The sequence below is a fragment of the Leptosomus discolor genome, unplaced genomic scaffold (assembly GCF_034619465.1).
Source record: "Leptosomus discolor isolate bLepDis1 unplaced genomic scaffold, bLepDis1.hap2 HAP2_SCAFFOLD_35, whole genome shotgun sequence".
Classification (NCBI taxonomy): domain Eukaryota; kingdom Metazoa; phylum Chordata; class Aves; order Leptosomiformes; family Leptosomidae; genus Leptosomus; species Leptosomus discolor.
In genome coordinates this window covers 1,476,618-1,533,477 of record NW_028237764.1, presented here as the reverse complement: position 1 = coordinate 1,533,477, position 56,860 = coordinate 1,476,618, and the positions used below count along the sequence as shown (strand labels likewise).

General features: G+C 51.2%; 4 protein-coding genes across 4 annotated transcripts; 2 read left to right on the top strand and 2 right to left on the bottom strand.

Annotated features, from left to right (window-relative positions):
- Positions 1-9,367: 9,367 nt before the first annotated feature.
- Positions 9,368-10,333, bottom strand: LOC147412956 (olfactory receptor 14A16-like). The gene has a single exon (XM_086480827.1). The coding sequence runs from the start codon at positions 10,331-10,333 to the stop codon at positions 9,368-9,370; it is 966 nt and encodes a 321-aa protein (XP_086336953.1).
- A 9,648-nt stretch (positions 10,334-19,981) lies between these two features.
- On the top strand, positions 19,982-20,947 carry LOC147412955 (olfactory receptor 14C36-like). The gene has a single exon (XM_086480826.1). It carries the CDS (start codon positions 19,982-19,984, stop codon positions 20,945-20,947), a length of 966 nt encoding a protein of 321 aa, XP_086336952.1.
- Positions 20,948-26,397: 5,450 nt separating this feature from the next.
- On the top strand, positions 26,398-27,417 carry LOC147412954 (olfactory receptor 6E1-like). The gene has a single exon (XM_086480825.1). The coding sequence runs from the start codon at positions 26,398-26,400 to the stop codon at positions 27,415-27,417; it is 1,020 nt and encodes a 339-aa protein (XP_086336951.1).
- Positions 27,418-41,336: 13,919 nt separating this feature from the next.
- Positions 41,337-41,957, bottom strand: LOC147412953 (olfactory receptor 14C36-like). Its single transcript, XM_086480824.1, has one exon. The coding sequence runs from the start codon at positions 41,955-41,957 to the stop codon at positions 41,337-41,339; it is 621 nt and encodes a 206-aa protein (XP_086336950.1).
- Between the last annotated feature and the right edge of the window lie 14,903 nt (positions 41,958-56,860).

Sequence of the window (56,860 nt, the reverse complement as noted above, 5' to 3'; positions counted from 1 at the left end):
CTTCCTCCTCAACCTCTCCCTCCTCGACATGGGCTCCCTCTCCACCACTCTCTCCAAAGCCATGGCCAATGCCTTCTGGAACACCAGGGCCATCTCCTACACAGGATGTGCTGCCCAGATATTTCTCATTTTCTTTTTTATTGCAGCAGAGTATTTTCTTCTCACAGTCATGGCCTACGACCGCTACGTTGCCATCTGCAAACCCCTGCACTACGGGACCCTCCTGGGCAGCAGAGCTTGTGTCCACATGGCAGCAGCTGCCTGGGGCACTGCTTTTCCCTATGCTGTGCTGCACACGGCCAATACATTTTCACTGCCCCTCTGCCAAGGCAATGCTGTGGACCAGTTCTTCTGTGAACTGTCCCAAATAATGAAGCTCTCCTGCTCAGACACCTACCTCAGGGAATTTCAACGTCTTGTATTTGGTGCATTTGTCTTTTTTGGGTGTTTTGTGTTCATTGTGGTGTCCTACGTGCAGATCTTCAGGGCCGTGCTGAGGATCCCCTCGGAGCAGGGACGCCACAAAGCCTTTTCCACCTGCCTCCCTCACCTGGCCGTGGTCTCCCTGTTTGTCAGCACCGCCATGTTTGCCTACCTGAAGCCCCCCTCCATCTCCTCCCCATCCCTGAACCTGGTGGTGGCAGTTCTGTACTCAGTGGTGCCTCCAGCAGTGAACCCCCTCATCTACAGCATGAGGAACCAGGAGCTCAAGGAAGCAGTGTGGAAACTGATGTCTGAATGTTCTCCAGAAGCTATAGTGTGTCCATCTTCTTCAATGTATCACCAATAATGGAACTCAGTACAGGCCCTACCTTCCTTTATTTGTCTTGATGGTTGTCTGTCTTGCTGTTTTGTTTTGTTTTTTTTTTTTTTTAATTTATTTTTTTGCTTTTTTTACTGCTGGCAATGTGTTCCATAAAGAAATATGGACAGTCCACTTCTGCTTCATTATCTACCTCATTAGTGTGACCCAGAGATGGTGTAAATAAAGGAGCTCTACTCCTTCTGTAATTAAACAGAAGAAATGTACTTATATTGACTTGTCTGTCTGAGACCCAAGCAACAAATACTGAACTAACTGTTTTTCCTTATTGGTTCCGTACCAAGTTAGAGGGGAAAAGAATGACCTAAAACCTTCCTTGGAGTGGGGCAATCATGGAGTCCCCTCTATGGAATGGGGAGTATTCCCAGTCTTTAGACAAATCTCTTCCTCCTCTCTCTCGTGGCCTGCATAGTGTTTGTGCTCGGGAAAACCCCCATCATCATGCTGGTGGTGGGAAACCCATATCTGTACACCCCAACGAGCTTCTCCTTGGGGCATTTGTCTTCCCTGGAGACCTTCTCCAGATGCACCACCCTGCCCCACGTGATGGCCAGCTTTGTGACTTGGGACAGCACCATCTCTGCTCATCACGTTTTTGGAACTCTTTCCTGTTTCTTTTGCGTGTGCAGAGGGTTTGTTACTGGTGAGCAGATCCTGCGATGGGTACGGGGCTGTGTGCCACCCCCTGCTCTCTGCAAGACTCATCAACTGGGACATCTGTCTCCAGAAGACAGCTGAGATGCCCAGAACAGCCCTCCAGAGATGGTTTGAAAAAAACTTTTTTCTATACCATCCTTACATCCTTGGTCAATACCTACATTTACAGGCTGTGGACTGGATAGGTTGTGAAGAGGGAATACTGAAAAAAATGCTCAGGAAAGCTGTGAGCTGCACAGAGCAGCTCTGGGAGTCATGGGTCTGCTGGGAGAAATCACTTCTCCTTCTTTTCTGAACAGGCCCTGAGGACCTGGGCAGGTGTGTGCTGTGTCCTTTGTATTCCTCTGGAAATGTAAGATATGGAGAAGGCTTTTGGTGTGGGGAGGGGCAGAGAGATGGTGGTGCAGCTGCCTGGTGTCATCGTGACACCTCTTCCAAACATCTCAGAAAAGCCAGAAAGATCAAGGAGGTTCCAAGGTCCTCAAACAAGGCAAATGTCAAACCCACCATCAAGAAGGGTCAGAAGGAGGATTGGGAATGTTACAGGCTGGTCAGCTTTACCTCAGCCTCTGGGAAGGTGATAGGGCAAATGCTTTTGCAGCCATTTCCAGGCACATTGGATGGGACATTAAGCAGATCATGTGCGTTAAGTACGGATGCCAATCGTGTCAACCGATTTGTCGTTCTCCTATATACGACCTAGAGTGTTGTTGACAATACTAAACTGATTGAAAACCAGTATCAGGAGGACAATGATGGGGTGACACAACTTGTTGAGGATGCCTGTAGCAGTAGGTGACCATCTGAAAAGCGTGTCCCACCATTTGTGTTCTGCATCCCTTTTCACCCTTTCCATAACACGGTGTATTTCTTCCACATTGTGATGGACAGTTATCAAGGTTTTGTGCCCATTTTCCCTGACCTTTCCCAAAATCTCGATCAAATCCCGGTTTTGTAGCAATTGCCTTTCCAAAGCGAGATTCATCCCAATGGATGTAGGCAGCAGTTTGTGAATCAGTGTGTAATTGGATTGCAAGTGTTGGTGGGATGTGGCTGGGGCTAGATAAGAAAAGTCACATCCAGTGATTTTAGTAAAATCACAAACACAGAAATTTGAACCATTCCTAGTATCCACAACTACCCCATCTACGGATACAGACTCACAAGCAGTCCTCAAGCAGGCACAGCCTTTGCCAATACACCCAGGTACAGTTTCAGGAGATCCATCTGGATGAATCTCGAAATGACAAATATTTTGTTCAGTGTCCAAACAGATGTGCTCAGCTCGGACTGCAGTACTCTCACAGATGAGCCCTTGTTGTTCTCGTACAATACAAGACTCCAAATCAACCGTTTGCCATTTCTCATCCACCTTTCGGGCCCAGACTTTATGCTCAATAGGATAAAGTGCAGCTCCGTTGTGGTTCAATCCTAATGCAATGACAGGATGAATCAAGTATATTGACGCACTGTGTACGGTTAGCACAAATATTGTGGTGGTTTGTGACAGGGTCATAAGTGAGATTTACCAGATTCCACCAGGATTGGTGATCCTTCTTGAAGTCAGTGGCACTGTCCCAAATTATTTTCCGAATTCAGTGGGGAGAGTGCCTTCTTCACCTTCTCTTATGATTGAGGCGGCTACCTATTGCATCCACAGTTGAGCCTGGATAAAACTGAGAGCCAAAGAGAGGTCGTTTTGGACAACACCAAGTGCGTCCACAATCATTTTGTGGCCCTTTGCATTCACCTTTTCCCGTGTTGGTAATATTTTTGATAACAGTCATTGGTTAGTTCCTAAAGCCAACAGGGAAGATCGTAAAGGCCATTGCAATTTGGCCAGATCACTAGTCGTGGTAGCTGATTTCTTCATGAACACCTCTGAATCGATACTATTCAGAACTCCCAATCCTGTTCCCAAAACACCAGTTAGGTCTCTCTGTGTTTGTCTCCTGGAAGGAGCTTGTTTTTGCAGCCAGGTTGCCCACCCCTCGTAAGAAGTGTTTAGGAAAGGTGAGCAAGCTGGCTGAATTTCTGAGACGTTATTTTGCATCAGCAACTCAACTTGTTTAAGAGACCACACCGGATTGAACAACGTTGGTTGCTAGCCCGTATTCCTGATCACATACGGTCCAATTCCAAAGATTTTTGGACTAATCACAACAATTGGTTGGGCAGTAGGTATTACAACATCTATTTTAAGTTCCCCCCAGTATCTTGTATTGGTTTTGCCACACATGTTCTTACGGGAGTGCTGTGCAGCAGTCAAGTTTAGCCAGCAACCTTGGTTTTGATTTTTACACGACAAAATAGGGCCATGCGGTTCAATTCCATAAATGTTTCTGGGTTCGATGAGGGATTTAGTCATCAATACCTGCATTGTGTTGTGATGTCGTCACCCTATACCACCATAAAAGAGGGTATAACTTCACTTTTGTCAGCCAGTGTGAAGAGGGTATCTATGCCATGGTGTGTGACTACTGCAACAAGCATCACTGGAGGCTCAGTTACAGCATTTATTTTGAAGTTGAATGTTAGGCCCAATAGGCCTGACCGATTTGCTGGATTACTGTGCCATTTACACACTCCACAGACAGGCTTGGTCAAAGTGAAGTTGTACCAACGATCCCCTTGCTCATTAATACAGGATTTGGTGATTTCCCCATTGTCGGTACTTGGGTCTAAGGTGAAGTTACCGACAGACTTTTGTAGGCAACGCATGATGAGAGAAACTTGTCTGTTGCATTTCCACTCTGTAGCAGGACAGAGTTTGGCTGTGATGCTGGGGTGAATTTGGGTTGTTGAATCTAAATCCAAAAGATTTCCAGAAATTACAATTGAGGAGGCTTTTTCATAGAGAAATTTTCCACTTTTCTGCGTCTTATCTGTATCTTTTCTCCAATTTTCCAGTCAGGGCATGAACCCGGTCTTTTCTGTCCCACTCTCGTTCATTTAAGTGGTACACCTCAGTGTCATGCATTACTACAGCATCTAAGGTTGGGAGGCGGTCCTTGGGATAGTACGCTAGAGTGCTGGTGGACTTGACAATAGCTTGGGACCATGGCCATTCTGCATTCTTTTGGTTACAGGTTAGTGGTAGGATGCAGAAAACTATAACCCGTCCAATCATTAGTCCAATTAAACGATCAGTCTTTCTAAAATTTAGCCCTCCAAATTATCATCCACAAGGAGTTCATCCTGTTCTGAGTGTCCATCGGAGTTCTCCTGCAACAATGAAACACCAGAGCTTTCCTCTCAGAGGCAGAAAATTAAAATGATGGAACTATCCAGCGAGTATGTATCCAATGTTCCTTTCCCAGGGCATCGGAGGCTACCCGTGTATATGCACTTAGTGGGGCTTTTAGCCCGAGTGGTACGCTTCGCATGATGGGAAGTTCCACCAGTAAAGGCCGTCCTGGGAAGTGAGCTGGATTCTTAGAGTCCTTTGTTTCCTTTGATAAGGGAACCAAAGAAGGAGCCTTTATGCAAAAGGCGGTGATTTTGGGGCATCCATTTACCCCTCATCTGTCATTTACTCCTTTAATTGCTTCCCACAGACGGATATTGCAATTTCCCTTTTGTGGTCTCAAAAGCCATTTCAAGAGACCATTAGTTCTTTCTACAATCCCCTTGGCTTGTGGGTAATATGGGGTGTGAAAGGTCCATTTAATCCCTTCCCTTCCTGCCCAATCATGTACAACTCTAGCAGTGAAATGAGAACCGTTATCAAATTGTATTTCTTGGGGTTTTGGAAAAGCTCCAAACCATTCTCGCAATGCCTTCACAATGTTTTCTCCCATAGACTTGTTAAAGGCTTCTGCTTGAACTAGTCCTGATGCTATTTCGGCTCCGACCAGCACAAAATGTTTTCCTCCTGATTTCCTAAAGGGGTCGATATAACCCACCTGCCAGGCATCCCACAAGCCTCTACCCTCCCACAAATGCAGAGGGTCATCCTCTAAAGGGTGCCTTTCTAGCCATGTACGACGTTGTTCCCAGGCCGATATGCAGGTGTTACACATTGCTCTGGTGACAGGCCAGCCTCAGGCAAGGGCTTCACGATAAAAATCTTTAGCCCCTGTGTGTTTGCGCTTTACATGCAACCATTCTAACAGGCGTTCCCAATCCTCTGTCATTTGGTCTGTTTGCACAGGGGCTAGCCTTGCTACCTCATCACCTCTGTTCTTCCACTCCCCTGCTGAACCCCCATCTCCCTGATGAGAAGCTCCCCATCCCACAGCAAAATTCCCTCGGCTTGCAGTGCTTAAGAGGTCTTGCCATCTTTCCTTTTGCCACACTGGAACTCTGTTAACCTCCCATTCATTCTGCTCCCAGAAAGGAAGCCATTCTGTACATCCCTTAAACACAGCATAGGGATTGGTATAAACATGGACAGGAGAAGGAGTTTGTGCTTCATGCCGGAAAACGCTCCATACTGCCATTAATTCACCTACTTGGGCACTGCCCTTTCCCTCTGTTACAATCCGTTGCTCGGAGGAGGTATGGAGTGCCACTGCCCGATATCTCCACGCTTTTCCTTCTCTCTTGGCAGAAGCGTCAGTGAACAAGCACTTACTGACTGATCATGGGAGAAAGGAGGGGCCACCCGAATGACTGAGGCAGGTTTATCTTGGCTGCTGTCCCGGCTCTCCAGTTCTTGCATAGTTAGGTTTTTTAAAGCTCTTTCGATCACTGAGAAAATGTTACAATAGTGTTTGATCTGGGCATACCTCTTTTGAACCGAAAGCTCTCTGGGCCACCCTGTCACAGGGGGAGGTCCCGGTAGTAACAGCTTTTATAACTTTAGAAGCGTCTCTTAATAGGAGTGGTTGTTGTCGTGCGATTTTCCCTACTTCTATGAGAGCCAGGCTAACCACAAACAAACCTCTCTCCCAAGCACCACATCTCCTCTCAGCATCCTTAAATCTTCATGAGTAAAATCCCACATGCCGGGTTGGACCCTCAGGGCCACGTTGCCATCTGTGTATTGACAAACCTGACATGACGTACCCCCATTCCACCCGGAAAGGATCTGTAGGGTGGATAGGGCCGAGAGAATCTTCAAACTATGCTATAGATTAGGGAGGCCACACAGGCCTTTGGGGAGCCAAGAACAGTATTAGCATATAATTGCTGTGTCATTATCTCCAGACCCAAGACTTATCACCCACCCTTACTAAGAAGAACAAGTGTCCAACAAAGACAAGGAAACCTCTCTTCTCCCAAAATCAACAGCAGTATCTTCATCAAACAGAAACAGGAGTTGATGACTCCTGATGACTTTGCAGACATGAGTGATGGAACATCTGGATTAAGAGATAAACCACAAGAATGGTGCTGGGTGGTGATGCTGCAAGAGCAACAGAAATACGCTGAACTGCGTTTATGGTTTCGATAATTAGCAGCACGCCTTAGCAGGTAGCTTGGTGATTCGTATCATACCCTTGTAGCATAAGGTATAAACCCCCTACAGAATAATCTGAAAAACATAAGGATAAACTTCGTCAATGTGAGGGTGACAGCGCACTGGAATAGGCTGCCCAGAGAGGTTGTGGAGGCTTCTTCTCTGGAGACATTCAAAACCCGCCTGGACACCTTCCTGTGTGACATTCTCTAAGTGGTCCTGCTCTGGCAGGGGGGTTGAACCAGATGATATTTCGAGGTCCCTTCAAACCCCTAACATTCTGTGATTCCCTGATTCTGTAAATGGAGTTCCATCCAGATGTTGACTGGTCACAAACAGTGACCCCCAGGTGTCACAACAACCCCCCGCCACGTCTTGGGGATGAGTGGCGGGAAAGCTGCGCAGCAAAAAAGACCTGTGGGTGCTGGTCGACGGCCGGCTGAACATGCGCCAGCAGTGTGCCCAGGTGGCCAAGAAGGCCAACAGCATCCTGGCCTGTATCAGCAACGGTGTGGCCAGCAGGAGCAGGGAGGTGTTCATGCCCCTGCGCTCGGCACTGGTGAGGCTGCACATCGAATGCTGTGTGGAGTTTTGGGCCCCTCACTTCAAAAAAGACATTGAGGTGCTGGAGCGTGTCCAGAGAGGGGCAACGAAGGTGCTGAAGGGTCTGGAGAACAGGCTTACGAGGAGCAGCTGGGGTGTTCAAATGCGAGTTGATGTAGCACACAGGTCTGCGCCGAGGACCTGAGCCTGCTTAGACAGGGGAGGCAGGAGTGTAAGGAGGGGAGGGGACAGGACAGGAGGAGAGGGTAGGGGAGCTGCCATGGCTTTGCTCTGGATCAGCAAGGCTTTCCCAAAAATGCGGGTCTGTCTATGCTCCAGCCACAGCTCTGGGCAGGAGCAGCCATGTGACAGGAGCTGCTGGCATTGGCCAGGCCAGAACCTGGCAGGAGATGGGGCTCAGCCACCGTTGACATCACAGGCACCTGCACAAGCCATGAGCTTGCTCCTGCCCTACTAGCTACAGTGCCACCAGGTTCATCAGAAGGAGATGCACATGCCAGGGGACACCTCTGGCCCTGTACCCTGCTTGGGATCATGTGACACCACAGCAACCTTGCTGAGAGATGAAGGGATCTTAAGAGCTCCTCATCCACAAGTGACATCACAAAGCACCTGCACAACCCAGCTGCCTCCTCCCGCCCACTCACATCTCCATGGAAATAGGACAACACAAGCACCTCTACAAGCCACATGGCCTTTCATCCACTATCCCATACTCAGACAGCAGTTGCCTCAAAAGCACTTTCAGAAGCCAGGGCACTACTTCTGATCTTGGTTCAAGGAAGCGCATCCCAGGGCTGCATTCAGGTGTTTCCCAGGGGCTGTTACGCTCAACGGGAAGTGACCTCAAGGCACTGCCTGTCTCACAGGCCTTCATGGCACCCCTAAGAAGAGCTGATGGCCCTTGTGCTTGCTCAGGATCACCTCCCCACATGCACACGATGGGGATGCTTACGTCTGCTCTGTACAATGCAAACACGGACTCCTGACCTAGTCCTTTGGTGTCCCTCTGTGGAGGGACAAGCAGCCTCTGCGAGCTGAGGTGAGAGGCCAGTGCTGGACATGATGGTTGTTATTGGCTGCTCTGTGAGGATGGGCCTAGGGCAGCTCACCCGGGGTGTCCAGGGAGTACAGGCACAGACCAGGCACCGCTATGCCTGTCCTTCATGTCCCAGAGCAAGAAATTGGCCACCGAGAACGTTCATCCAGCCGGCATGCTGAGGAGATCCCCACCGCAGGCACCTTGCAGAACAACGTGCCAAACTTGCTCTCAAGGGTAGCAGGCGACAACTGGCCCTGGGGATCCTCAGGAAGGTCCTTTTGACTCAGGGCAAGGCCAGCCTGACCCGAGCTGCCACCCACACCAAAGGGTTTCTCTTTCCATGTCCCCCCTGCACACACACACGGTGCCCTGCTCTTCTCCCGGGACATCCCATCTCCCCACAGAGACTTTTCCCTACAGAGCTCATCTCTGCTGACCTGGAAGACTATTCCTGCACCCCCTCCCCAGGCTCCTCACAGACCCTGAACTGCTGGTGCTGCTCTGCAGAATAAGAGGGCTGTGGTGACCAGGGCCGTACTGGTGAGGCTGAGAGGCAGACCCAGCTCAGGGTGGCTGCTGTCCCCTGCACCTCAGCACACAGAAGCTGCCCCTGCAGCTTCACAGAAGTTCTTACAGAAAGAAATTCAGACAAACAAGTTGGTGCAGTGTCCTTTATCTGGATTAAACACATAGAGAGCACAGCTCCTTATTTACACAAAGTCTCTGGGGCACACAAGGCAGGCAGAGACTGACATAGAACTAGTATGAAAACGACAGCATTTTTGTGGAAAAAATTAATATAACCAAAAATCTGAAACCAAAGAAACCAAAAAAACAACCTCCCAAAACTACATGCTGTGACAGTAATGACATTCCATTACGAGTGACATGCAGAAGATGGGCAGGTGCTTCTTGCTTCTGAACAACAACCAGTCATCAGTATCCTCAGGGCATCCTTGAGCTCCTGGTTCCTCATGCTGTAGATGAGGGGGTTCACTGCTGGAGGCACCACCGAGTACAGAACTGCCATCAGCAGGTTCAGACATGGGGAGGAGATGGAGGGGGGCTTCAGGTAGGCAAACACGCCGGTGTTGAGAAAGAGGGAGACCACGGCCAGGTGAGGGAGGCAGGTGGAAAAGGCTTTGTGGCGTCCCTGCTCCGAGGGGATCCTCAGCACAGCCCGGAAGATCTGCACATAGGACACCACAATGAACACAAAACACCCAAAGGATAAACAGACACTGACCACAAGTAGCCCAGCCTCCCTGAGGTAGGTGTCTGAGCAGGAGAGCTTGAGGATCTGGGGGATTTCACAGAAGAACTGGTCCACAGCATTGCCCTGGCAGAGGGGCAGTGAAAATGTATTGGCCGTGTGCAGCACAGCATAGGGAAAAGCAGTGCCCCAGGCAGCTGCTGCCATATGGACACAAGCTCTGCTGCCCAGGAGGGTCCCGTAGTGCAGGGGTTTGCAGATGGCCACGTAGTGGTCGCAGGCCATGACGGTGAGGAGACAATACTCTGCTGACATCAAAAAGAAAATGAAAAAGACCTGGCCAACACATCCTGAGTACGAGATGGCCCTGGTGTTCCAGAGGGCATTGGCCATGGTTTTGGGGAGAGTGGTGGAGAGGGAGCCCAGGTCAAGGAGGGAGAGGTTGAGGAGGAAGAAGTACATGGGGGTGTGCAGGCGGTGGTCGCAGGCTACAGCGGTGATGATGATTCCGTTGCCCAGGAGGGCAGCCAGGTAGATGCCCAGGAAGAGCCCGAAGCTCAAGAGCTGCAGCTCCCGGGTGTCTGCAAATGCCAGGAGGAGGAACTGGTTGATGGAGCTGCCATTGGACATTATTTCACAGCAGGAATGCGAGACTTGAAAAAGGAGAAGATATTGACAAGTCAGGACAGATTTATCTGAGTAGTCTTACACTATTTCCCATAGGTATCCACTACCATGAATTCTCTTTTTTTCGGGGAAGCCTTCCTTTACTTCATTTGTTAGTCCAGGATTGACTTCCAGAGAAGTCAGACCTGTGGTATTGCAATGATGTCAAAAAGCCAGTGCATTTTGTAGATTTTTCCCGGCAATAGGTCCCTTCAGTCCAGTGAGAGGTATTTACCTCAGTGACCATGTGACAATTGTCCCTATTTATTCCAGTGCGATGGAGTCAGTACCCAGACCGGCTGTGTCTGAGAGGGAAGAGCCCAGGGAGGGACCCAGCCCTTCCAACTCTGCGCTCCTGAACAGCAAAGTCTGGGTCAGAATCACTCACGGCTGACACAGGACCTTTCTCACCCCCATTTTCCATCTCCAAGCTCTCTCTGGACATGCTAACAACAGCATGCCTGTGGAGGAGAAAGGGGCTGTCAGTAGTTTCCCATCCTCCCTTGCTGAAGTGGCCTCAGCGTGGTAGAAGTTCACGTCAACCTCTTCACCATAGGGACATGCTCAGGTGCCCGTAAGACAGTGGCCAGCGTCTCCTGAAGGGAGACTCAACTTGTTTCCAAGTCCCTCATGCCGCACTGCCTAAACCCCCCAGGGTCAGTGTCTCAAAACACATCTGAGACACCCCCAACCCTCCCACAGTCTGGAGCTTCCATATGCAAGACAAGGAGCAGCAGGAACAAGAGAAAAAAAACACAAAGCAATACCCTGATGCTTTTGCAAATGGGGAACAGGAGAGGAAGACAGCTGGCACTCAGGAAAGCCTTCTCCTTACACAGCAGAGCACAGCACCTCCACGTTGATCACATCCCAGGCCGGTTGTTCTGTGTCCATTTTCACTGCAGAAGGAAGGGATTTATGTGTCAGGAGAGATGCACCTTTGCTCTACTGCAGAGGAGTCAGTGCCTGCCCTGGACCACCCACCTTGAGGGCAGAGGGTCTGCTGGGGAGGAGGGGAGACCAGGGAGGCTTGCTCAGAAGAAGCTCTCTGTGTTGGGTCAGGAGCTTTCTGAATTCCCGCTGCCATGACATTTCTAATTTTCCCTGCCCATGTCTCTGCTGCCTGGAGCTGTCCCTGTCAGGAGCTGTTTCTCTCTCCCCACATCTCCTCCCTAGCAGCGCTCACACGTCCCATCCCACAAACTGTGTGCTCAGATCTGCCTTGCATACAACTCCTGGCAGCAGAGCATTGCCCAGAGGCATCTCCGTGGCTGCAGGCTCTGATGGGAACATGAATTCATTGCTGATAAGCCTGGAGAGGTGACGCTGGGGATGTCCGTAAGCCAAAGGTTTTTTATTTTTGATAATCCCAGATTTAGAAACCTCCAAGTGAAACACATCTGGATTTTCAATGCCTCCTCCCAAACTGAGAGGATAATTGCCATGTCCAAACCCTTCCTCCACCCCTGAGGCCGCTCAGACTAGAAGACTGAAAGCACAGGCCCCTTCCCATTACACGTAAACCCTGCCTTGATGTGCTTCTTGAGAAGCTGCCTCTGCCAATGTCCTGGGGGGGGATCTGGAGTTGTGAGAAGTCCTGATCAGTGCATCACCCTTTGAACAGCAGAAGATCCCTGCCCTGCCCTGCTGGGGATCTCTCCTTCCACCCACAGCTTCTCCCCACAGCTCCATGAGGAGGTCCCAGGGCAGGCCGTGTGCTGATGCTGCCTGGTAAGAGTCACTGTCCAAGTTCACAACCTTTTGTGGTGAAGGGACTCCACTCAGAAGGAGAGCCTTGGGCACTGCTGGCTGCACACCCTCAAGTCGTGTCCACCAAGCTTCACACTCTCAAGCCATCCCCACCAGAAGGCAGCCGTCATGCCCTGTCCCTCTCACACTGCACTAGGGAAGCCCTGTTCTGCAGCCCGGCTTCCTCTTCTCCATCACAGACAGATCCCAGAGGTTGCACACATTCAGGAGATCCTGAAAGGAACCACCGACATAACACCCTGCACCCAGAGACTTACTGTGTCAGAGGCTGGGAAGAGTTCTCCTCCAGTGAGCTCTCAGCCATCCTCCCCCTCTCCCCTGCCTTCAACCTCTCTCTGCCCCGCTCCTTTCTCCTTGGTGCCCACAGGCAGCCCCCTCAGCCCTGCTGCGCTTGGCAGAGCAGCTGCTGCTGGGCAGAGCTGTCTCCCTGCAGCTCTGCCTGCTTGCTAGGAGCTCTCTCTGTCCCAGGAGCCCAGCCCAGATCAGCAGCACAGCAACAGCCCAACAACTTTTTAATGATCTCTCTGGTGGTTTTGGTGCCAAGTCCTTGAAACTCAGACACTGAGGGGAAGTTGAGAAAACCTCTGGAGGAGTCAAAGTCAGATGCAAACTCCAAAGTTCTTGGAGCATTTCTGGGTTCCACTGAGGGATGTTACTGACAAAGCCTCCCTGAGGGCTGGTTAAAAATGAAAACTGGAGGCAGTGAGGACAGGTAGGCAAAGGCAAGGTGAAGGTGGCTCAGATGCTAAGTAAACCTTCGTGTGCTTTATGAAGCCAAAAGAAAGCCCTGACTCTCCAACCCGTGCAAGGCAGACCCTGTCCCTCAGCCATTCCTCAGGGTTCTTCCTGGGGCAGGGTGATGTGGGGATGTGCAGTGCCAAGGGCAGGGCCAAGGTCCTCTGCTTCTGAGTTTGTCCTGGGTGGGCCGAGGAGGCACTGAGGTGCTGGTGCCATAAGGTGAAGGGGTCATCTGGTAGGCCTTGGGGGTTGAGACAACAGCCCTAGCCAAGGGGAGAAAGCCCTCGGCTCTCTTAGGGGCTTTTTATCTTGCCAGAGCCCTTGACCGTCTCCACCACGGGATGTCCTACAGTGTCCCACACCTGCGCTTTCAACTGCACTGTGCAGATCAGACTGTCCCCAGGGGAGGCTTGAGCAACGCCTGAGGGACATGTTCTCCCTACCCAAAGGCTGGAGTTCAGGACCTGTAGCCTTCATGGAACACCCCAAGGTTTCTCAGCATCAGAGTGACCTTGCTCTTGCCTTTGCCTGCCTGGGACGAAGGCAGCTCCTGGCAAGAGGGCAGTGCTGCCAAGAGCTCTGGAGTGTCCCTCTCCTCCCAGAATCACAGAACCTAGGAGGCTGGAAGACAGCCAGTCACCACCTTTTCTTGGCTACCCCTTCAAGCTTGGTTTTAGCCAGCAGCTCCTTTCTCAGCCATGCCAGCCTCCTGCCACCTTGATGTGACTTCCAGCATGTCAAGGTGGACCATTCTGGATTGTGAAGAGGAGATCCTTGAGCATCAAACAGCTCTCTGCTCCCGTCTTCTCTGCCAGGCTGTATCCCATGGGATTCTTCCAAGGAGGTCCCTCAGCAATCCAAAGTCTGTTTTCTCTTTGCCTTCTTCCCTTTCCTTAGGATCCTCAACTCTACCTTCTCACTCTGGATTCTTCCATTCCTCACCAGTTCTTCCTTGTTTGTAAATATTGTGGTTAACCCCAGCAAGAAATTAGGCACCACCCTGCAGTTTGCTCACTACCCTCCCCCAACGTTAGTGGACAAGGGAAGCGGAAAGGAAAAGTAAAAGCAAGGAAACTTTGGGGATAAGATGCTCATTTTGGGTCCTTGGCCTGGTTATGTCCCCTCCAAACCTCTTGTACCCGCAGCCCCCCAGTCTATTCACTGGTGGGGCACAGTCAGAAACAGAGCAGGCCTTGAAGCTGTGCAAACACTCTTCAGCAACAGCTAGAACATGAGAGTGTACTCAGCATTGTTTTGGTCACAGATCTTGAGCACAGCACCGTGGGAACTTCCGTGAAGAAAAGTAAGTCAAGCTCAGGAAGACCCAGTCCAATCACCACCCATTTATTCCATCCTATTTCTGTCATCCTCAGGTCCCAGACTGTCCAAAACCACCTCTATTAACACCACACCTTCCCACCACGTGACTGACAGATGGCTATCATTGCCTTATCTATAGGTAACCCCTTCACGTATCCATAAAATTGTCCATAAATTTTGCACTGTGTTCATGTATTCCATGACTCTGGTTCCATTTGGTATGGTGGTTACTCAGCACAAAGGAGGTGTGTTGTGTGCAGTTACTGGTCATGAAACCAGCTCAGCTTGGGTCATTGCTGCACATTGCCAGCTTTTTGCAAGGTCCATTTAGGTGATAACTGCTGCGGTACTTCCTAAAATATACAACTCAAATCGTGAGTTATTATCCAACCAAGGTTAAATCTACTGCAGGTACATGTCAGATTCCATCATTATCCAACCAGTGCACCCGTGTCCTTGAGCAAAAGCAATCCCACAATCAGGTTGGCCTTTTCCTGAGGGAGGAGCAACCCGTGCCATCTTTCCAAGCCTGCTCCCTACTTGCACTATGGGGTCTTTGTCTTCGGTTTTTGTCTGGGCAGGGCCAGGTTGATCAGTCGATCCTCTGGTATTAACTAGGCAGGTGGCTTCTGCCCAGGCTGCATCCCACCGCTTGTATTTCCCAGCCCCCTTTGCTCTCACTCTTGTCCTTAACAGTCCCTTCTCTTGGTCAATCATTCCGGAGGCTGGTGTGTGACAGGGGATGTGGCACACCCAATCATTGCCACGTTCCCTGGCCCAGGGGCTTCTGAGGGTGTTTCAGAAAGGAATCCTGCTGTCTGCCTCAGGTCTTTCTGGGGTGCCACAGCACTTGCTGTTCAAGGCCCAGAATGGTGTTTTGGGGGGTGGGTCATCGTTGTCACGGGCCATGTTGCCAACCATCTGGTTGTCACTTCTAGCACAGTAAGCACATGGTGCCTGCCTGGGCAGGTTCGTGGCAGTGTCACATAATCCATCTGTGAGGCCTCTCTCATGGGGCACGTGGCTGGCTCATAGTTAACTTGCTCTCCACCACAGCTCACAGGTCCTTCTCCACAGAGCTGCTCTCCAGCAGGTGGACCCTCAGGCTGTACTGGTGCATGAGCTTATTCCTCCCCAGGTGAAAGACCTTACACTTGCCCTTGTTGAACCTCAGGTTCCTCCCCACCCAGCTCTCCAGCCTGTCCAGGTCTCACTGAATGGCAGCACAGCCTTCTGGCGTGTCAGCCACTTCTCCCATTTTAGTATCGACAGCAAGTTTTAGTTGTATGTTTTAGCAAGTACTGCAGCAGGTATCACCTAAATGAGCTTTGCAAACATCTGGACAAGTGCAACAATCATAGAATCATGGAACTGTGTTTTTTGAACACCTCCGAGGATGGTGACACCACCACTTCCCTGGGCAGCCTGTTCCAGTACTTCACCACTCTTTCAGTAAAGAAATGCTACATCATGTCCATCCTAAACTTCCCCTGGTGCAACTTGAGGCCATTTCCTCTTGTCCTGTCACTTCTTTCTAGGGAAAAGAGACTGACCCCCACTTCACTACAACCTTCTCTCAGTTTTAGAGAGCGATGAGGTCTCCCCTCAGCCTCCTCCAGACTAAAGAATCCCAGTTCCCTCAGCCGCTCCTTGCAAGACCTGTTCTCCAGACCCTTCACCACCTTCATTGCCCTTCTCTGCACACGCTCCAGCTCCTCAATGTCTTTCTTGCAGCGAGGAGCCCAAAACTGCACACAGGATTCGAGGTGCGGCCTCACCAGTGCTGAGTACAGGGGTACGATCACCTCCTTGCTCCTGCTGGCCACACCATTGCTGATACAGGCCAGGATACTGTTGGCCTTCTTGGCCACCTTGGCATACTGCAGGCTCATGTTCACCAGCTGTTGACCAGCACCCCCAGGGCCTTTTCTGTCGGGCAGCTTTCCAGCTGCTCATCCCCAAGCCTGTAGCGCTGTGTGGGGTTGTTGTGACCCAGATGCAGGACTCGGGCTGTTGGACTGGTTGAACCTCATACAATTGGCCTCAACCCATTAATCCAGTCTGTCCAGGTCCCTCTGCAGACAAGCAGTTCAATACTCCCACCAAATTTGGTGCCATCTCCAAACTCACTGAGGGAGCACTCGATCCCCTCACCGAACACATCGATAAAGATGTTAAACAAGACCGGCCCAACACTGAGCCCTGGGGTACACTGCTTGTGACCAGTCACCATCTGGATTGAACTCTGTTCACCACCAGCCTGTGCTCGGCCATCCAGCCAGTTACCCTGACCCAACCTGAGCCAGTTGTAATGACCAGTAACTCCACACAACACACCTTTCCTCTCCTGAGTAAACACCATACCAAACGGAAGCCAAGCCATGGACGACATGGACTCAGTGGACACTTCACGGACAATTTCATGGATATTTTTGAAGGGTGGCACATATTTAAAGCAATGATAGCTGTCTGTAAATACCATGATTGAAAGGGGACAGTTGTATAAGAAGGTTTTTTTGCACAGTTTGGGACCTGAGTATGACAGAAATGGTATGGAATAACATGTGGAGATTGGACTGTGTCTGGCTGGGCTAGACTTACTTCTGTTCATAAAGCTCCTGTGGTGCTACATCTCAGTTTTTTGACCAAAACAATGCTGAGAACACACGAATGTTCTAGCTGTTTCTGAATGATGTTTGAAAAGCGTCAAGGCCTTCTCTGTTTTGACTGTGTCCCACCAGTGAATAAAGGGGTGAGGGTGCAAGAGGTTGGGGGCAGACACAACCAGGCCAATACCCCAAATCACCATCTTAAATTTTCTAGCTTTTAGTCTACCTTTCCTCTTCCCCTGTCCCACTGAGGTTGGGGGAGAAAGGTGAACAAGGTGCAGGGTGGTGCCTAATATCTTGTTGGGGTTAAACCACAACATTTATAAACAAGGGAAGGCCGGTTAGGAATGGAAAAGTCTGAGGTGAGAAGGTAGGTTGGAGGATGTGGAGAAAAGGGAAGAAGGCAAAGATCAGGGTTTCAAGAGAGCAGATTTTGGGCTGCTGAGGGACCTCCTTGGAAAAATCCCATGGGCTGCATCTAGCAGAGAAGACAGGTGCAGAGAGGTGTTTGATGCTCAAGGATCTCCTTCACAGTATACAATGGCTTACCTTGACATGATGGAAGTCAGACAAAAGTGGCAGGAGGCTGGCATGGCTGAGAAAGTAGATGCTGGCTAAAACCAAGGATGAAGGAGAAGCCCAAAAAAGGTGGGGGCTGGCTGCCTTCCAGCCTCCTTGGTTCTGTGACTCTGGGAGGAGAGGGACACTCCAGAGTTCTTAGCAGCACTGCCCTCTTGCCAGGAGCTCCCTTCGTCCCAGGCAGGCAAAGGCAAGGTCAAGGTGGCTCTGATGCTGAGGAAACCTGGGGGTGTTCCATGAAGGCTACAGGTCCTGACCTCCAGCCTCTGGGAAGGGAGAACAGGTCCCTCAGACGTTGCTCAGGCCTCTCCTGGGGACAGTCTGATCTCACGGTGCAATGGCAAGCGCAGGTGTGGGACACTGTAGGACATCCTGTGGTGGAGACGCTCAAGGGCTCTGGCAAGACGAAAAGCCCCCAAGAGAGCCGAGGGCTTTCTGCCCTTGGCTAGGGCTGTTGTCTCAACCCCCAAGGCCTACTGGAAGACCCCTTCACCTTACGGCACCAGCACCTCAGTGCCCACCCAGGACAAACTCAGAAGCAGAGGATCTTGGCCCTGCCCTTGGCACTGCACATCCCCACATCACCCTGCCCCAGGAAGAACCCTGAGGAATGGCTGAGGGACAGGGTCTGCCCTGCAGGGGCTGGGGAGTCAGGGCTTGGTCTTTTGGCTTGATGAAGCACAGCAAGGGTTACTCAGCATCAGAGCCACCTTCACCTTACCTTTGCCTACCTGTCCTCACTGCATCCAGTTTTCTTTTTCAACCAGCCCCCAGGGAGGCTTTGTCAGTAACGTCCCCCAGGGGAACCCATTAGTGCTCCAAGAAACTTTGGAATATGCATCTGAATTTGACTCCTTGAGTAGTTTCCTCAACTTCCCCTCAGTGTCTGAGTTTCAAGGACTCAACATCAAAAGCACCAGAGAGATCATTAAAAAGTTGTTGGGCTGTTGCTGTGCTGCTGAGCTGGGCTGGGCTCCTGGGACAGAGAGAGCTCCTAGCAAGCAGGCAGAGCTGCAGGGAGACAGCTCTGCCCAGCAGCAGCTGCTCTGCCAAGCGCAGCAGGGCTGAGGGGGCTGCCTGTGGGCACCAAGGAGAAAGGAGCGGGGCAGAGAGAGGTTGAAGGCAGGGGAGAGGGGGAGGATGGCTGAGAGCTCACTGGAGGAGAACTCTTCCCAGCCTCTGACACAGTAAGTCTCTGGGTGCAGGGTGATGTGTCGGTGGCTCCTTGCAGGATCTGCTGAATGTGTCCAACCTCTGGGATCTGTCTGTGATGGAGAAGAGGAAGCCGGGCTGCAGAGCAGGGCTTCCCTAGTGCAGTGTGAGAGGGACAGGGCATGACGGCTGCCTTCTGGTGGGGGTGGCTGTGGGGTGTGAAGCCCGTTAGGGATGGCTTGAGGATGTGAAGGTGGGTGTGCAGCCAGGGGTGCCCAGGGCTGTCCTTCCGTGCGGATTGTCATCACCATGGGAGGCTGTGACCTTGGGCATGGACTCTGTCACCAGACTACATCAGCACTCAACCTGCCCCGGGAGCTCCTCATGAAGTTACGGGGAGTAGCTGTGTGTGGAAGGACAGATCCCCCGCAAAGATACATCTCTCCTGACATGTAAAACTCTTCCTTCTGCAGAGAAAAGGGACTGAGAGCAACCGGCCTGGGATGCCACCAACATGGAGGTGCTGTGCTCTGCTGTGTAAGGAGAAGGCTTTCCCGAGTGCCAGCTGTCTTCCTCTCCTGTTCCCCATTTGCAGAAGGATCAAGGTATTGCTCTGCATTTTTTCTCCAATACCTGCTGCTCCTTTTTCTTACTTGTGGAAGATCTGGGTTGTGGGGGGAGTGTTATGCATCTCAGATGCATTTGAGTCACTGATCCTGGGGGGCTGTGGGCAATACAGTGTGTGGGACTTGGAAACAAGTTGAGCCTCCCTTCAGGAGATGCTGGGCACTGTCTTTCAGGCACCTGAGCATCTCCATGAGGTGAAGAGGTTGAAGTGCCCTTCCCCCGTGCTGCGTGCAACTCAGCAGAGGAGGATGGGAACCTAGTGACAGCCCCATTCTCCCCCACAGGCACGCTGCTGTTATCATGTCTGGAGAAAGCCAAGAGATGGAAAATGGGGGTGAGAAAGGTTCTGTGTTGGCCGTGAGTGACTCCGACTCAGACTTTGCTGTTCATCACAGCAGAGTTGGAAGGGCTGGGTCCCTCCCTGGGCTCTTCCCTCTCAGACACAGTAGGTCTGGGTGCTGACTCCATCACATTGGAATAAATAGGGACAAATGTCACACGGTCACTGAGGGAAATACCTCTTACTCAAGTGAAGTACCCATTGCCAGGAAGAGCTACTGAATGCACGGGCTGTTTGACACCTCTGCAATAGCACAGGTCAGACTTCTCTGGAGCCCCTGGTCAGAGCCCCTGCTCGTCAATCCTGAACTCACAAAAAGGAACTGATCGTGGTTCCTAGAAAAAAAAAAAAAAAAAAAAAAAAAGCCATTTTGGGTGTTTTGTCTTATAAATGGTATAAAAGAGGTTCAGAGAAATCTATCCTCAATTGTCAATGTCTTCTCCTCTTACAGCAGTTCCCCATTCCTGCAGTGAAATAATGTCCAATGCCAGCTCCATCACAGAGTTCCTCCTCTTGAGATCTGGAGACACCCGGGAGCTGCGGCTCTTGACCTTCGCGCTCTTCCTGGGCGTCTACCTGGCTGCCCTCCTGGCCAACGGACTCATCATCACCACTGTAGCCTGCGACCCCCACCTCCACACCCCCATGTACTTCTTCCTCCTCAACCTCTCCCTCCTTGATCTGGGCTCCCTCTCCACCACTCTCCCCAAAGCCATGGCCAATGCCCTCTGGAACACCAGGGCCATCTCCTACTCAGGATGTGTTGCACAGTTTTTTCTCTTTGTCTTCTTGCTCACAGCAGAGTATTGTCTTCTCACCGTCATGGCCTACGACCGCTACGTTGCCATCTGCAAACCCCTGCACTACAGGACCCTCCTGGGCAGCAGAGCTTGTGTCCACATGGCAGCAGCTGCCTGGGGCACTGCTTTTCCCTATGCTGTGCTGCACACGGCCAATACATTTTCACTGCCCCTCTGCCAGGGCAATGCTGTGGACCAGTTCTTCTGTGAAATCCCCCAGATCCTCAAGCTCTCCTGCTCAGACACCTACCTCAGGGAGGCTGGGCTACTTGTGGTTGGTGTCTGTTTATCCTTTGGGTGTTTTGTGTTCATTGTGGTGTCCGACGTGCAGATCTTCAGGGCCGTGCTGAGGATCCCCTCGGAGCAGGGACGCCACAAAGCCTTTTCCACCTGCCTCCCTCACCTGGCTGTGGTCTCCCTGTTTCTCAGCACAATTTTTTTTGCCTCCCTGAAGCCCCCCTCCATCTCCTCCCCATCCCTGAACCTGCTGATGGCAGTTCTGTACTCGGTGGTGCCCCCAGCAGTGAACCCCCTCATCTACAGCATGAGGAACCGGGAGCTCAAGGACGCCCTGAGGAAACTGATGACTGCTTGCTGTTCAGAAGCAACAATGAACTGCCCATCTCCTGCGTATCACTCGTAAGGGAATGTTGTTAGTGTCACAGCCCGCAGTATTGGGAGGTTGATTGTTTTGGCTTCTTTGGCTTTAGCTTTCATTTGTTGTATTACCGCTGTCCACAAATCCTTCCTTTATTCTCCATCCTATTTCTACGTCAGTGTTTGCCTATTTTGTGTGCTCTAGAGACTTTGTGGAAATAAGGAGCTCTGCTCTCTGTGTGTTTAATCCACATAAAGGATCCTGCACCGACTTATTTGTCTGAGTTCCTTTCTCTAAGACCTTCTGTGGAGCTGCTGGGGCAGCGTCTGTGTGCTGAGGTGGAGGGGACAGTAGCCACCCTGAGCTGGGTCTGCCTCTCAGCCTCACCAGCATGGCCCTGGCCACCACAGCCCACTTGCTCTGCAGAGCAGCACCACCAGTTCAGGGTCTGTGGGGAGCCTGGGGAGGGGGTGCAGGAATGGCCGTTCAGGTCAGCAGAGATGAGCTCTGTAGGGAAAAGTCTCTGTGGGGAGATGGGATGTCCTGGGAGAAGAGCAGGGCACCGTGTGTGTGTGTGCAGGGGGGACATGGAAAGAGAAACCCTTTGGTGTGGGTGGCAGCTCAGGTCAGGCTGCCCTTTCCCTGGGGCAAAAAGACCTTCCTGAGAATCCCCGAGGCCACTTGTCTCCTGCTGTTCTGGGGAGCACGTTTGGCACGTGGGGCTGCAAAGTGCCCGTGGTGGGGATCTCCTCAGCATGCTGGCTGGATGAATGTTCTCAGTGGCCTGTTTCTTGCTCTGGGTCGTGAAGGATGCGCAGAGCGGTGTGGAGATTGAGAGCACGGACTCCGATTGGGGATAAACCAAAGACCTTTATTGTGTGTTACAGCATCAGTATATACTTTTCTCTACTAACACACGCACCACTAAGCAAGCTGTGATTGGTTCACGGGCATTGTCCATGCGCCACTACCACTAGCACCATTGGGTGCTGTCGTGCAGGCTTGAGTTCCTCTCCTATCTAACGGTGAGGATCTCTTTACTTTTGTATTATCTTTACTCTTGTTCAAGGCTCAGGGCAGGAGCTGCCTGAATCCTGTTAATTCTTTCCACCCCTTCTCTCCTTGTTCCTCCTCAGTGCAACAGTGCCTGGCCGGCTTCCAAAGGTTGTCTCTGACTTACTCCTACATCTCCCCCTCCTTTGCTTGCAACCAAGACAGCTGTGACAGTCATATGTTAAACGCTTAATACATTGCAGGAGACATGGTATACAGAGAAGGATATGTAGGAAGAGAAGCAGACAGACTAACAACAACTTAATAAGTGATTTAAACCAGCTAACAAAACCCCATCCCTCTAAAAGCTCATTCAGCCATTTCCATGTTTCATCAACCCATAGCTTGAGAACTCCGACCTTCAGCATCTGGATACTTTTAGGGATTGACTCGGAGTGATCTGATAAATTCATGCAACACATTCCTTCAAAATCCTCACATCCATGACTTGTGCTAAAAGCAAAACACCAATAGCTGTACGATTTTGCAGTGTGACATGCCCAACTATTACACAGGCTTCTGTAGAACAACTGCACTGGTGCTCGCTCTGAGTGACCAGTTACAGATCAAAGGAAACACACGTGACCAAGGCAAAGTAAAGCAAACACAGGAAAACAAGCTTAGCACCTGTAACTCAGACTATTCCTAGCTAGCAGGAATCCACTTCTAGAAATCTGTCAAAGGCTTTTATATCTTTCCTTTTATCTTTTTTTTCTTTTTTTACCCTTTTTCTCTCTTTTTTCTTTTTTTTCCCTCTCTTTTTTTCTGTTTTTTTTCTTTTTTTTTTTCCTTCTCTTTTTTTTTCCCAATTTTCTTAGCAACAGACTTCCCTCCCGCCCCCCGAAAATTGACCAGGGTGGGAGGGGCAGGTCCATACTGCAGTGCTTTTGGAGGGGAGGGGGTAGGTCATTTTTTGGGGGGTGGGGGGATGAGATCCATTTTTGGGGGGAGGGGGAAGGGTTGGGGTGACCCCAGGTGTGATGCCAGGGGTCCCTTTTCCCCCGCCATGAGCCTTCGGCATTGTCCTTGTCCTCCTTCCTCCTCGCCGGGGGTGGGCAATGGGAGGTGCTCAGCCAGGCCATGGGTGTCGGGGCTGCAGGGGTCGGGGCCGGCCGGCCCTGGCAGCTGAAGAGGAGGACGCTCTCACTGGGCGCGTCTCTCTCTGCCACACCAGGCAGACACCGTGGGAGCCGGCGCCGCCACCAGCACCAGCTGAGCCACCTTCAGCCGTGACAGCGTCCCATGGAACCAGGGGTACTCGGAGAGGGGGTACTCCAGGGGGTCCATCTGGCGCCTGTACTTAAGCGGCAAGGCACGCAACATTTCCAAGTCCCCCTCTTCCCAAGCCTTGGGGCGAAATTCGTCCCATATCTCAGGGGAATAGATAGTACATGAGTCCACTCCGGGGACTGCGATCCTGACCCACTTCAAGATACACTTAAGTTGGGACTCAATTTTGGCCTCTCTCTCCTGCACATTTCGTTCCAATTCACTTTTTAAACTATTGAGATTCTTGCTTTGTTTATCCAGCTGCTCCTTCAGATTATTTAGCTCTTCATGACAGTCTTTTCCTCCGCAGACACAGAGGTACCCATTCTGCCCCATTGCTCACCCCTGTCCTGCAGAGAAGATTAATGTGACTCCGCGATCCTGCTTCCTTTCAGCAGCCTGGGGAGTTCAACGGGTTTGCCACTGGATCAGCTACTCCTTAAGTTACATACCCAGCCGCTCACCTTTTTTCCTAGGTGATTACTTGTCCGGACGGCAGCTCTCAATCCGCTGCTTTATTCGTTCGGCTGGGCTCTCCACCGGTCGCTCACTGCCACAATTCAAGTCCCTGTTCGGGCGCCATTTGTGGAAATTGAGGGCACGGACTCCGATCGAGGGTGAATCGAAGACCTTTATTGTTTGCTACAGCATCATTATATACGTTTCTCTACTAGTATACGTGCCACTAAGTAAGCTATGATTGGTGTACAGGCATTGTCCACAGGCCACTACCGCTAGCCCCGTTGGCTGCTGTCCTGCAGGTTTGTGTTCTTCTCGTGTCTAAGGGTCTGCACCCGTTTACTTCCCTGTTCTCTTCCTTTGCTCTTGTTCAAGGCTCAGGGGAGGAGCTGCCTCAATCCAGTTATCACTTTCCATCCCTTCTCTCCTTTAAAGCCACCACAACACCAGCAGCACATACACAGCTGGGAAGACAGCGGGTCCCATCCCATTCCCCTCTCAGGCTCATCTGGGGTGAAGGTCATGAGGGGGTCTTGCATCCCCTGCAGCATTGACCCATGGATTTGGTTCACTTTGGTCCTTCCCCCTGACATGTTTGTCAGTCCCGTGTTGCAGACTAAGAGATCTCTGTGGCTGCTCACGAGCCGCAGACATTCTCTGTCTCCCTGGGCATGGCTGAGTTTAACCAAGGTGTTGCAACGTGTTTCGATGGCTGCAGGGCCATTTGCAAGCCCTCGCGTTACTCTTGTCTTTGCCAACTCCCACTCGTGCTCCGTGCTCGTGTTCACCTGCTGGGGAATGGCTCCTCTGCCCATGCTCAGCCTCACCATCTTGTGTGCCACCAGACCCTCTGTGCCCAGTGCAGAGACTGCTTCTTCTGGGGCATCATCCCTTTGCTGAGAGGAGCCCGCACGGGCACCAGCTACTATGAACCAGGAGCGTTGCTCTCTCCTCCGCTGTGCTGCTGAGCTCCTTCACAGGGACTGCTGTGGTTTATGCCTCCATGAGAGGCACCATCCTGAGGATAACCTCTGTGCAAAGCCACAATAAGGCCTTCTTCACCCGGATATCCTTCGCCTGCACATCCTCTGTTTCTTCACTCTGTATCTCATATGGTGGCTGTGTGTTGGACAATGCAGGGCCTGAACAGAGTCTGTCTGCAAACCTGTAGGTTCCCCTAAGGAGGTGCCTTCAGGAGAAGAATAATTTTAGATAATTTAGGTGTCACCCAACAGAGTAAGAAGACACCAGCCTTTGAGTGTTTGAACTGACCCAGAAAATGGAAACTGGGACGGGCACCTCTGATTCAACAATTCACCACACTCAAATTGCTGGGGGTGACTGAGCTTGAGTTTTTGCTCAAATGCAGCCAGTGGTTTAACCTCAGAAACTTTTCCAGACGAACCCAGTGCAGAGCTTCCCCTGTGCCAGACTAGAGGCAAAGAACAAGCCGGGCATTTGGGATGTAAGACTAGCCTGAGCCCCAAGCTGAAATGTCGTGCCAACGTGGAGCACCACCCTATGCTGAAATTCCCATTTTGCTCCTTGGGTAATGCTACCCATTCTGCCCTGGGACAGAGCCTGTGGGGACAACACAGCCTGTGGAGAACTTTTGTTTCACTGCTTCAAACCCACCAGCTCCTCCCCTCGCTCTCTTCCCCTTGAGTTGTGAATCATCCTGTGTCTGGTCTCATCTGCTCTGCTCCTTTCTATGTCTAAAAACAACAGTAAAGATGAAGGGGAAAACATATGTAGTTATTGTATATACTTCTCTCATGCTTCCTTCTGTTAGATGCATATTTTGATTTTAAAAAATAATAACTGAGTACATCCGAGATTTGAGACTTGAACAGTGAGTGTCACCGACTGTGCTGCAGGTGCCTGTGAGAACTTGTTTCCCAGAGGCTCCCTCTATACTCACTGGAGACAAGAGAAAACGCTAGAGGCTGGGTCCTCCCAGCCTATAACTGGCACGCAAAAGAAAGCTTACAAATCTCTTCGGGACACCCTTGCTCTGCGTTTCGGTCAGGACATTTGAGGGTAACAGCAATGAGCAGCTGTTTGGAAACAACTGCATTTGAGTGCAGGCGGATGTCAGATGAGACTGTGTGGAACCACAGAAAATTTCAGTCACTATTTAGAGTACTAAGGAAGACAAGTCAGACTTGGTCCTTGTTCCCCCTTCCCACCCCTGTCCTCTCCTGAAGAAACAGAGAACAAGAAGCCATGGAGGAAAGTGGGGGATTACAGAAGAGATACTTGATATTACTTATTTTAAAATCAGCAGATTCTCAGTGATTCCTAGCCCAAAAAGGCAAGTATGGAAAAATAGAAAGAACAGCTTTTAACATACAGATTTGGTTTGATTTCTTTTGTTTTGCTTTTTTAGTATTCGTGCAATAGAAGAGGAGAGTTTGGCACATAGGTGTGACGGAGGTTTGCAATAGGTCTGAGTGAATGAATTTGGGATTACCCAGGAATGGAGTGAAATAGCTAACAGCCTCTTTAAAATGTGTTCTGGAGAAAGAAATCCTTTGTGAGTGTTTGGAAAGGGTAGAAAAGAGACAACAAATTCTGTGAGGACTCCCACTGAAATGCGAAACAGAAAAATTGAGGTGGGAGAAATGCTTGAAGGACTGTCTCTGTCTGTGTCATATAGCAAGACTGCAAGAAAGGAAAGCAGCAGAAAAGGAAGGACAGAAGTATTCACCCAGATGGTGAAATTATCACAGTTGGTTTTTGCCAGGTTCCTGTCTCCTCAGGATGAACTGAAATTGAGCATGGGAGCAGAAAATGAAAGTGCAGTTACTGAGTTCATCCTAGAGGGTTTCTCAGGGCTTGATCAAAGACTACAGCTATTTCTCTCTCTGGTCCTTCTGCTCGTCTACCTGACAACAGTGATGGGGAATGCAACCATCATTTTCCTGGTGTGTATGGATCACCGCCTGCAAACCCCCATGTACTTTTTCATCAGCAACCTGTCCTTCCTGGAGATCTGGTTTACATCCTCCACAAGCATCAAACTCGTTGTGATCCTGGCTTCTGGGAGGAGAAGAATCTCCCTAAGCAGCTGCTTTGCCCAATCCTATTTCTATTTTGCCCTGGGCTGCACAGAGTTGGCTCTTCTGGTTGTCATGTCCTTTGACCGGTATGTTGCCATCTGCCAGCCTTTGTGTTACGCTGCCATCATGAAGCCTCAGCTCTGCATCCGCCTGGTTGTTGCTGCTTGGGTCACAGGCATCACACTCATGAGTTACCGTCTGGTTGTCCTCCACGCGCTGACTTTCTGTGGCTCCAACAAGATCCACCATTTTTCTGGTGACAGCTCCCCCTTATTCAAATTGTCCTGCTCTGACACCAGCCTGTTTTGGAAACCAGACTCTTTTTTATTGCCATTTGTCGTACTGGGTTCCTTAGGTTTAACTCTGGCATTTTACATGGGCATCCTTCTCTGTATTCTACACCTTCCAGCAGCCTCTGGGAGGAAAAAAGCTTTTACTACATGTTCTTCCCATCTCACCACCTTGGCCATTGTATATGGGAGCTGTATTGCTCTCTACGTGTGTCCTTCAGAAGATGTTTCCTTGGAGACAAACAGAATCGTAGCTTTGCTGAACACCATCCTGTACCCATTCTTGAATCCATTTGTCTACAGCCTTAGAAACAAGGCTGTGATGCTGGCCCTGAACAAAGTCATTGCCCGTGCAACAGTACAGCTTTTCCCCTCGTCATGATGCCTTTCTGGACAGCGATTCCAGTGACCTGCTGTCACCTCTTAAATGATACCAGTGCGTATGTATGTGACCTCCAAACACAGATGCCTCAGGAGGCTGATGTTCTTCTGGGATTGTGTCAGGCTAAGTGATACGAAGCTCATCTGCACAGTCGAAGAAAGCACTACCAATGGCAGGAGGAGTAGCTCAGCTAATACCCTGCCTCAGCTCTCCCAGACCCATCCCAGGAGAGCGACCAGCTCATCAAAAGCCCTTCTCTGCAAACTAAGAAGAGCACAGATGCACAGTGGCAGGTGGGAACCCAAATTACAGGCTCCTGAGGCATGAACAAGTTGTCCCAGCTCCTTCCAGGGCTGCCCTGGGAGAGCCATCAGCCCTATTTCCAGGTGTGAAACCCATCAAGAGAAGTCACTGAGAGCAGCTTTCTGGATCACCACTTGGGCTAAGGGGACTGTTGCCTGGAGGTGGAGGACACCTTTTGGGATGCAGGGCAGGAGCATTTTTGGATTGCACAGGACGTATTATGGGAAGTTTAGGGGAGGCCCTCGACCAGTGTAACCTGTTCTGTCTTCTCATGAATCTTTATTTCTAACTCTTTCCTGGGTGAGTGAGTCTCTTCTCGGTGTGAATCTATGAGCACAGGGGTGTGAGTGCAGCAACTGCAGCAGGACCAGGGCATCAGACAGGCCTTGTGTCATTTGTGCCAGCAACTGAGAGACAGGAGTAACTGGACGTCAGAGTTTGCGTGTGGGTGTGGGTGTGAGACTGAGGTGGTCTGTACCAGCACCTAGAATGGGACTGTAGCCTCAGGGGCTCATACTGAGGAGACTGAGTGTCAGAGCCCAGGCGTGGAGGGAACAGAATGGTTCAGTTGGAAGGGGCCTACAATGATCGTCCAGTCCAGCTGCCTGACCACTTGCCACCAAAAGATAAATCATGTCCTTAAGGGCATTGTCCAAATGCCTCTTAAACACTGACAGGCTTGGGGTGTTGACCACCTCTCTAGGAAGCCTGTTGAAGGGTTTGACCACCCTCTTGGTAAAGAAATGCTTCCTAATGTCCAGTCTAAACCTCTCCTGATGCAGCTTGGAACCATTCCCACATGCCCTGTCACAGGATATCAGGGAGGAGAGCTCAGCCCCTCCCTATCCACGTCCCCATCTCAGGAAGCTGTTGAGAGCAATGAGGTCACTCCTCAGCCTCTTTATTTCCAAGTTACACAAACCCACTCTCCTTAGCCGTTCCTCATAGGACATGCCTTCCAGCTCTGCCACCAGCTTTGTTGGCCTCCTCTGAGCACCTTAAAATTGTGGGGCCCAGAAGTGCACACAGTGCTCAAGGTGAGGCCACACCAACGCTGAACAGAGTGGGATAATCCCCTCTTTGGGCTGGCTGGTTCTACTTTGTTTGATGCACCCCAGCTTCCAGTTTGCCCTCTTGGCTGATGGGGAACCTTGGTGACTCCTGTTGAGCATGCTGTCAACCAGCACCCCCAGATCCCGTTCTACAGGGCTGCTCTCCAACCACTCCTCTCCCAGTCTACACTTGTGACTGGTGTTCTTTCATCCCAGGAGTCGAATCTGACATTTGTTCTTGTTAAACTCGGTGACAACTCTGGGTCATGGATACGGGTATTAAATTGAACAGGACCCAGAAAAAGTCTGTGTGTTCCCCACGTACGTCCCAGTATGTATCCTTGCTAAGTCCATACTGCCTGCATTTGGACACATTCTTCTCTTTTAGGGGCCCAGGAACGTCACCCAAGAGGACTCTAATTGATGGCACACTCCTCATCAAAATGAGCTTTTAGAATCATGAATCATGGATAGATTTGGTTGGAAGGGACATTCAATGGTCATCTAAAGACACTGAAATCATTTAGTCCAAACCCCAGCTGAGGCAGGGCCAGCTGGAGCAGGTTGCTGAAGACCTGGTCGAGGTCGGTTGATGGAGACTCCACCAATCCACTGGGGCACTCTGTTCCAGTTGTTGACCACCCTGCCAGTCAAAAAGCATTTACCTGTTTCAGACAGAATTTCGTGTCTATATATCTGTGTCCATCACCCCCTTGTCACTGGGAACTACCAAGAAAAGTTTGGCTCCCTGGTCTTCATGCCCTCCCATCAGGTATTCCTATACATTAATAAAATACCTCCAAGCTTCCTTCTCCAGACAGAACAGTCCCACAACTCTCAGCCTTAACACCTATGAAAGCTGCTCCAGTCCCTTAAACCAGCTCTGTGGCCCTTTGTTGGACGTGCTTTAGTAGATGAGCAACTTCCTCGCCCTGGGCAGCCCAGCACTGGACAGAGCACTCCAGGTGTGTCCTCACCAGTGCTGAGTGGAGGGGAAGGGTCACCTCCCTCCACCTGCCAGCATCGCTTTTCCTAATGCAGTTTTAACCTAATGTTTCTCTACCCGTCCCGACTGGAATGGCCTGACTTGGGTAGAAGAATATTGAGGGAGACCACGGCAAGTGTTGGGCTGAAGCTGAGGCAAATGGCAGCCACTTTTTATCTGCTCATGCACAAGTGCAGGCTGTCAGGTTGGTGAGGCACGAGTGACCCTTGGAGAGTCCATGTTGACAGTCACTCTCTCGCAGGTGCTCAGAACTGTCACCCATGAGGACTCTCAGTGATGTCACACTCCTCCCCAGCGTGAGCTTGTACAGTCTGGGGTTCCCTGGGATGTACTTTCGGCCTATTTCAAAGATGGATGTTTGTCCTCTCTGAGAAGAGACCTCTGCCATTCCCATGACCTTTCCAAAGGGATATTCCAAAGAAATATCCATCTTCCCCTGTGAGTTCACTAACACTGTTCTTCCTGTTCTATGGTGGATCTAATTTCTTTAATCTTTCAGATATTTGCACCTGTTCAGGATACAATGACCATTTCTGAAGTCATCTTTTCAGATGCAGACTGGCCAGATCATTATTCTCTGGTTTCCTCCTCCCCTTAATCTTTGCTCATTCAGATGCCTCTCACCTAGGTTGCTGTTTTGAGCTTCAGGCAGTAAAATCTTACCTGTCTTTCAACAGTCTGATTGTGTCCTTAGCCAACCCTTTCATTGTCTTTGTTTCTAATTATCTTGTATCCACCTACTGTAGATATTTCTCCTCAGATTATCGCTTGTAGGAAGTTCAAGCTCATTAGAGACAGCTCGGACAGAGCATATGCTTGCAGTGTGTGTTTTATTGTTCATGAAACTTCATCATGCCTCACTGTTCTCTACACATCAGGAAAGTTCTTCTGTGCCCGCGTGCAGCCGGGTCTGTCAGGAGAGCAGGCGGGAGATGATGCAATGGAACTGTAACATCCAGCTGCAGACTGCAGGGGAGAAGGCTGATGTCACAAAAAGTGATGCAGGTTCCAGGGGACAATGAGGAAAACAGTGGAGCTGGGGAGGTGAGGAGCAAGGTTGTCCATACAGTGTCAGACCTCAAACAAATGCCTTTCTGACCAGTCCAGAACTCCTGAGGAGACCCTCGGGATCGTTAGCACTTGGAGAATGCTGCTCTAACCCCTTCTCTGAAAGAAAAGGCAGAAGGTGTAACCCTTAAAAAAAAAAATTTTCTTAGATGCACTTGGAAATCTTCCTCCGGAACTACACTATGAAATAGCTCCAGTTATCTCTGCAAGTTTTGAAGACTTGAAGAAAATGACAAGGTAAACAGCTCATTAGGGCATTTGGGGCTCATTCCATGACCCTCAGGTACTGAGAGAAGTCTGAAGAAACCTCTCCAGAAGTCAAAGTCAGAAGCAAAGCCCAGAAGTCCCTTGAAGCCCTGACTGGCCCCCCTGAGGGCCCTTACTGACAAAGCCTCCCCAGGGCCTCCTTAGAGCAGATCACTGGAGGCCATGCTTGCAGGCAGGCCAAGGCCCTGTGCAGGGGGCTGGAATGCTGAGAAAACCCTTTGCTTTGCTTTAGGAAGCAGAAAGGCCAAGCCCTGACCCTCAGGCCCTGCCAAGGCCCATCCTGACACCCTCCAAGTTCCATCTCACCAGCCTCGCTGGCAGAGGCAACTGCTCTAGCCAAGAGGACCAAGACCTCAGGCCTCTTGGACCTTTCAGCTTGCTACAGCCCTTGGCCATCTCTCCTGCAGCCTGTCCTACCCTGCCCCAATCCTGAACCTCTTTCCCTTCAGGCTGTTCACAGCCTGCTTGCTTTCCCACCCAGCTCTCACCCCACCATTTCTACACCTTCCCTCGTGTCTCTCCACTCTCGCTGGCCGTTCCTTGAAACACAAAGCCATAGGCTGATCCAGACGCCCTCTGGGGGACCTCTTGCACTGCAAGACTACCCTCTGTGAGACATTTCTTTTGTTCTCCCCTCCAGTCTGAACCTTCCAAGCTGCACTTTGTGGAGGTTTCCTTCTCTTCCCACTACCAAGAAAATCTCCATCAGCTCTGAAACCACCCTTCAAGCAGGTGCACGCTGCTCCTGTAGTGCCCTCAGCCTCCACTTCAGCAGGCTAAAGAAACCCAGAACCTTCATCCTCCCTGCACAGGCTCCAAACTCCAGCCTGGCAGATCTCCTCGGCAGGCTTTCCTTTTCCTCCCCATTCCTCCAGGCAAGGGAGCCCCAAAGCCAGACTCTGGTCATCCAGATGTGGCCACAGCAGTGCCGAGCCAAGGGGGATTACAGGTCCCTTGTCTGGGTGGCCACGCACCCCCTAACGTAGCCCCATCTCTGCAGCCCCACCTGCAGCTGGCCTTCCACACCGTGAGCGTGTACCACCGGCTCCTATGGCACCCCTCATAGTGCCCAGGCCCTTCTCCTCAGGGTCTTGGCTGTGCTGCCCGGCTGAATTTTCTGGTTTTGTGGGGCAGCATTGAGTGCCTTCTCCTTGTTGCTGTGGCCCATGACCTCTGCACAGCCCTCTGTGACCCCCTGCACTATACCCTCATCATGAGCAGGGGTCTCTGCATCTGGCTGGTGGTGGGGTCGTGGCTGACTGTCTTACCAGTGCAAGTAGGACAGACCCACCAGGAGTTCACTTTGCCCTTCTGTGCATCTCGTCACCTTCACCATTTTTTCTGTGACCTCCCCCCTCTGCTGGCACTGGCCTGTGCAGATACTTTCTGGAACCAAGGGATGCTGTACACCATCATCCTGGCATTCGGAGTCCTTCCCTTCTCCTTCATAGTTGTGTCTTACGTTAAAATTACCAGGGAAACTCTGAAAATACCTTTGGATCTGGGCAGACACAAAGCCTTTTCCACCTGCTCTTCCCATCTCTGGGTGGTGACTCTCTGCTACGGCTTGGCCACAGTCGTCTACTTAAAGCAACGGTCAAGGGATTCCATAGGCACCAACAAATACCTTGCCCTGCTTTACACAGTTGGGACCCCCATGTTTAACCCTGTCATCTATAGCCTGAGGAATAAGGAAGTGAGAATTGCCTTGAAGAGACTCCTCTGGACAAAGTGATACTACAGAGTACGCAAAAGAGTCCCAAATAGTACCAGAACTCTCCCTGGGGTACGTGGTAGCCTGAATAAAGCACCCCATACTTGCTCCAACAAAACCCTGTGTCCAGCCTGGCTTTCATCCTCCAAAAGAAGGGGAAAGGTCTCCTGAGGCCCTCCCGTTATGCCATGCCCCACCATGACATCTTTGTCCTCCAGAGCATCTTCAGTGTCCCTCTATAGCTTAACGCCAGTAGCTACTTCAAGCTGTGCCTGACCAACCACACGTTAAAGGGAAATCCTCAAAGGATGGTCAGTAGTCAATGGGGCCCAGAGGGTGAAACAATCGATGAAGAGATGACTGCCCTCAGGGCTGAGAAATCGCTTGATGGACCCCACAGACTACCTACGGTGTCCCAGCGTGGAATCAGCTGTAAAAAGTTAAAAGACATGAAAGTCATGTTCCCCTGCTATGGTCTCATCCACGTAGTTGTCTAATGCTTTCTAACTTGACATAAAGAATAAAAAACCCCAATCACCAGGCGAAGAGTCCAGCACTGGAATAGACCTCTGGAGTTTGTGTTGGTTGTGCTTTAACCCCAGCCGGCAAGGTTTCCCGGGAGGGACGCTCCAGGATTCACCACAGCCACACACGCCCTTGGGGCAGTTGACCTTCTGGCACTCATGAGGGGAGGCAGCTCAGGAACACGTGTGTCTGCTAGAACTGAGGCTCCAAACTCTTCTTTGAAGTCAGGGGCTAAGGCTGGATCGAGCTGCACCGACACTCCTCTTGGAGAGGAAGTTTAGAAAGTGAGGGGGGCCTGTCTGGACCTCACGATTCAGCGGTGGGTCTTCCCGGACTCTTCTAAAACACAGGGAGGGATCTCCTTCACCTGGCCTGAGGGAAGGGATTCAGCTGTCTCAAGGGAGGCATCTCATCCTGGGTCTGTAGTCCCCAGGGCTAAAAGAGGAGTTAGCTCCATCCCATGCCCACCACAAACCCGCAGGAGGGGGGATCCCTCTTGCCTCCGTTCAGACGTGCACAAGATAGGCTCCTGCACGTGAGCTCCTTGTCTCAGCTCCCTTGCTCGTTACTGGAAATGGAGGGCAGGAGGAAGGTGCTCAGGCACAGACACTTGGTGACACATTTGGTGCCAGAGGTGACCAAGATGCATGCTGGTGACTGCAAGCTCTGATGGAGCAGTTCCTAGGCACAGGGCAGCATCTGGGGGCATCTCCTTAGAGGCTGGTGGGAAATTCCATTGGCCAACTTAAAAGACAGAAGGTGCCCATGGGTAGTACTACTGAACCTGTAACTATTCCCTATGTCCAGGGCATCCTCTAGAGGTATTCAGCTGATCAAACGGAGCCATGTGGCACAGGCAGAGCCAAGTCTCTCTCTTTCTCTTCTCCACCAGCTCTATTTTCTCTATAGCCTTTGAGTCTAACAGCAGTTGTCTCCTGTGCATCCCTTCATTGCCTGCCCTAATTCGGGGCAGCTGAACCTCAATTTAATATCCAAATACAGGCCCATAGTCTTATGGGAGGCACCAGGACTCCCCAGCACAACTGCAGGCACCTGGCACGGACAGCACAGGTCCAACCCAGGAACCCCGCCCCCATTCAGACTAGCTGAGTGACAGGCACCACCCAGGGCAGCTCAGAGTCAATGCCTTTGGGCCAGTGACTGAATCCCACCCCTGAAATCACCTCAGGGGTGTCCTGTCTCTATCCAGTAAATGTCGGGCAGAGTGTGAGTACAAAGCTCATCGCAGCAGGGTCTTCGCTCATGGACATTCCTTCTCCAACTCTGCTGGTTCTTCTCTCCTCCAGTGTGTAACCGTCCCCTCGATGATACAATCACGGATCAGGCGAATGGTTTTCACAGTGTGCCTGAGTCACAGGATGTCCACATCAAGGACATTTTCAACTTCATGTTTTCCTTCCTGAGGTCAGCTTCCCCTCCACCACAGGCCCTTGGGGCTGCAGAGACACAACAGACAACAAACCCCTCTCCTGTTCAGACTGCACAGCCCTGCTCTGTTTCTCCCTGGCCTTGAGGAGAGCAGGGTTTGCTCTCTTTGTGGGCACCTCCTTTCCTCTCCACACTGCCATCTACCATCTGCTCCAGCACATTTTGGTGTGAGGCAGAGAACCCATTTAAGACCCCGTGTGGACTTGAATTACCTGGCATTCACTGGAAGGGGACCACAACAACATGCAAACAGTCTTGGAGGTCTCTGGAGGGGCTTGGGACACAGGTGTTTATAGCACAGCTGCCAGCTTGGTCAGCAAGGGTGACGCTCATCTGCATCTGCTGCTTTCAAAGAAGGAAGAGCTGGGCATGGGTGTGAAAACCTTTCCTGTCATGACCACGGAAGCATGGCGTCTCCACTCCTAAGCAGAAGGAGAATAGAAGAGTGCAGATGCTAGACCTGAGAGGAGCAGACTTTGGCCAAGCCTTGTGAATTTTAGGGCAGGAGCCCATGTGAGCAGAAAAGAAGGGCAGCAATGCTCACTCTAGCTGGTGTTCAAGGACAGTGTCTTTCAAGCACGAGAGAGTGCACACCAAGAGTCAGGACAACAAGCAGAGCTGTCAGGAGAGAAGCTTGGGGGAACAGGAGACTCACAGGGAAGCTGCTTAGAAAAAAAGGAAGCCTACAAGAGGTGGATGCAAGGATCGAAAAAAGGAGGAATTCAGAACTCCCTTTTGTTTTAGAAAAGCCATAGCTGCTGTGAGGCTGACACTTGCAAGGCAATTCAAGGGCACAATGATGAGCAGTTACTGCTTCAGGAAGAGTTGAAGAAGAACTGCAGATAATGTGTGGCCACTGCTGAATTTCCTCAGAGTAGGTGTAGAGAGATCTGGGGCACTTTTGGCCTTTGTCTTCCCCATCAAGGTCTTTCAGTTATGTGTGTCTAAGAGGCAGAAGCCCAGAAACAATCCAACAGTGACAGAGATCAAGTCAAGTGTTACTTAGGTAAGGTCAGCCCAACCTTTAGGAGCCCATTGGAGCAGACGGGATGAGTCCAAGGCTGTTGACAGACCAGGCCAGTGCCACAGCATGTCTACTCTGGTCCAGTTGGAAGGACTCCATGACTGGAGAAAGCAAGAAGTGAATCTCACACACGCCTTCTGAACAGACCCAAGGGCTGAGCAGGGCAACTACAGGCTGCAGGGACAGAAGCCAGGAGCCATGTGGCTGGGCAGCAGCTCTGTGGAAATGGCCCTGGTGGTCCTTGATTATCATCAGGCAAAACAGGAACCAGCAGCAAAGGCGGGCAACAGCCTCCTGGGCTGTAGGAGCAGGAGCGCAGCCACAAGAAGGGATTGTGCTCCTCTGCCCAGCACCTTTAACACCACACCCTGCACCACGACAGGGAGACAATGGCAAACAGGAACCAGTTCACTGAAGGGCCACCAAAGTGGCAATCCTCCAGTTATCCTCCAAGTGCTTGGGTGATTTCACTATCTCCAACAACAACAACAGCATCCGTCTGCCTAAACACCAATCTCTGCAGCAGAGCCATCTGCACCGGGGTAGCCCCTCTGGGCGATTCCAATGCAATCAGGATTTGCCATCCACAGCGTGACACCCAATCCGCAAGTCCCTCTCTGAAGCGGTTCAGATGAAGGGTGGCCTTGCAAAACCCACCCTTTGTGTCACCAGGTGGCATGGACACTGCTGTTTCCCTCTCAGAGTGTGGCTGAGGCTGGATCCCCTTCTCAGGACAGACTCCTTGCCAGGAAGCCACAGCCATGAGGGCAACTCACCTGGCTCCTACTGACACTTCACTCGGTATCGGTTTTGATTGATTTGGTGCTTTTCAGGGCCTGCTCCTTCTGCACAATCACAGACGGGCAATCATTTCATAAGACATGGTCAAAAAGATCCTGCTATGGCTAAGAAAGCTCACCATGAGCTCTAGAGACACCAAGGAAGATTCTAAAAAGCACCAAGAAGATCTAAAACTCTCAAGGCCTCTTCTGAAGAGGGAGCAGCCCTGAGCAGTAGTCGTTGGCCGTGTGTAGGTGTGGGAGAGAGCGTCGGGGGATGTCAGTGAGAAATAAAGAGATTGCTGACGGCTTTATCGAATCCTTAAAAGGCTGTCCAGCAATAGAAAATAGGTAGAGGAGGAGGAGGAGGGTTTTACTGGAAACATAGCAGGAAGGAAGGCCCCTCCTGTGCATGTCAGGGATGATACAGATGTTTCCATCTTGCGTGCAGGCCATGGAGATGGGGAATGCCCACTGCTGGGGGTGGCTGGGTTTAGTCATCCTCATGAGCTGACCACCACCCTTGGATGCAACACGTCCAGTCCCATGGACTGGAAAGGGTGTGGTTTGCTAAGGGACCCCTGGCTTGATCCCCATCCACCACTGGTTGTTCTCCTCCAGAGTCCTGCCTCACAGCTCAAAGGCCTGGGAGACCTTGCTGGTGGTAACTGCGGCAAAGAGGACAGACTATCCCAGATCTATCTACATGTATTCTTACCTAATGTAGGAGTAGTCCTGTAGGATCTCTGTTTCTTTTTCAACTGTTCCTGATGTAACAACAGCTCGTCTTGGTGCCCTTGAATTACCTTTTGGGTTTCAATTGAGTTTTGATATGGGCCGTTGCTGTGCTTGGGACCTTACCTCTTTGGTAGCATCTGCTGACTGATGCCTCTGACTGATGGCAACCACTGATGGAACAAAGGCACCAAATCCTGCTCTCTGAGGTGCCATCAGGGGTGTCTGTCACGCACCCTCCCTGAATGAGAATTGCTTTTCCTGTAGGACCTCTGACTCCTGTGCCAGCCCTGGCATCTCAGGTAGCTCTGTGGGCCTGGACTGGAACTTTGACTTGAGTAGCTGCTCTGAATCGTGTCACATGACGTGGGGCTGACCATGAGACAACTGCCAATGCAGTCAGTGAAGATCTAGTAAATCCACCAGATGGAGAGGAGGAAGAGAGACACTGAGCTCTCCCTGTGGCACATGACTCCATCCCATCAGACGAACACCTCTACAGGCCACCCTGAACGTCATGACAGGGACAGGTTCAGATGCCCTTTATTGGGGCATCAGCTGCCATTGCAGTTGGCCAAAGGAAAGTGCCAAGAGCCTGCAAGAAGAGGCCCCCAGATGTTGTCCTGTCCCTCTATCAGCCTGCACATATCTTCCATCTGACTCTATTACCTGCCCTTGTTGAACCTCATGAGGTTCCTCCCTGTCCACCTCTCCAGCCTGTCCAGGTCTCTCTGAATGGCAGCACAGCCTTCTGGCGTGTCAGTCACTCCTCCCAATTTCTATCGTCACCAAACTGGCTGAGGGTGCACTCTGTCCCTTCATCCAGTGGCTGATAAATAGAGTGAATAAGATTCGACCTAGTACTGACTCCTGGGAACACCACTAGTTACAGGCCTCCAACTAGGCTCAGCAGCACTGATGACAACTCTCTCAGCTCTACTGCACATTTCTTCTTCCTCATGTCCAGTCTCCACTTTCCAAGCTGCATCTTGTAGCAGTTTTTCTTTCTCCTGATTTTTCCTGCTTCCAAGGAAAGATTAAAAACCTCAGAAAGCCCCCTTCAAGCAACCAGCCTAACTCATCATCCTTCCTCTGGCCTTTCACCTGACCAGACAGAAGTAACCTCACCGTGATCTTCTGAACCTGCTCTTTCAGCTTCCTGGAGAGGCACAAACAAGTCACACGCCTGCTGCTGTCCCATCAGGTACTCGGGCAGAAAGCACATGACAATCCATACCCAGGCCCTCTCCCTGCATGGGGCTCCCCTGTACAGGGGGAAAGGAAGGACATTCAATAGTGTTGGCCCGAATGCTGAACACTGAGGGATTCCGGTTACGACTTGCTTCTAGGAGAGCTTTGTACCACTGGTCACGTTTGGACCTGGTCATCCAGCCAACTTCCCACCCTCGCTGTACCATCCGCTCTGTCAGCCCTGAGAGCGTCAGTAGGCTCTAAGGAGACTGTGGGAGATGATGTCAAAGGCCGTGTGAAAGGCCAGGCACACACCGTGTCCTTGTTTCCCCTAACTGTTCTGGTTCAGCAGTGCCTTTCTTCGCCTTCAGGTGCCTGGAGATGGCTGCAGGAGCACGGGCCCCATCCCCTTCCCAGGCACTGAGGTAGGCTGACCGGCTTTAATTCTAGCAATCCTCATCCCTGCCCTTCTTGAAGGTGGATGGACGTCTGCCTTTTCCAAGGACCCCAGAATCTTTCTGCCTGCTCTGGCACTTGGGAGGGCACAATCCAGAATCACAGGCAAGGGGGACGTAGCAGACAGGAGCACTTGCAAGGATCCTGTCCAAGGCAGCTGAGATGAACATCACTGGGACGGTGGGGCTTGTTCTGGAGTCACACACAGAAATGTCAGAGCTCTGCCAGGTTCCCACATCTCCTCTGGCCTCGTGCATTCCTCCTACACCCATGGGTGATCAGAGACACGAGTCCTTCCCTTGCACACGCAGAGGCAGTGCGCTGCAGCAGTCAGTGTCTCTCCGACCTTCTGCTGCCACTCCCAGAGGCTGGGAGGCCCCTCGGCCCTGGGGGGTATCGCCCTGCTCTGCACTCGCCTGAAAAGCCCCACGACGTGAGGAACGGACACGGGGACCAGGGTTCAAGGAAGCCCATCCCAGGGCTGCATTCCGGTGGTTTCCCAGGGCATGTTGCTCTCCACGGGAAGTGACCTCCAGACACTGTCTGTCTCACAGGCCTTCATGGCACCCCCAGGAAGAGCTGATGGCACTTGTGCTCGCTTGGGTTCACCTCCCCACATGCATACCAGATGCATGCTTACCTCTCATCTGTACAGTGCAAACATGGACTGCTGACCTAGTCCTTTTCTTGTACAGCGGCACTGAAAATGTCTTTTTTCCTTCTTTTTCTCTCTTTTTAGCAATGGAATTTTACCTTCCTTTTCTTTCCCAATTTTGGCCCTGTTTTTCTGCCTCCTTTTTCGCAAGATTCTGCTCTTGTTTTCCCAAGACGTGGGGCCTATTGTTTACACCGATAGACCAGGTGGTCTATCTGCAAGTTCTTTTCCCAAATTCGGTCCTGTTTTTCCAGCTCGGTCCTGTTTTTCACAAGACTCCGGGCCAGTGGTTTTGTATGCTGGACCAGGTGGTCTATGAGCAATGCGTGACTGAATTATGTCTGTTCTGCTGAATGAGAGGAACAGGGACAGACTGATAAAAGAGAAACATCCTACCAGGGAGAGTCCCACCAGATAGTCTTGCTTGTTTGTACTGATTTATGCGATCTAGGCAACTAAAATCCATCAGTAAAAAACACTTTTTTTGAGAAAAAATATCCTTGAAAATCTGTAAGCAAATGAATTCAGTTTATATATTTCATTTTGGCATAGAGAGTATAACAGAAAATACTTTCTGAGCTTTCGTAGTAATTGAGTTATGTAGCTTTAAATTGCATAAAAACTACAAAGTGAAGCAACAAGGTGTGCTAGCTTTGTGGAATTTTGACCTAGCACCCTTTTCTGCCCAGATTTATAAATAAATATGTCATCTCTGTTTGTACAGTTGGCTTGTTGCACATCGGGCACTGGACCCAGCTTCTGGGAACAACACTTTGGTGTCCCTCTGAGAAAGGACAAGCAACCTCTGCGAGCTGGGGTGAGAGGCCAGTGCTGGAAATGGTGGTTGTTACTGGCTGCTCTGTGAGGATGGGCCTGGGGCAGCACCCCTGGGGTGTCCAGGGAGCACAGGCTCAGACCAGACACTCCTCTTAATGTCCTTCATGTCCCAGAGCAAGAAACAGGCCACTGAGAACATTCATCCAGCCGGCATGCTGAGGAGATCCCCACCTCAGGCACCTTGCAGCCCCACGTGCTATACTGCCTCCCCAGGACAGCAGGAGACAACTGGCCTAGGGGATCCTCAGGTGTTTTTGCCCCAGGGAAAGGGCAGCCTGACCCGAGCTGACACCCACACCAAAGGGTTTCTCTTTCCATGTCCCCCCTGCACACACACATGGTGCCCTGCTCTTCTCCGGGGACATCCCATCTCCCCACAGAGACTTTTCCCTACAGAGCTCATCTCTGCTGACCTGGATGGCCATTCCTGCACCCCCTCCCCAGGCTCCCCACAGACCCTGAACTGGTGGTGCTGCTCTGCAGAGCAAGTGGGCTGTGGTGGCCAGGGCCATGCTGGTGAGGCTGAGAGGCAGACCCAGCTCAGGGTGGCTACTGCCCCCTTCACCTCAGCACACAGACACTGCCCCAGCAGCTCCAGAGAAGATCTGGGAGAAAGGAACTCAGACAAACAAGTCAGTGCAGGGTCCTTTATTTAGATTAAACACACAGTGAGCACAGCTCCTTATTTACACAAAGTCTGTGGGGCACACAAGGCGGGCAGAGACTGACATGGAAACAGGATGAAGAATGACAACATTTTTTTGGACAGGATTTATACAACCAAGAAGAGCTAAAACCAAGAGAAACCAAAGCAAACCACTAACCAAAGACAGGCTGAGCCTTTAATGAGTTTCATTACTAGTGATATGCGGAAGAAGATGGGCAGTTCATTGCTACTTCTGAACAACAACCAGTCATCAGTTTGCTCAGGGCATCCTTGAGCTCCTGGTTCCTCATGCTGTAGATGAGGGGGTTCACTACTGGAGGCAACAACGAGTACAGAACTGCCATCACTAGGTTCAGGGATGGGGAGGAGATGGAGGGGGGCTTCAGGTAGGCAAACATGGCAGTGCTGAGAAACAGGGAGACCACGGCCAGGTGAGGGAGGCAGGTGGAAAAGGCTTTGTGGCGTCCCTGCTCCGAGGGGATCCTCAGCACGGCCCTGAAGATCTGCACGTAGGACACCACAATGAACACAAAACAAACAAAGCCTAAACAGGCACTGACCACAATTACCCCAGCCTCCCTGAGGTAGGTGTCTGAGCAGGAGAGCTTGAGGATCTGGGGGATTTCACAGAAGAACTGGTCCACAGCATTGCCCTGGCAGAGGGGCAGTGAAAATGTATTGGCCGTGTGCAGCAGAGCATAGGGAAAAGCAGTGCCCCAGGCAGCTGCTGCCATGTGGACACAAGCTCTGCTGCCCAGGAGGGTCCCGTAGTGCAGGGGTTTGCAGATGGCAACGTAGCGGTCGTAGGCCATGACGGTGAGGAGGCAATACTCTGCTGTGAGCAAGAAGGCAAACAGAAATACCTGGGCAGCACATCCTGCGTAGGAGATGGCCCTGGTATTCCAGAGGGAATTGGCCATGGCTTTGGGGAGAGTGGTGGAGAGGGAGCCCAGATCAAGGAGGGAGAGGTTGAGGAGGAAGAAGTACATGGGGGTGTGCAGGCGGTGGTCGCAGGCGGTGGTCGCAGGCTACAGTGGTGATGATGAGTCCATTGCCCAGGAGGGCAGCCAGGTAGATGCCCAGGAAGAGCGCGAAGGTTAAAAGCTGCAGCTCCCGTGTGTCTGCAAATGGCAGGAGGAGGAACTGGGTGATGGAGCTGCCGTTGGACATTATTTCACTGCAGGAATAGGAGACTGTTGAAAGAGGAGAAGACATTGACAAGTGAGGACAGATTTTTCTGAGACAGTCTTATGCAATTTCTTTCTGATAACCCCCATAATGGCTTCTTTTTTAAGGGTAAATTCAGTCATTTCCTTTTTGTGAAGTCAGCTTTGATGAGCAGGGGCTCTGCCCATGGGCTCCAGAGAAGTCAGACCTGTGCTATTGCAGTGGTGTCAAACAGCCCATGCATTCGGTAGGTGTTCCTGGCAATGGGTGCCTTCAGTCAAGTGAGAGGTATTTGCCTCAGTGACCGTGTGACAATTGTCCCTATTTATTGCAGTGTGATGGAGTCAGCACCCAGACCTGCTGTGTCTGAGAGGGAAAAGCCCAGGGAGGGACCCAGCCCTTCCAACTCTGCTGTAATGAACAGCAAAGTCTGGGGCGGAATCACTCACAGCCAACACAGAGCCTTTCTGATAGCCATTTTCCATCTCCAGGCTCTCTCCAGACATGATACCAGCAGCATGCCTGTCAAGGAGAATGGGGCTGTCAGTAGGTTCCCATCCTCCCCTGCTGAAGTGCCCCCAACACGGGGGAAGGGCACTTCAACCCCTTTACCTCTGGGAGATGCTCAGGTGCCTGCAAAATTCTGCCCAGCTTCTCCTGAAGGGAGAGTCAGCTTGTTTGTAATTTCCACACGCTGCGTTGCCCACAGCCTCCCAGGGCCAGTATCTCAAAGTGCATCTGAGATATCCCCACAACCCAGAGCTTCCATAAGCAAGAAAAAACAGCAGCACAAAGAAGAAAAACACAAAGCAACACCCTGATCCTTCTGCAAATGGGGAAAAGGAAAGAAAGACAGCTGGCACATGGGAAAACTTCCTCCTTACACAGCAGAGCACAGCACCTCCACTTTGGTGATATCCCAGGCCGGTTGCTCTCAGTCCCTTTTCTCTGCAGAAGGAAGAGGTTTATGTGTCAGGAGAGATGTACTTTTGCTCTACTGCAGCTCTTGCAGCAGAAGAGACAGCATCTGCCCTGGACCCCCCTCGCCTTGAGGGCAGAGGGTCTGCTGGGGGGCAGAGCTGACTAGGGAGGCTTGCTCAGAAGCACCTCTCTGTATTGGATCAGGAGCTTTCTGAATTCCCACTGCCATGACATTTCTAGTTTTCTCTGCCCAGGTCTCTGCTGCCTGGAGCTGTCCCTGTCAGGAACTCTTTCTCTGTCCCCACATCTCCTCCCCGGCAGCACCCACAGACCCCATCCCATGCTCTGTGTACGCAGCTCAGCCTTGCATACACCTCCTGGCAGCCAAGAACTGCCCAGGGGCACCTCCGTGGCACCAGGCTCTGATGGGAACATGAGTTCATTGCTGATGAGGATGGAGAGTTGATGCTGGGAAGGCCTGTAATCCAAAGGTGGTTTGTTTTTGATACTCCCGGATTTAGAAAGCTCCAAGTGAACCACATCTGGAGTTTCAGTGCCTTCTCCCAAACGGAGAGAATACTTTCCATGTCCAAACCCTCCCTCCACCCCTGAGGTGATTAAGAGTAGAAGACTGAAAGCACAGGTTCCATCCCATTCAGGTAAGCCCTGCCTTGATGTGCTTCATTAGAAACTTCCTCTGCCATTGTTCTGGGGGTGATCTGGAGCAGTGAGAAGTCCTGAGCAGCACAGCACCCTTTGAACAGCAGAAGATCCTTGCCCTGCCCTGCTAGGAATCTCCCTTCCACCCACAGCTTCTCCCCACAGCTCCATGAGGAGCTCAGTGGGAAAGCTGAGTGCTGATCCTGGCTGATGACAGAGTCCCTGCTCCAGGTCACAGCCCCCTGGGTGAGGACAACCTGTTTGGGAGGACAGCTCTGGGCACCGCAGGCTGCATGCCCAGGTCCATAGCCCACAGCCATGCCCAGGAGAAGGCAACCGTCATGCCCTGTCCCTCTCACACTGCAGGAGGGAAGCCCTGCTCTGCAGCCCGTCTTCCTCTTCTCCATCACAGACAGATCCCAGAGGTTGGACACATTCAGGAGATCCTGCAAGGAACCACCGACACATCAGCGTGCACCCAGAGACTTACTGTGTCAGAGGCTGGGAAGATTTCTCCTCCAGTGAGCTCTCAGCCATCCTCCCACTCTACCCTGCCTTCAACCTCTCTCTGCCCCGCTCCTTTCTCCTTGGTGCCCACAGGCAGCCCCCTCAGCCCTGCTGCGCTTTGCAGAGCAGCTGCTGCTGGGCAGAGCTGTCTCCCTGCAGCTCTGCCTGCTTGCTAGGAGCTCTCTCTGTCCCAGGAGCCCAGCCCAGATCAGCAGCAGAGCAACAGCCCAACAACTTTTTAATGATCTCTCTAATGGTTTTGGTGCGAAGTCCGTGAAACTCGGACACTGACGGGAAGTTGAGGAAACCTCTGGAGGAGTCAAAGTCAGATGCAAACTGTAAAGTTTCTTGGAGCACTAATGGGTTCCACTGAGGGACATTACTGACAAAGCCTCCCTGGGGGCTGGTCAAAAAAGAAAACTGGAGGCAGTGAGGACAGGCAGGCAAAGGCAAGGTGAAGGTGGCTCTGATGCTGAGTAACCCTTGCTGTGCTTTATCAAGCCAAAAGAAAGCCCTGACTCCCCAACCCCTGCAAGGCAGACCCTGTCCCTCACCTGTTCCTCAGGGTTCTTCCTGGGGCAGGGTGACGTGGGGATGTGCAGTGCCAAGGGCAGGGCCAAGGTCCTGTGCTTCTGGGTTTGTCCTGGGTGGGCTGAGGAGGCACTGAGGTCCCGGTTTCATAGGGTGAAGGGGTCATCTGAGAGGCCTTGGGGGTTGAGACAACAGCCCTAGCCAAGGGGAGAAAGACCTCGGCTCTCTTGGGGGCTTTTTATCTTGCCAGAGTCCTTGAGCATCTCCACCACAGGAAGTCCTACAGTGTCCCACACCTGCGCTTGCCATTGCACCGTGCAGATCAGACTGTCCCCAGGAGAGGCCTGAGCAATGCCTGAGAGGGACCTGTTCTCCTTTCCCAGAGGCTGGAGGTCAGGACCTGTAGCCTTCATGGAACACCCCCAGGTTTCCTCAGCATCAGAGCGACCTTCACCTTGCCTTTGCCTGCTTGGGATGAAGGGAGATCCTGGCAAGAGGGCAGTGCTGCCAAGAGCTCTGGAGTGTCAATCTACTCCCACAATCCCAGAACCAAGGAGGCTGGAAGGCAGCCAGCTGCCGCCTTTTCTGGGCTTCCCCTTCATGCTTGGTTTTAGCCAGGAGTCCTTTCTCAGCCATGCCAGCCTCCTGCCACCTTTATGTGACTTCCAGCATGTCAAGGTGGAACATTCTGGATCATGAAGAGGAGATCCTTGAGCATCAAACAGCTCTTTGCACCCGTCTTCTCTTCAGGGCTGTAGACCGTGGGTTCTTCTGGGGATGTCCCTCAGCAGGCCCTCCAGAAGCCCTGTTCTTTACTTTCTTCCCATTTTCTCAGGATCCTCAACTCTGCCTTCTCACCCCTGACATTTCCCTTCCTAGCCAGCTCTTCCTTGTTTTGTATGTATTGTGGATTAACAACCCCAAGAAATTAGGCACCACCCTGCGGCTTGCTCACATCCCTCATCAACCTCTATGGGACAGGGGAAGACTAAAGGATAGTAAAAGCAAGAATACTTGCGGGTTAAGGTGACCATTTGCGGTCAACGGCCTCCTTGTTTCTCCCCCCAACCTCTTGCACCCTCATCCCTTTATTCACTGGTGTGACACAGTCAGAAACAGAGCAGGCCTTGAGTCTTTTCAAACACTTTTCAGAAACAGCTAGAACATTCGTGTATTCTCAGCATGGTTTTAGTCACAAGACTGAGACATAGCACCACGGGAGTTTTCATGAAGAGAAGTAAGTCCAGCCCAGCCAGGCCCAGTCCAATCTCCACCCGTTATTCCATCCCATTTCTGTCATACTCAGGTCCCACACTATCCAAAAGACCTTCATATGCAACCACCCCCTTCCAATCGTACTGTTTACAGACAGCTATCACTGCTTTAACTGTGGGCCACCCCTCTCAAATATCCATGAAATTGTCCGTGAAGTGTCGACTGAGTTCGTCAATAACTTCTTTTCCATTTGGTATGGTGGTTACACAGGACAGAAAAGGTGTGTTGTGTGGAGTTACTGGTCATGACAAGTAGCTCAGGTTGGGTGAGGTTACTGGCTGGACGGTCAAGCACAGGGTGATGGTGAACAGAGTTCAATCCAGATGGTGACTGGTCACAAGCCGTGTCTCCTAGGGCTCAGTGTTGGGGCCAGTCTTGTTTCACATCTTTATCGACGATCTGGATGAGGGGATTGAGTGCTCCCTCAGTGAGTTTGCTGATGACATTAAATTGGGTGGGAGTGTTGATTTGCTTGAGGGTAGAGAGGCTCCACAGAGGGACCTGGATTGGCTGGATCGATGGGCTGAGGACAATTGTATGAGGTTCAACAAGGCCAACAGCCGAGTCCTGTACTTGGGTCACAAAAACACCACACACTGCTACAGGCTGGGGATGAGTGGGTGGAAAGCTGCCCGATAGAAAAGAACCTGGGTGTGCTGCTCGACAGGCGGCTGAACGTGAGCCAGCAGTGTGCCCAGGTGGCCAAGAAGGCCAACAGCATCCTGGCCTGTATCAGCAATGGTGTGGCCAGCAGGAGCAGGGAGGTGATTGTGTTCCTGTACTCAGCACTGGTGAGGCCGCACCTCAACTTCGGTGTGCAGTTTTGTGCCCCTCACTCCAAGAAAGACACTGAGGTGCTGGAGCGTGTCCAGAAAAGGGCAACAAAGGTGATGAAGGGTCTGGAGAACAGGTCTTGTGAGGAGCAGCTGAGAGAACTGGAATTGTTTAGTCCAGAGAAAATGAGGCTGAGGGGAGAACTCATCGCTCTCTACAACTACCTGAGAGGAGGTTGTAGTGAGGTGGGGGTCAGTCTCTTCTCCCAAGTAACAAGTCATAGGACAAGAGGAAATGGCCTCAGGTAGCACCAGGGGAAGATTAGAATGGACATTAGGAAATATTTCTTTACTGAAAGAGTTCTCAAACACTGGAACAGGCTGCCCAGGGAAGTGGTGGAGTCACCATCCCTGGAGCTTCTCAAAAATCATGATTCCATGATCCTATGATTGTTGCACTTGCCTAGATTTTTGAAACTCTCATTTAGGTGCTATCTGCTGCAGTACTCGCTAAAATATACAACTAAAACTTACTGTTGATATTAAACTGGGAGGAGTGGCTGACACACCAGAAGGCTGTGCTGATATTCAGCGAGACCTGGACAGGCTGGAGAGCTGGGCAGAGAGGAACTTCATGAGGTTCAATAACGTCAAGAGTAGGGTCCTGCACGTGGGGAATAACAACCCCCTACACCAGTAGAGGCTGGGGGTCGACCTGCTGGAGAGCAGCTCTGCAGAGAACGACCTGGGAGTTGTGGTGGACAGCAAGTTAAACGTGAGCCAGCCATGTGCCCTTGTGGCCTAAAAGGCCAGTGGGATTCTGGGGTGTGTGAAGAAGAGTGTGACCAGCAGGTGGAGGTCTGTTCTCCTCCCCCTCTATTCTGCTGTGATGAGGCCGTATCTGGAGTGCTGTGTTCTTTTCTGGTAGCCCCAGTTCAAGAGGGACATTGAAGTTCTGAAGAGAGTCCAGTGGAGGCCTACTAAGATGATGAGAGGACTGGAGCATCTCTCTTTTGTGGAAAGGCTGAGAGCCCTGGGTCTGTTTATCCTGGAAAAGATCAGACCGAGAGGGGACCTGGTCAACACTTACAAACATCTAAATGGTGGGTGTCAAGAGGATGGGGCAAGGCTCTTCTCAGTGGTGTCCAGTGACAGGACAAGAGGCAATGGGCACAAACTGCAGCATAGGAAGTTCCGTCTCAACATGTGGAGAAACGTGCTTATGTTGAGGGTGACAGAGCATTGGAACAGGCTGCCCAGGGAGGTGGTGGAGTCTCCTCTGGAGAAATTCAAAACCCACCTGGACACAGTCCAGTGTCACCTGCTCTAGGTGAACTCGCTTTAGCAGGGAGGTTGGACTAGATGATCTCCAGAGGTCTCTTACAGCCCCCATCGTTCTGTGATTCTGTGATTCTGTGACCTTGAGGAGAGGAGCCTGGGCATGATGAGGGATGTCGCATTAGCCAGTGGCACATGCTGACCAGGAATAAGGCCTGCTGCACACAGGGCTGTATTAGGGGGAGTGTGGCCACCCAGACAGCAGTTATCATGGCCCTTGACTGAGCACTGGTGTGGCCATATCTGGACTAGTGTGTCTGCATGTGGGGCGCTCTGTTCTGAAGGAATGGGAAGGAACGGGAGAGGCTCCAAATGGAATCTGCCAGGATGGGTCTTGGGGTCTGTGTGGAGGTCTGAGGGACCTGGGCTTCTTTAGGCTGATGAAGTGCACGCCCAGTGCTCTATAATAACTGCTTGAAGGTTGGTTCCAGCGATGGTGGAGCTTTTCTGGGTAGTGGGAAGAGAAGAAAATCTCCACAAAGTGCCACCTGGAAGGTTCAGACTGCATGTGAGGCAAAATAAATCTCCCTCAAAGGGCAGCCTTGTGGTGCAAGAGGTCCCCCAGAGGGAGTCTGGATTAACCTGTGGCTTTGTGTTTTAAGGAACAGGCAGTGAGGGTGGAGAGACATCAGTAAAGGTCTAGAAATGCTGAGGGCAGAGCTGTGTGGGAAAGCAAGATGGGTGTGTGCAGCCTGCAAGGGAAGAGGTGCAGGCGTGGCAGAGTGCAGGACAGCCTGCAGCAGAGATGGCCGAGGGCTCTGGCAAGGCTCAAAGGCCCAACAGGAGCAAGGCCTTGGGCCCCTTGGCTATGGCAGTGGCCTCTGCCACCAAGGCCTCCCAGGCAGAACTTTCCGTTTCTCCTTCCCCGTTGCTTGGGGAAGCCGGGAGGGCTTGTCCAGTTTCCCTGCCTTTGGCACTGCTCCCCCTCACACCCCACTGCCCCCGGGAAGAGACCTGAGCCCCCCATGAGGGGCAGGATCTGCCTGCCCAGGGCCTGAATATCAGGGTTTGGACTTTCTCTTCGGTAAAACAAAGCCAGGGTTTTCTCAGCACTACAGCCCCCTGCACAGGACCTTTGCCTACCTGCAAGCACAGCCTCCAGTTCTCTGCTCTAAGGAGTCCCTGGGGAGGCTTTGTCAGCAGTGGCCCTCAGTGGGGCCAATCAGTCCTTCAAGGGGCTTTGGGGTTTGCTTCTGTCTTTGACAGCTAGAGCAGTTTGCTCAGTCTCCTATCAGTAGCTGAGATTCCTTTACTTAAGGCCAAATACCCCACGGGGCTCATTAATAGACAGAAAGCCCTAAGGAGCTATTTCTCTTCCTTTCGTTTTTTCAAGTCTTCGAGATTTCTACAGCTAATTGTAGCTCTTTCAGAATGTAGTTACAGAGGAAAATTGAAAAGTGCACCTTATTAAAATTAATTTAAAAGTGTATTTTTAATCAATTTTCAGTTTAAGGAAGACGTGATAGTAGGATTCTGTAATTGGTATAGATGCAGAGTGTCTCCTCAGCAGGTCTGGACAGGTAGGAACAGCAGTCCCTTGAGGTCTGACACCGTACGGACAGCTTTGCTCCTCACCTCCTCTACCTCCCCATTGCTGTCTTTGTTCAACGGGGATTTGCATCCTGTCTTACCTCAGACTTCTCCACTCAAGTCTGCAGACAAATGTCACATCTCCATTGCACCGTCTCCCACCTGCTTTCCTTAGAGAACTGCCTGCACACAGGCACACAAGGACTTCTCCCATGGGCAAACAAAGAAAAGGAAAGCAGGACCAAGTCTCATCAACAATAAAACACACTCCTCAACTGTGTGCTAAGTACAAGGTGTTTCTAATGAGGTGCCTTTGACAAGGGATATGCCTATGAGAAATGTGTTAGATCAATAGATACACAAAGGTAGATATAAACATAATGAAAGAGTTGGCAAGAGAAAACTAGACTACTGAAATTCTGTTAGTCCCAGAAGCTCAAAGCAGCTGCATTGGTGAGAGGTGTCTGAAAGTACAAAGAGTAAAGGAAAGAAAAGCCTGAAGAATGATGAAAAAGGCCTTTGCCTGGGCAGTTGGCTTCTGAAAAGATGACTTTACAAATGGTCGTTTTATCAGGACAGGTGAAATCACATGAAAAGGCACAGAAATCAAATACAGCGTGTGACAGGCAGAGTAGTGGTAATGCAGGTACAGAGGAAGATCACCATGGCTTTGGCAAAGACCCAGCTGGCCCCTGGCCTCACACCTCCTCAGCCGCCATGGCCATCCCAAGCCCCTGCACAACCCAGCTCCAAGCTCTTGCTCTCCCAACTCCCCAGGCACCTGGGACCTCAGCAGCAGCTGCAAACCCAGGGGCTGCCTCCTGGCCTCCCATTTCCTCATCCCCCTGGACATCACAGGCACCTCCACCTGCCAGGACCTTGCTTCTGCCCTGTCTCCTGCTCAGACACAGGGGATGTCACCAGCAGCTGCACGTGCCGTGGTCCTGCTCCGCACCTCCTGGCTCCTCAGCCAAGAGGGGCTAGCCAGAAACGGGAAGAGATCCAGGACATGCTTCTGTCCTGTCCCCTCCTCAGCCATCACTGACATCCCCAGCAGCGGCACAAGCCTGCTGCACACTCCTGCCCTAGCAGCTCCTGAGCCATCAGGGACAGCAGGAGGAGCTGCACAAGGCAGGGGCTGCTCTTGACCTGTCACCTGTGCAGCCACCTATGACCTCACCCAGCACGACCCATTTAGCTTAGTGTCCTGTTTTAATGTGAAGCAAGAACAGCCTGGGCAGCACTGACCAAAATATTGTTAATTTTCCTTCCACAAAGGAACCTCAGAGCACTCCAGAGAGTCTGGCGGCTCTCAGCGACCCATGCAGTACTTTAGCCCTCCGGCAGCCTGTTCTGGGCAATAAAAGCCTTCATGTCTGAGCTGCGAGTGTAGTTTACTCACACGCACCTCACTCAAAAAAACAGAGGTGGGGAATGCTCCACTTGCACTTTTGACACTGACACTTCCTTACGGAGACGGTTACCACGTCTGCCCCAGCCAACCGCAGCTTCTTCAGAGCAGTCATGGGGGTGAGTTTTACACCCCAGAGAAGTTCTTCAGGCAGCTCAAGGGATGTTTTACTTCATTGCTGTGCATCACATGTCAGTGATTCACTCCAAAGGTTACGAGCTGACCACTGTTACACGCCCCACAAACACAGACGCTCCACAAGAAGCGGACACCTGACTAGGATGAAAGATTGCACAGTGAGGAATGATTAAGGCCCTGCCTGTGACCTCCTCTATTACTCCTGAATTTGACACCTTCTGGATGGAAGAACTAAGGCTAAAAATGCGCTCTACTACCAGTCGGAACACGCACAGAGTTTCAATATTATAAAAAGCATTACAAATAAAGCTGACAAATCCTTCATGCAATTGGGATTTCAGAAGCAAGCTGACACTGAACAAGGCAGAGCTTTCCTCCACGTTTTCTGATTCATGAGATCCATTTCTTCCCAACAAATGCATGAAGTAACTGTAAACAAGTAACCATCTCACTTTAATTGAAATATTAAATTAGCCTTAAAAAATCATAACCAAAAAAACCTGACACTCAAGGATTTCAGGAAAGACATACTGTCAGCAACAGCTCCAGTCCCTACAAAGTAATGCAGATACAGAAATCCACACTCTGGTTACACAGAAAATGACATGACATTTTTCTCAAGAAGAAACTTAAACATATTATACATCAGTCTCTAAGATCAGCTGCTTCAAGTCGGGAGCAGCCAGCAGTGGATCTCAGTGTTCAGGAGCTTTCCTGAGGTTTTCCCGCTATAAGGAAAGAGAGGTCAACAAGGCTTGGTGGGGAGAGCAACTAGAATGTAAGGAGTTCTGGCCAGGAGTGGATGAGGAGAGAGCTGAGTTTTTGGGTGAGACTCAAGGGGCAGGCTAGCATGGGAGATACTGTTGTGGGTGTCTGTTACAGGCCACCTGACCAGGATGAGGAAGTTGATGAGGCCTTATACAGGCAGCTGACAGCAGCCTCACAATCACAGGCCCTGCTTCTCATGGGGGGATTTTAACTCCCCAGATACTTGCTGGAAGGCCTACACAGCCAGCCATTCACAGTCCAGGAGGTTCCTCCAGTGCATCGATGAGAACTTCTTGATGCAATTGGTGGATGACCCAACAAGGAGGGGAGCACTGCTGGATCTCCTCCTCACTAACAAGCAGGGTCTGGTTGAAGCAGTGAAGGTCGAGGGCAGCCTTGGCTGCAGTGACTATGAGATGGTGGGGTTCAGGATCTGGTGTGGTAGGACCAGAATACCAAGCAAGATCACAACCCTGGACTTCAGCAGGGCCAGCTTTGGCCTTTTCAAGCAATTGCCAGGGGAAATCCCATGGGACATGGTATTAGAAGGTGAAGAGGCCCAAAATAGTTGGTTTATGTTCAATTCTTCTAAGCTAAAGATCAGAGCATCCCAGTGGGTATTAAATCAAGAAAAGGAGCAGGAGACCCTCACAGTATAAAGAGGGAAGGAAAGGGCAAACTCAAGTGGAAGAAGAGAGTCTATAGAACTTGGAAGGAGGGGATGGCCACTTGGGAGGACTGTAAGAGTGTTGTCAGAAGATGCAGGGAGGCAACTTGGAAAGCTAAGGCCTCCTTGGAGTTAAGCCTTGCAAGGGAGGTCAAGGACAACAGAAAGGGCTTCTTCAAATACCTTGCAGACAAAACTAACACCAGAGGCAATGTAGGCCCACTGTTGAATGAGGCACATGCCCTGGTGACAGAGGATACAAAGAAGGCAGAGCTACTGAATGCCTTCTTTGTCTCTGTCTGTACTGCTGGAGACTGTCCTCAGGAGCCCCAGACCCCTGAGGCTCCAGAGGAAGTCAGGAGAAAGGAGGAGTTTGCCTTGGTTGATGAGGAGTGGGTCAGGGATCAGTTAAGCAAGCTGGACATACACAAATCCGTGGGCCCTGATGAGACGCACCCACGGGTGCTGAGGGAGCTGGCGGAAGTCATTGCTAGATCAGTCTCCATCATCTTTTGTAAGTCTGTGGAACAGATGAGGTACCTGAGGAAAAGAAATGTCACTCCAGTCTTCAAAAGGGCAAGAAGGAGGACTCAAGTAACTACAGACCAGTCAGCCTCAGCTCCATCCCTGGAAGTCTTCAAGATGAGGTTGGATGGAACCTTGAGCAACTTAGTCTAGTAGGAGGTGTCTCTGCCATGGCAGAATGGTTGGAACTAGGTGATATTTGAGGTCCCTTTGAACCCAAACAATTACATGATTCTATGATACTATGTTTCCATCACTGACTTCTGCAAAGTCATTTGGCATCAGCAACTGGTGTTTCTCTTCAATGTGGATCCATCTGTTACTTTTGGGAGAACAGAGGTGTCTTTATCTTGATTGAACACTTGTTCTTCTCAGGAAGGGGAGGGGATAAGTCTTGGGTCTCGAGATAATCATGCAGCAATTATATGCTAAGAGTGTTCCTCTCTTCTAACGTGTGTGCAATCTGGTGTGGAATTGCGACATCAGGCGAGACAAGTTGTTGGTGAGGAAATCCTGAGACATGCCCTGAGGCAGCAAGTCCCTGGGTGTCAGGGTGTGTGGGCAGGTGCCTACGGTGGTTATCACCTCCCAAACCCTGTTCTTTGAAGCCTGAGACGGCAGGTAATCCCGCTCCATGGACACACTACCTAACAGAAGGGTGCCTTGCCTACCCCAGTGAAACCCAGCAGCTCCAAGAGCTGTTCTGGGGCTTGGCCTGTGTCTATCAGTTCAGTGCTGTCAGAAGGACATGGTTGAGATATAGACCCAAGTCATCTCTGAGGATGCCATGGTTGTGACATGGACATGACACTGGATGACACCATGGTTGGGATGGGAACCCAAACCACACCTGAGGGCACCAGGGATGAGATAGGAACCCAAGACCCAACTCACTAGAAGAATCACCCCAGCAGTAAAAAAGAAGCCACACAAATATGGATGGGTCTGTACCATCTATTAGTAGGGCAGGAGAACAAGTTGAAGTATGAAGCTGTTCCTTGACACGGAAATAGAAGGAAGAATCGAGAAAAATCAGCAAAACCAGACCAAAACTACCAGGTCACTGAACTTGAGAGACCTTAGAAAAAAGCAGAAATATGACCAGTGCCAGACAGGCAAGCAGAGCAGTGCCTGGCTGCTGCGCTGCTGGAATGGTGAAGCACCAGTCAGGAGTTAGAGGATGAGGAAGCTCAACAGCTGGAGTCACTCACCAGGGACAAGGGAAGTGACAGAGAAATCCCTGAGGAACATCAACACAACAAGAATATAGACCGGGTGCAACAATGGAAGTGGCTGAGGTGGACCGAGACTGGGAACACAAGAGTTAACTAGTCATAACTTGGTGGAATCCTGTAGGGTCAGGACATCTAGGGAGAACTTCAATGTCCAGATGGGCTTGAGATGGAGGGGTGGACTTGACCACTGAAGCCATTGCAGGTGTTATTCAGGAGTGTGACACACACACCATAGTCAAGTGAGCCAAGTGAGCAAAGCCTCTGTGGTGTGAAGGATGGTGCTGCGATATCAATCCAGAGAGGCCTCACAGATGGGTTATATCACACTGCCACGAACCTGCCAAGGCAAGTGACATGTCCTTACTGTGGTGGAAGTGACAACCAGAGGGTTGGCAACATGGCCTGTGACAACCATGTCCCACCCCCCAAAACACCATCCTGGGCCTTGAAGAGCAAGTGCTGTGGCACCCCAGAAAGACCTGAGGCAGACAGCAGGATTCCTTTCTGAAACACCCTCAGAAGCCCCTGGGCCAGGGAACGTGGCAATGATTGGGTGTGCCACATCCCCTGTCACACACCAGCCTCCGGAATGATTGACGGAGAGAAGGGACTGTTAAGGACAAGAGTGAGAGCAAAGGGGGCTGGGAAATACAAGCGGTGGGATGCAGAGTGGGCAGAAGCCACCTGCCTGGTTAATACCAGAGGATGGACTGATCAACCTGGCCCTGCCCAGACAAGAACCTGCGTATTGTAGATGGAGATAATGTCCCCATAATGCCTGTAGGGAACTGTCTGGGAAAGACAGCACAAATTGTCCCTCCCTCAGGAAATGACAAACCTGTTTGTGGGATTGCTTTTGCTCAAGGCTGTGGGTACACTGCATTGATGTAAGGAAATTCTGATGTGTACCTCTAGTAGATTTAATCTGGTATTACGGTTTGAGGCTGGGCCGGCCACTAACAAATGAGATGCTCTCTATTAACTCCTCTCCCCTCCCAAAAGGGAAAAGGAGAGAGAGCAAGGGAGAGAGACTTTACGGTTTGGAAAAGAAAGCTGAAACAGCTTTAATGTAACAGTAACAATAAAAGAAAATATAATAATAAGGAAATAATGAAGTATAAACTATATGTACAAACATATACAACTAGACCCAAAACCAACACCAAACCCAACTCCCCCACTCCATCAAGCTGAAGGGCTGGCACTGGGGCAGTCCCAGGCTGGACTGGGCAGCAGACAGGGAAGGGATGCAGGAGCTGGACTCAGGCCCTGGATTCAGGGATGCACCGATCGGGATCGACGACAGAAGAACAGAGTCCTCCTCAGATGTCGGCCATTGAAGAAGAACAGAGACCCTCGTGATCTCTCAGCTTTATACTCCTCCCAGCAGGTGCGACCTTTTTCATGTTTGCGACCCTTTTCACTCCCGGCACCCTAACATGGAGTAGAAGATTTACCAGTGACCTTGGTCGCTAGAAGAACAAGTATAAGCAAAGGCCTCTCTGCATCCCGTTCCTTGCTATGAACTATAAACATCAGGCCCTATCACTGCTGGGAGCAGTCACTGTCTGGAAAAACAGGCTGCTGTTTCAGAAAGTGCCGTTAGTTAGAAGAGACTTAACTGGAAAGTTAAAGCACTAAAAGAGAATTAGTTCTGATTTAGCCCAAACCAGGACACCAGGGGACCCCAAGCTGTACAAACTCCCTTGGGTAAGGAATGAGCCTTTGAGTGAGTCCTCCTGGGTGACGTTCCTGGGCACCTGAAAGAGAAGAACATCTCCAAATGCAGGCGGCATGGACTCACCAAGGGCGCATCCTGGGACACACGTGGTGCTGCGCAGGGAGCCCTCCTGGGCCCTGTTCAGCTCAACACCTGTATCCATGGCCCAGAGGAGTCACCACGTTGAACAAGAACGAATGCCGCGTTCTGCACCTGGGGTGAAATCACGCCAGGCACAAGTACAGACTGGGAGAGCAGTGGCTGGAGAACAGCCCTGCAGAAAGGGATCTGGGCTGCTGGTCGACAGCAGGCTCGACAGGAGTCAGCAGTGTGCCCTGGCAGCCAAGAGGGCAAACTGCATCCTGGGGTGCATAGAATCAGAGAATCACAGCATGGTTTGGGTGGGAAGGGACCTTAAAGATCCTCTAGTCCAACCCCCCTGCCATGGGCAGGGACACCTTCCACTAGCCCAGGCTGCTCAAAGCCTCATCTAAGCTGGCCTTGAACACCTCCAGGGAGGGGGCAGCCACAGCTTCTCTGGACAGCTTT

Excerpts from the sequence above, each read along its gene's own strand:
- LOC147412956 (XM_086480827.1), bottom strand. The coding sequence starts at position 10,333 with ATGTCCAATGGCAGCTCCATCAACCAGTTCCTCCTCCTGGCATTTGCA.
- LOC147412955 (XM_086480826.1), top strand. The coding sequence starts at position 19,982 with ATGTCCAATGCCAGCTCCATCACAGAGTTCCTCCTCTTGAGATCTGGA.
- LOC147412954 (XM_086480825.1), top strand. The coding sequence starts at position 26,398 with ATGGTGAAATTATCACAGTTGGTTTTTGCCAGGTTCCTGTCTCCTCAG.
- LOC147412953 (XM_086480824.1), bottom strand. The coding sequence starts at position 41,957 with ATGGCCTACGACCGCTACGTTGCCATCTGCAAACCCCTGCACTACGGG.